The sequence below is a fragment of the Chenopodium album genome, chromosome 6 (assembly GCF_948465745.1).
Source record: "Chenopodium album chromosome 6, dcCheAlbu1.1, whole genome shotgun sequence".
NCBI classification, from domain to species: domain Eukaryota; kingdom Viridiplantae; phylum Streptophyta; class Magnoliopsida; order Caryophyllales; family Amaranthaceae; genus Chenopodium; species Chenopodium album.
Window position 1 is genome coordinate 67052542 of NC_137839.1, and position 72089 is coordinate 67124630.

The 72089-nt window shown below is 35.0% G+C and overlaps 1 protein-coding gene and 1 pseudogene across 2 annotated transcripts; both read right to left on the reverse strand.

Moving 5' to 3' along the window:
- Nucleotides 1-872: 872 nt before the first annotated feature.
- LOC145636182 (MACPF domain-containing protein CAD1-like) lies at nt 873-13311 on the reverse strand. The gene is made up of 6 exons (XM_081687666.1): nt 12667-13311; nt 9616-9851; nt 4022-4217; nt 3569-3752; nt 2441-2595; nt 873-1856 (listed from the first exon to the last, which is right to left on the reverse strand). Exons 1-6 carry the CDS (start codon nt 12922-12924, stop codon nt 1218-1220), a joined length of 1668 nt encoding a protein of 555 aa, XP_081543792.1. The 5' UTR covers nt 12925-13311; the 3' UTR covers nt 873-1217.
- Nucleotides 13312-26187: 12876 nt separating this feature from the next.
- On the reverse strand, nt 26188-60268 carry LOC145636183 (putative LRR receptor-like serine/threonine-protein kinase At1g07650; annotated as a pseudogene). Its single transcript, XR_014114057.1, has 24 exons — nt 59830-60268; nt 58646-58817; nt 55597-55668; nt 55417-55485; nt 55269-55340; nt 55073-55144; nt 54875-54946; nt 50296-50367; nt 50133-50204; nt 49946-50017; nt 49743-49814; nt 46290-46361; nt 35892-35957; nt 33944-34012; nt 33822-33857; nt 33683-33720; nt 32994-33364; nt 32711-32906; nt 31905-32045; nt 31295-31413; nt 30955-31164; nt 30562-30793; nt 28656-28806; nt 26188-26818 (listed from the first exon to the last, which is right to left on the reverse strand). The product of XR_014114057.1 is annotated as a putative LRR receptor-like serine/threonine-protein kinase At1g07650 (transcript).
- Nucleotides 60269-72089: the final 11821 nt, after the last annotated feature.

The following is a 72089-nucleotide window of genomic DNA, read 5'->3' on the forward strand; positions in this document are numbered from 1 at the left end:
GGTTAGGGTTATAGGGTGTTTTTCTTTTTTTTTTTTAAATTTTTTTTACCTTTATTTTTTAAACCAATGTCTTATTGCCACTTGTCTATCTTGGGTCCCACTAACGGATTTCATCCAAAATTCAGTTAGAAGGTGGTGAGATCCAATTTTTGGATTTTTTTTTTTTTTTGTGGTGTTATAATCAAAGTTTGAGATTATGTGGTGTTATAATCCATTTTTTGTAAAATTTGTGGTGTTATTTTCCAAAAAAATTCTAAAATAAAAGTGGAGTAAGTATTAAAAAACGAAGGGAGTAGTCACTGCTCACTAGTCACCAACGTGACATTAGGCTTACTTACCTTTGGGCTTACACGATCCTATTGCATTAGCTAGACTTTACTACTACATATAATAAATAAATATAAATATAAATATAAATTTCTTGAGTCAAGGTCAATCAAATGAACTAACATGCTCGGGAGTTTAGTTCCTAACTCTCATTATGTAGCCAAATTATTCATTTTATGTTAGTTGGCTTTATTTTCTCATTTATAGCCTCATCCATTCCAGATGCCAATGAAGTACTCAAATTTACTGAGTTTAGAAATCTGGGATGGTTAATTGATGGATTGAAGAGAAACTTGAGGGCCAATGACAGACAGGATGTTCCTTGACCCCAGCCGCAAATACCTTATAGTAAGAATCATGTACACGAGATTTGAACTCATATCTTATATACCAGCTCGATAGGCTAAATAAAGCTTACGCATCACGCCCACAAAATCTATAGCTAAAATGGCTACCACGTTCATATGTTTCACCTAGAGTGAAATAAACAACATTACAGGCCTCATCAACATTTTAGTTCTTTCCTTCTGTGAGCCTGACATCAATGTAAAATTAATCAAGAACACGCCCCAATTACCCGAATTGCTAAATGTTTCAACATTCAGCGGAAACCTATACATTATTTGCAGCACCAACAGGCACTTAACAACCAAGTCCTCTTTTTCCAAGGAATACCCTGAACCAAAAGAAAAGAGGCTCTAGAGTAGCAACATCACTACTTCTAATTTGTAAACCCTAATAAAACAAAAGAAATACAAATAAAGCTTGACAATTGAGAACACATCACTTATTACATGAATATACAATCAATCAGATCCAGTTGACTAAGACTACAAAAAATGATGGAGCTTCAATTTGACTAAGAAATAAACAACCAACACCACAAATGATCAATAATTCAAAAGGGAATATTTGGCCCTCAAAACAATTTTCCCTTTATCCACGCCAAGCTTGGCACCGGTTACTAACCAGTGACCAGGTGAATCTTGTGGCCCTTTTAACATCTCTGTCGAGTCTACTAGTTTTGCAAGCTTTGCTGCAGCACTGCCGCTGTCTAATCTCTTATCTTCTGGAGTTTGTTCATTAGATAAAGTACCATCTGCTTTATGCAAAGCAGTAAAATTTAAAGGGGTATGGTCCCATACAGATCGTCTTATGGTGCAACCAGGTACCTTTGAAAACAGGAGTTTGAGATACAGCACGCTTTTAGCACCAAAATCCCAAACTCCAAGTTGGGCTCCTGTTACAATATGTACACCAGAAAGATCGACAATGCAAGTCTCTTTATATTCTATAGGAGCAGTGCTGACATGAGAGAAGTGCTTCCATTTAATAGGTTCAAACCAACGGCTATCTTGTTCCTCAGGTCCTTGCCATTTTTGTGCACCAATAGCCATGTGGGAATCCCAGTGGGGTTGGAGGATTTTCGGGAGTGAAACTAGGTGCTGGAGATGGATAGCAAGCCGATTTTGCTTGGCACCTTCAAGGCTAAGCCTCAGACCAGTTACTGGTTTACGCCCAACTGTTACCTGTTGAATTTCATCATGGACTGTTTGTCAGAGAGAATTTTGAAATAAAAAGTGCTATCTTATTCTTATATTGCAAAAGTTTAAGTAAACTATTTGGAATTGTCCAATAGAAGGGTGTGAATGTCAGTGGTCACCGTATCTGGTTCGCCAAAAGACAAAAGACCTTACGGTATGATCTCATACATAACATGAATGTTTTAAAATATTCATGCCATTATTCACTGGAAGACTGGATATTTTGGGAGTAATTTTCTATGCAGTTATTATAAATTATAATGCTAGACATTTGCAGGTATTGCAACTCCACGCTATTCATTTAACAGAATAAATATCAGACATAGTTATCATACTATGAATCATACACTCATACATCAGATTTCTTTCTTTGAGTTATAGATCAGGTCTCTTCCTAATCATCAATAACAAAATTAGAAGGGGAAAAAAAAAAAAAAAAAACACCAGAGCCAAAAATTAAATCTTGATAAGAAAACCCATTTTTTATACAAGACAGCCTGCTATCAAGAGACTCAAAGAACATATCAATATATCATTATATCATGAGAATCTCAGAATAGACAAGTCACCTGCTCAGGGCTGATATAAAGTTTGGGACCCATCCAGCTGAAATGAAGTGATTGACAAACAGGCTCTTTTCTTTGCAGATTGCTTTGTTCAGGTGCCCAGACTCGAGGTATTTGAAATTCTAAAAAGTACTGTAGATCTTCAAGAGGTGGCTTGTCTGACAAAATCAAAAATATAATTCAATAATGTAAGATGCAGAATAACTTTTACTCTCCCACAGTAGCTCAGATACACATCTACTCTACAAAGAATAGTGATACAACAAAGAATGCACATAGGGGCGATAATTGCTACTTCGTATATGATTGACAACTTTTCTGAGATAAAAAAACTTGCATACGTCAAAGTGAACTTTATTTTACATTTTTTAACAGTGACGGTAAATATTGAGGGTTATCCCGTTATCTAAATTCTCTTCTACCGGAATGTGAAATTGGATGCTCTAGAGCTACAAGGTAACACAGGAAAACTAGTTTACATATGCAGCTAAGTACAGATTATTGGAATCTCAGATACAAAAAGTTGTAGTTAAAAGTTAATTATGTATGGTACGTATGTTACACCCTCCGCCTCAAAATTATATTTCATATTGACTAAAAAAAAGCTAAATTAACAGGATAAGAAATTTTATGCTGGAAATATTGTTCTAGAAAAAGTAACCTTGTGTAGCAAATTAGATATCTAATGAATTATTGATGAATGATACATACAAATATCTAGGAACATCAGCTGTGGCATCTCAAATTAAAAGGACAAATATTAGTACGGGACAGAGGCAGTGATTATTTCAGATGGGATCCTATTTTTCTCCTAACAGACATGATTGCAGATCATAGGAACATAAAAATAACATTCTCTAATCTCTATACGAAATGCCCAGCTAATTCTTTGTTGTTACAGTATGGAATTATGGATCCACGGTGCTGGAAAAAACATACAAGTCTTTATTAGTATGCTGAGTTACTGATGACTGTTGCATATGACAACAATTTATTGTAATGAAGAATGCTTTAAGCAAAGTGTGGTAGTCCTATAAAACTTAAAGAATGAAAACTACATAATACTAGAAGGAAAGAAATACTGAAAAAAATGGAAAATCAAGTAGATGTGACTTGTAAAGAGAACCTTACACTCCAAATAGAGCTCAATAGCATGGGCTAAATGTTTAAGACCAGGTACTCCTTCAAGAAGAGAGACTATAGGTTCAAAAGTCATGTCAATTACATCCGGTGATAAGTAGACAGTCTCTGCCCACTTGATGGAACTCTGTTCAAGATCGTCGCCTCCTCTTCTTCTAAAAATAACAGTAACATCCTGCAAGATTATATTGATTTATCACATTCTGATACTCTGCCCACTTCAGTTTAGTAAGTAACTTAGAGGCACAAGGAGGAAAATAAGAACTCCTTCCTCCTCTCTTCCATTGAAATTTAAGAAAGAGAGAGAGAGACACTCCTCACAAGAAACACACCCAGAAAAAAAACTGCACCTACTATATCTTTTTTTTTTTTTTTAACCAATCAAGAATAAAAAGTTTAAAAATTATTTTTGTTTGAGCAAAGCAGGTAAGCAGCAATACTAGCCTTGTCCTTGTATTTCAGAGGGGGAGCATTAGGCTGGCCTCTCAAGTCTGTAAATCTCTGATCCCCAATGTCTTTCATATAATTCTCAATATCTGATGCCGACAAAAGTGATGATTGGTCTTGTCGGACATAAACTACATCCCGCCCACCAATGGTTGTAGATTTAACAACATGGGTACCAAAATTTTCAATAAAACTGAAAAAGAAAAAAGAAAATTCAAATGAGCCATCAATCAGAATTCAGAAACCTCATTCCCAAGTTTTTAGCAAAAAAACAAGGGATATCAGCAGAATATAAACATTTGCCGTACCAATTCAATACCAAACATTTTTAACATTAATTAAATCACAAAGACAAGATTACAAGGGTGATTCTGTGTGTGTGTGTGTGTGTGTGTCTACCTTAAGTTGCTAAAACAACAAAAACACTATATGACTAGAGTATTGCAGATGGTCATGCCTATGGAACAAACAATAAATCTATCAGGCATCGTTATAGAAATTAGTTTCTTATGAGAAGATTGAGAGCCTAATAAGTTGTCACTTATTCCTAATGATACTCCATGAAAACCATGTAGACTCCGATACTTCTTGTTACTTTAATACCATTCACTATCCTTAGAGTGAAGATTGAGAAACTAAGTTGTCACTTATTGCTGATGATACTCCATGAAAACCAAGCAGACTGATGATATTTCTTGTGACTTTAATACCATTCACTATCCTTAAAAAGAGCAAAGATTGAGAACCTAATAAGTTGTCACTTATTCCTGATGATACTCCATGAAAACCATGCAGACTGATGATACTTCTTGTTATTTTAATACCATTCACTATCCTTTAAAAGAGCGTAAATGTTAGCATTGGATACCATATATAGAACATCATCTATGTTATATTAAGAACATGAACGGTTGAACAACATGAACATGTAATATCTTGCATAACTTTTACCGAAACATCCAATTTGACTTAGACCCGAGTCTTATTTAATCTATTGGACCTTTCCTGATTTTAATTTTATATGTTCTTTTCCCTCATTTTATGGACTTTTGGTCCCCCTACTTTGCATCTTTCTTTTGATGTTCAAAAAAAGGAACACTACCGCTGTTTCAAATTATTTGCAATGATTTTACATAAAGTGTGAGTAGAAAATGTATAATCGTTGCATATAAATTGAAACGGAGGTGGTAAAACCGTAAAACTGGTAATAGCCATCATTATTTTGTGATTTCAGCTCTTGACAATTTTTCTTAGGGGGGCCAAATTGCAATAATATTATTAATTATACGATATATATATATATATATATTACCCTAATACTCCCTCTGTTTTTTTTAGTTGACACCTTTCTATTATCACGCTTGCCAACGCATGTTTTAAATGCTTAATAACTCTAATTATCAACATTTTAAAATTATAAAAATTGGATATTAATAAAATATACATCGAGGGGATTCAAACAAAATCCTACATGACTATATTTTATCGTATCTATAAATCAAAAAAGCGAGTCAAAGTGTAGTGTGTGAATAGTGTAAAAGTCAAACGGTGTCAACTAAAAATAAACGGAGGAAGTATTATTAGTTATTATACAAATACCATAAAAATAAAATAATCATTTATATAATCCTATTTCAATAAGTAATTAACCTTAGACATTACTTCCATAACTCATAATTTCAAAAGCGTGGATGAAGGTACTCCTTATTATTTACTATGAATAATAAATACAAGTCAGATTATAGCTAAATTCATTAGCCAAGACTTACCAAAAAAATTGAAGAGGAAATAATAATTTCGATAAAAATTATCTATAGATAGAATCATAGATTTACAAAAAAGAAAATTAAAAGGGTAATATTGTAATTGTGTAGTCTAATTTACAGCTAACTAGTAGTGATTAGTGATTTCACGCGTGTGTTCATTTGCTTTGGAGTTTGGGATTTGTGCAAAAGAGACAAACTGAATACTCCAAGTAAGCTTGGACGCTTGGTCCAACTTTTTTAGGTAATTTTTGGGCTTTTTACTAGATGTAAAATATAAAAACTTTGGGCCAAATTTTAAGGGGGGGCCAAGCCCTTGCCCGCCCCTTTAAAGGTCCGCCCCTCATGGGAGACTAATCGACTTCCTAGGATAGGACATTGAAAAAAATAACAGAATTATCCATTTCAGGTTTTTATAAAATACATACAAAAGCACTTTTGAATTTATGATTGTAAATTGTTACTATATTTTTATTTGCAAAAACCAATAAGTAAAGTGCACTACAATCAGAATTAGGTGACAGTAACATTATGCATAGATCCAGGAAATATCAAACTTTCTTGAGGAAAATAACTTAAATTACTAGGGCATACACAGAATTCAAGCATCAAGCATGCCCAACAATAATTCTGAACTTTTTCTTATAGGTGCTATGGTCAATCAACAATAAAAATAGGATAATGCTATCATCTAAAAATCTCAAAGGAAGAAAATAAACTCAATATACCTTGTGAGTTGTGAATTTGTGATTGTTTTGAAAAGTTATTAGGCATCTACTCTCTTCACCTGATTATTGTTGAGCTGATATTATTTTTACTAAGATCATATTATTTATGCTGAATTTCAATTTTATTTACACTAGGGAAGCCTACGCGCGCAATGCGCGCGATACAGCTAGCCATCGTAGGGGAGTTATAAATTCGAACCTCAAAATTGACGTACTTTGAGTTGTTGAATTATACTTGTCTTAGGTCGATCAATTAGAGATTATATCTTAATTTATTTAATTATAGAAACATGTTTAGTGTTATGATTATTTATTTTGAAAATGATCATAAATATTATAACTCACCAATGTACGCATTACTATATAAAAATGCAATCAAAGCTATTGCATCATTCTATAGCTACAATAGGAGTGTTATGGAAAAAACAAAACCCTCATTGAATACCCTGGCACAAAGGCCATGTGAATTAGTATATTTCCCTGCATTTAGATAGTCTTTGGACCATATAATGGAGGAGATAGCATTTATGAACAACAAGTATTAAACTGATGATGTATGAGTACGTCTTAACTATTTCCTATAATCATAAAGTATAAGATTTTCCTAGGATAAAAATCGAGCCAATGACACAGTAACTAAAGCAAAATACATCTTCAAACAATCTCTTAATCAAAAGCATAAGACTATAGTACCTCATATGTAAGACATAATTGCTACATTCCGTAGAAAACTCATCAAATGAGTTGCTTTGTTTGACTCCCTATAAACACAACTAAAAGAGATTACATCAAAAGTACTACGTATTACTTTTTTTTTTTTTTGGTTTATCATTTTAATAGTATCCAAGCATTACACTTTACACTCCACCACCACGAAGGTACCATTATTGCATTCATCCGTCAACTCCACCAATCTTGAGCTGTCCCCAACTCTAACCGGATACGGGTGTCTCCGAATAGTATGCTTATTCACCTCTTCGTATAACATAAACAAATAGATTGCACAAACTTTACATTTCCTTTAGTATAAAAAAACAACCAGCAGGGTCATCATCCTCATAGAATTATCGCGGTGGTGGATGGTGACCGGGGGAATGGAAACTAACATGTTAGCAGTATTTTCCAGTATTTTCCAGCAACCAGAAAAGGAGTTCGTGAGAAAAGACGAAATTGAGAAATGAGGATTTTTGGCCTTTTTTGTGGAATCATAAGAAGAAAGATAAACAAAAGAATTAGAGGACAAAACTACAAAAGGTTAAATACTTAAATGCATCAAAATTAATTTTAATTGGGGGTAAATATGTCAATTAACTTTTTAAAGGGTATAATAGTCTTGACACTATTCATAAGAGTATTTTCCCACTTTTTATAAGGTAGGGAAATCAAAGTTACTTTTATTGAATATTATTTTTAGTAACGTGAAGACAAGGCCTTACTAGAAAGGAGGGAAAAATGGCCATTCGATTAACCAATTTTTTGTGAAAGACAATAAGAATAGACACAACTTCTTAGTTGAATAAGGTAGGCAAAAGAGAAATAACATACTAAAACAAATAGCTTCACCAGCACAATCATAATCACAATCAACAGTACAAATGAGCTTTAATTAATTAAATCAAAGATTGTAAACCATGAATGTAACTCCTTTCCTTATAACTACAAAAATATTATGATGATTATTACATAATATCAACTACTGGTAATTACTTTAAACACATAACTTAATACTAGAATGGTGTGCATTGAAGACCATGAAAAACCAAGTGGGACAGCTACTACCTCTAATAGTCTACTCAGGCTTGACGATATGTTGACTTTTGACTATTTACAGGTCTCACTTTGACCATAATTTTTTTACTGACATACTCCCTCCGTCCCCTTTTGATAGTATGATGTGATTGTGTTACATAACTTTGACCTTAATTGTACGTTTATGTATAAGAAAAAACATTATCAAGTGGAATCCTATTAGATTCCTCTCAACACGTAATTTCAGACATAAAATCTTCATAACTTTTACAAATACTAAATTAAAGATACATGGTAATAAGCAATTGGAAGTAAGATTTGATCCAGTGAATATTCTGATGTACTCTAATTCTAACAAGAAAAGGTTTATAAAAATAAAAAATAAAAAAAAAAAACAGCCAAAAACAAAGTGAGTAGCTTAGGAAGAGTTATTAAAAAGGTACACATACTCCACAATGAAAGTAAACATCAGGTACCGCAGAAAAATGAGAGAAAGAGAGCATGTACCACAGAAACTTAAGTAGATAAAGATGAGAAAAAAGAGAATATACCGCAGAAAAATGAGAATGAATCAAAATAGGAATCTAGAAAGTACGAAACGAAATTATAGAATATGATACCCCCAAGGTTTGAACACTTTTCACTAGGGATGACAATCTAGTCCAGACTATGGTTTGATCTTATCTGAAGAAAAAGATCCGAGCCAAATCCAAGAAATAATAATTCGAATCCGACTCTGTATTACTGAATTCAACTCCAAGTCAAAGGAGGGTCAGAATCGGATTCTTGTAACATATCTGATCTAAATCTGACTTATATATGTACTATTATTCAATGAATGGATTTACAGGTTTTTGACATTGATTAGGTATTTGGCTGCTATTGATTATTAGATCAAAATAAGTGTGAGAGTTGGAGTCAAAGTTGGTCGGGTTGGAGTCAGAGTTGGAGTCGGATGCTGGAATTTTTAGTCGGATCAGAGTCGAATGACAAAGTCAAAGGAGGAGGAGGAGGGTTAAAATTCTAACAGCTTGTAGGGTCGAAGTTAGATTTTCCATAACCCGATCCGAATCCAACCCATTGTCATCCCTAATTATCACTTTCATTTGTGTTTAGACAGATTGAAACACTTCATTTTTTTTGGTAGGGTCCTACCAATTATCAATTGTTTATTACCTAAGTTAAATTAAAATAATCATACAAATACCCCACTAAAGCACTAACTCCCATCACATATATTTTTCTATTTAAAGAACATACCACCAAACAGCTTATCTCCAATAGTTAATGTGATATCACTGATATGTGTTCAAAGTAATATGGGACAGAAGGATTAACTAATTTTACTTGCCTTGCCAGAGCAGGAGGATCCCAGGTGTAAGGAACTGCAGCTTTAATTTCATCCTTCAAAGCTAATTGCGATTTCAATTGAAGTTTGTACAAGGGTATGAAATAGCCCAGCATTGCAAGGGATTTAGTAGCTGCTGCATCAGCTTGCCAGTTACCACTAAAATTAAACATGGCATTAAAGCTTCCAAGGGGTATACTTCCAGTCAATCCTGACTTCTTATTGAAATGCTCTGACATCTGAATGAAAACAAGTTTTTATTACAATTAAACATTCAGCCATATATGAATTTTCCGTAATCCAATATATATGTCCAAATAAGACCAATGTCAAATAATAAAGTACAAATACTTAAATAATTCAGCTCCACTTAGGCCATGACAACTAATAAAAAACAGAAATGTCTCAAGAAAAAACTGATCAGCATAAGAATTTCAATATAAAGATGTAAAAATTATATATTGTATGGACCTTTGAAATTTCAAGAAGACCAAATACTAATACTGGAGATCAATTACACTAGTAAAATATCTCCTTGAGTAACAATACTTCATTAATCGATCTAGCAATAGTCCTAGCTACAGCATTTTCACTGAACACAGACATAAGAGCGGGGTGCATGTATCAATGTTTTAAAACTCACATTGAAAAAATCTATATTTACTTAAAACAATTCCAAAAAGATTAAGTTGCTGAAAAGGGTTAAAACAAGGATGGCTTATTGGCAATTCAATGTGGCACATAACACAACTCTCAGCTGAAGTTGAAGTTTAAGAGCCAGGTACATCTGATCATAGCACTCTAGTAATTCATGTAGTAAATAAGGAGAATGCTTTTGGGGGGGGGGGGGGGGGGGGGGGGGGGGGGGGGGGGGTATTTCAATTGTTGGGCTGAAGATGTCACTTCTGAATCTTTGTTACAAAATTAAAACATTGATTAAGTAGGATCTCCTACTTTTGCAAAAACTGAAAAGCTATGTTACTCGGACTCTTTCATTTACCTCACGTGTCCGTGTCGACACGACTCGTGTCAGACACTGACACCGACACTTGGACACTTCATTTTTAACTAAAAACACAACTTTTTTCAAGAAAATGGGCGAGTCCGATGCTTGGACACCTGTGTCTAATTTGACACTTCATCCGAGTCCAAGTAACATAGCTGAAAAGTATGAAAGTAGAGCTCGCTCAGTATAAACTAAATTGAGATTGGACTTGTTGGTGTTTAATATAATTAAAATATAAAAGCCAAATAGGATCTGTTGCACATTAGTTTTCCGGATCATAGCAGGGATGGATTAGAAAATTGCAAAAACCAAAGGAGTTGAAAACACCTTTTCCATAATGGAGTCACATTAAATAATAGCTGATTTTAAAGCTAAATAGTGTACTGGTTAAATAAAACAATATACAGAGTTTTAAGATTTTGACTAATCCTGCTTTGGTGGGAGGAGTTAGGATCTTTTCGGAGTGTTAAAGATAGTATATTCGGTCCGTCACTGCTATTGAACCGGGGCTTGCAAGCTATAGGCCAATGCTTCCAAGCCAGAAGTACATGGACATCTATGCAGATTTTGCCATTATGGAATCAAAGAAGACAGTATGAACCATCAATTCTGATAAGTAGCCCGTGTGGTTGGTTTTGTTTCTAAATGAAGAAATCTTGTGAGATGATCAATCCAGACTTCTTTGCAGTTGTCTTGTCAGAACTCAGAACTGAGTTAATGCTTGAAGAAGTCAATGTCACATTTCTACCTACAATATGACAAATTCTTTTGACAGGGTGATCCTTCTCGATAACATCAGAGCTCAGTTGCTTATGTGGCAAATTACTGATTCAGACTTCTCCAAGCAGCTATTGATCATAATGCTCTACTGGCACTAGAATCTATGAAGTTCTATGGAAGGAAGAACATAACTCTAAGACCACAACTGAAGTGGAATTGAAGAAAGCTTATGATATATTTGAATGGGAGTATTCAAACCAAAGATTGCTGATTCTGGGCTCGCGTTCAGTTTAAAGAAAGCAAATTATGCTCAATGGTGACTCCACATTGTCTTTTCAAGCACAAACGGGAGGAGATAGGATGATCCCTTTTCACCCTATATGTTTGTGCTTGGCAAATAGTACCTTAGTAGTGATGGACACGGTTACTAAAGATACTAAATTCAAAACCCAGTTAAGATGTGACAATCTTTGCAGACAGGATGACCCTTTCTTAACATTTCAGAGCTCGTAGGTCCAAGGCAAGGCATTAAGGCTGCATAATACCCAATAAGGCATTGACTGATGTCCATCAGTTACGGACTACAAAACACTGGTCCAAGTTGAACAGCGTTGGACAGAAATCACATAACAGAGAGAACTGTTTCAATTTCAATCGCTACAAACATAATTGTTTACTTTGACAGAATCTGGAACACAATGGCCCTGTAGTGGCAGATAGATAATGATTTCTGCTTAAGAGATGTTTCAAGGCCTGTGTAATGTCCAAGCCATCCATCTGTCAAAGTACATCGAAAATTGATTTGTATCATAAAGACTAAAATGACATCTCTAGTCTATAATACTACACTTCCAACTTGCTCATTTCACAGTATGGTGGGGTTTGAAGTGAACCTTCCTTAGTCAACCACCCATAAACCAAAACTCACAATATTATAACAGTCCATGAGCATATACAAAATCTATCTTATATTCACTTGTTTTGGGGTAGAGAGAGCCACAAAAGACACTGACGTAGACGGGAATTGACACCAAGTCTCTAACCATATTTTATCTCCTCGGTAATTGGTCCAATTACACAATAATAGTTCTAAAACCATATCTCCTAATATACAAATGAGAAATTCAAACAATAAGGAACCCTAAGCAATGACAACATAAACACAAACAAGCCAAAAAACCTCAACATATATACATATATACACACACACAGCAATACAGCATCAATCAAAATTCTAAGAAATACCCAGATAATAATTCCGACACAAAAAGCAAAACCAACTTAGAAAATAAACATATAATTAAAAAAAAAAAAGTAAAAATTGTCACCTCATGAAAGTTACAAACAGGAGTAGCTTCCCAAGCCTTTTTCCCAGGAGAATACTCAATATCAACAGAAACATTAGGAAGAACAACATCATCAGAGATCAAAATATCCCTTTTATGATCTTCATCAATATGAATTAATCGAGACCCAGGTGCCCCTTTACAGTATAACAATCGAATATCTGAAGTAACATCAAATCCTCTTCCAACTGCTTGGATTGCATTGCTTAATGTAGTGATTAATGCATCAGATTTTGCCATTTTTGAACAGGATTGAGCTCAGATAAGTTGAAAAAAGCAGCAAGAACAAGGTTTTTTAATAGATTAAAAAAACCCAAATCAAAAAAAAAAAAAATATTTGCAAGAAATCAAGGGTTTTCTAGGGATTAAAATTGAAAGAAGAGGTGGGGTAGGTTGGACTTTTTGAATGTACAAAGTAATGGAATGAAGAGTTGATGTTGTTGTTGTTGTGAGGTTTTGACTGTAATAATAATGGGTTGGCTGGCGGGGTTACTCAAACGCGTTTTTAGTGAATGTGAAGTGGAAGATTCGGGGTTGACTGGTCCTCTTTTCAAACATTCAATACTCTTATCAAAGAAGCAAGTTCTTCCTTCCTCTTATTATTTTTTTTTTTCTTGTTTTTTTTTTTTTATGTGAACACACTTTCAACAATTTAGTAGGGGTTTTATCTGGTTCTCTTGTTTCTCCCTAGAAAGTAATGGTGAAAATTTAAATATGGATTTGGTTTTGGATAGTAGAAAACCGAAAATCGAATATAAAACCAAATTTTGGCGCATAACCTAAATCTCTTCAAAAGTCTTTATGATTATACCCTTTTGTATATTTAAACCTAAAAAGAAAAATATGTCCTCTCCCACAACCTTTAACCTCTCTCAGGATCTCCTCATTTTAAATTCTAAAACTGTCGAACACAATTCCTTTTCTCACTTCTCTTTCACCCTTAATTTTGAGTCAAAATTCAAACCGAACACCAAATATTCATTACTAAGTTTTTTCACTTCTTTTGAAGATTTTCTTCACTCTTCGGCCTTTTCTCTCCTTTTTTGTTGTGAATTTTCTTTGCAAGGACTTTTACTAGTGTTTTTTTTACTGGTAATAACCCCCGAAAACTTTTAATTATGCTAAGGAAAATTTCACTTTTACTAGCACTAAAACACTCCTACTTCACTTTTGCTACACCACCATAAACGAAACCCTAAATCCCGTTTAGGGTGGTTTCGGGCTGGTGTTTAAGGGTTAGGGGTGGTGGTTTTGGGTTGGTGTTTAAGGGTTAGGGGTGGCGGTTTTGGGTGGGGAAAGGGAGGGGGGATCGATTCAGGGTGGGGGAATGGGAGGGGGGTCGATTCCGGTGGGGGGATGGGGAGGGGGTTGTTTTCCAGTTTTGGGGTAGGTGTTGGGGCAGTGAGAAGGGGATAAGGGAAGGGGGTGGGCTGCGTACGAGGAGGAGGGGGAGTGGATTCGCCGGCGCCAAGAAACGCTTTGGGCGTCGGCCTCCGGCATGGGGAGGGTGGCTGACGGGAGGGGACTGGCAGTTGAAGGTGGTGGCTGGGTTTTTCTTCTTTAAAAATTTTTTTTTTTTAATTTTTTGAATAAACTTACGGAACTCTAACGGATTTCGTTAAGTGGTAGCAATTTTTAACAAACTTGTTTTTGTATGGTAGTAAAATAAAATTAAAACTTTTCCCTGTAGCAAAAGTGAAGTACGTGTGTTTTGCTGGTAGCAAAAGTGAAAATTTCCTTATTTTTAATAAACAAATCTTATTATCATCCTAGAAATGATAGTTATTTTAGTGTGTTTAATTTATTTGTTTGTTCGTCTGCCTATGATTGATAATTTTGGGCCACATAATTTTCGAAAGTATATATAGAACCAGTGAGTATATATTTCACTTAAACAACTATGCATTAGTGGATTTCATGTTGAACTAATTCACAAATTGTATTGTTTCAGATGGAATTTTTTTATATTAAGGAAATTATTGATTAAATCTGTGATATAATTAATTATAAGATGTTATATTTTAGAAGAAGCCATAAAAAAGAAGAAGAAGAAGAAGAAGAAGTCATTCTTCAAGTTCAACCTTGCTCGCCTGGTTGGGTTTATTAAGGGCTCGAACTAAATTTGATCAAAAAGTTTATGAACGGTGACTCATTATTGCTCGGTAACTTGCAAGTAAATAGAACAACAACAAAAAAAATAGTAAGGGGTTGTTTGGTTACACAAAGAAAATGGGGGAAATGGAAAATCATGAGATTTTGAAAATGAGTGAGATATTTGGTTGACAATAAAAAGTGTACTGTAAACGAGTAAATTGCAAATTCATGGGAATTGTGACTTCTCTCAAACATGGAAAGTTAATTACCCAACCCGAGAGCTGATACATATACAACCATTGTATGTTGTCCCTACATATAACACCATTAGAATTTTGACACATCAATAAAAGAGGGAAAAAAATTAAGAGTCAAATATAAATTGAATTAAATGGAACTTGGGCTCATAGACAATAAAAACATGACAACTTAAAGTTGTATGAAATTGTATGAAAGGACCACATACAACAATTGTATTTGTAGTCTTTACCAATCCCCCTTGGTAAGTCAAAATTCCCATAATTTGCAACTTTCTTAATGTCAATTAGACAACTTTATGAAATTTCCATGAATTTGATGTAGGAGTTTAATTCCCATGAAATACTAATTCCTATGGGAAGTTTCCCATAGCAATCAAACGACATCTAAGAATGTCATGTGTATCTTTCAATTACTTTCTCTCCCATTCAATTATGGTGATTGGCAAATTTTATTTTACGTACTCAGTTTCCTCATTATTGTCAAAATGCAAGAGGTGAGCAGCGTCTGAGTTAAACTTAGGTGTGTTGAACTGCGGAAGCACATTATGGTATACGGGCTCATAGGGACATGACCCTCTATATATTCTATAAGCTATTAAACATAATGAATTGTAACACCCTGGAAATTTCCCCTTTTTGAAATACATGTTTTTACCCTTTTAAAAAAAAACATAGGAAATAACCAAGGCATTACCGCCAATGTGATAATGGCTAAGACATTTATCAAAGTTACACGGCAGAAGACATTTAAAAACCTTTCAAAACAAATTCAAAGTCCAACGGTCCACCAAACAAGAGTGAAGTCAAACAAAGTCAAACCTGACCACTATAGGTAGGGATGGAAATGGATCGAGTTCGGATCGGGTGGAGCTCCACCAGCATTCGTCATCCGCATAATACAACACCCGAAATCCATCTGTCATCCGCATAATACATCACCCGAAATCCATCCATCCACCATCCGCGGGTGAAACGGATGGGCCGGGTGGTAAACGGGTGGGTGAATAAAAATTAATTTTAGATAAAAAAAAAACTTGAGAAAACTATTTTAACCCTTTAATATTAAAAAAATTATTGTAAAATAATTGTGATATGTCAAATATTAACATAAAAAATACAATATAATCGTATCATACAACTTCTAATATGCAAATATTATATATGTATAAGATATTTATATTCATTTTTTAAAAATAAGAATATTTATAATACTAAACAGATGGATGGATGGATGGATGGGTGACGGATGGGATTAACTACCACCCGAATCCGACCCGATCCATCACCGATTCACCCGTCACCCGCCTCTCATCCATAAAAACCGGGGTTTTCACCCGTTTAATAAAGCGGATGGACCGGGTGGTCGAATCATCCGTTGGATATTTCCATCCTTAACTATAGGCCCTTTCAAAATCAAATACTTCCTCCATTCTGTTAATATTGCAATAAGGAGGAAATTATGCATCCCGAAACACATTTTATATGCTAAATATCTATAACTGTATGAGAGTAAAAATTATAAAAAGTTGATATTGTTAAAGTATTATATGAGACGAATTCAACAAGATCCCACTTGACTATATTTTGCTTAACGTATAACTCATATTATATGGTCAAACAAGAGTGATGAATAGTGCAAAAAGTCCATTGTTGCAATATTAATAGAACGGAGGAAGTAAATGTTTAAAGCTAATGCAATAGTCTCATTAAACAGCAATAATCAACCAATAATCAATAATAAATACATATTCAAGATAAAACTAGAATATAAGATTCACTATTCACTCAAACCTTAACATGAATATGCTGCATCACCTGAAAAAATTCTCTTTAACTGTCCCTACTACTCACCATAAGAAATGGGTCGTCGTAGGGCCAAGATAAAGACAAGGCCAAACGTTAACATGGGTGGTCCGCTGCCTGGCATAGCACGGCACGTCGGGCACGGGGGTCGTGTCATGCCATGGGCTGGGGTATACCAAATGGTGGCATGGCACGGCACGACCCGCCAAGAAGCAGGCACGACACGGCCCGCGACGGCCCGACACGGGACGTTGCCTACCTCTACCCAAAATCCACGTAAAAGCAAGGAGAAAAGAAAGAATAAAAAAAAGAAGAAAAAGAAAGGAAAAAGGAAAAGAAAGAAAAAGGGAAAATAGCTTACCTTGGTCATTTGACCTTTTGGGTGGCAAAAACTTGGAGATTGAATGAGTATTTATAGTGTAGGGTAGGTTTAGGCTTTATTAAAATTGTGTAGGTAGTCCAAATATAAAAATAGAATGATTGGGTTTATTATGAAGATGGACTACATTCAAATTGAATACTTATTGACCTAAAAATTAAATCTTGTATTATTTAAATCCCATAATTAAAATAATTTGACACAAAAATATATTTTACAATGAATTAAATAATATATAAAATCCATAAAAATACTAGGTATTACATGAATACTCCCTCCATTTTAAATACTTGCTCCATTTTTTTTTTTTTTTTGCACTATTCATTTGTCCTACTTTGACTAATGTTTGTGATTTATACACAAGAAAAAATATAGTCTTGTGGGTACATGTTGGAATCTTCTCAATAAATAGATTATTAATTTCAGTTGTTAGAATTTATACTTATTGATAATTAAAGATATTATTGATTAAATATTAACATAAAGATATTATTGATAATTAAAGGGAGTATATTGCTTTAATGATATAAAATGTTACTTGTATGTCATATTATAGTTTCAACTAACACAAATTTTTGTATGTGGCTGGCCACACGGTGTGGCCAACCACAATTTTATTATTATTTTTTTTAAAAATACCACAACTCTTCTATCTCCTCTTTTCTTATCTTCTTTTCCCAGCTAAACCACACATCACCAACAACCATATCTCTATACCACCCATTTTCACTCTCCTCTTTTCTTCATCTACAAAACAAACCACACATCACCAACAACCATATCTCTACTCTACCCATTTTCTTTCTCCTCTTTTCTTAGCTTCATCTACAAACCAAACCACACATCACCAACAACCATATCTCTACTCCACCTATTTTCTCTCTCCTCTTTGCCAAATTGCTGCAATTAAAGCCCAAAATTGTAGAAATTGGGTGTCCAATTGTTGTGAAAAATTGTGATTAATTATCCTTAAGATCATCAACAACATTTGAAGTAGTGAAATCGATGAGAACCAAAGAAATATGAGCCCGTTTACTTCGTGGAATCTTAGATCGAATATTTCAAGAATTGTAGGGTGTTACTAGTTTGGTCAGGGGTACTTGTAGGGTGTTACTGGTTTGGTCAGGGGTTACATGTAAGGTGTTACTGGTTTAGTGAGGGTTTTACTGGTTTGGTCAAGGGTTACTTGTAGGGTGTTACTGGTTTTGGCTAGGGGTTACATGTAGGGTGTTACTGGTTTTGGTCAGGGGTTACTTGTTGGGTGTTACTGGTTTTGGTCAGGGGTTACTTGTTGGGTGTTACTGGTTTGGTTAGGGATTACTTGTAGGGTGTTACTAGTTTTTCTCAAGGGTTACTTGTAGGGTGTTACTAGTTTTGCTCAAGGGTTACTTGTATGGTGTTACTGGTTTAGTATGGGGCTTACAAGCAACCCTTGAATAAGTGACAAGTAACCCTTGAATAAGTAATTCATACAAGTAACCTTTGAAGTAACTCATATAAGTAACCCCTGAATAAGTAACTCATATAAGTAACCCTTGAATAAGTAACTCATACAAGTAACCCTTGAATTAATCCATACAAGTAACCCCTAAAAAAAAAATACAAGTAACCCCTGAAAAAAAAAAAAACACGTAACTCTTGAAAAAAAAAATACAAGTAACCCCTGAATAAGTAATCCATACAACTATACAAGTAACCCCTGAAAAAAAATACAAGTAACCCCTTGAATAATACAAGTAACCCCTGAATAAATAATCCATACAAGTAACCCCTAAAAAAAAAAAAATACAAGTAACCCCTCAATAATACAAGTAACCTCTGAATAAGTAATCCATACAAGTAACACCTGAAAAAAAAAAAATAGAAGTAACCTCTGAAAAAAAAATATATATAAGTAACCTCGGAAAAAAAAAAAAAAATACAAGTAACCCTTGTAAACACAAATTTTAAATCAGCAAAATATAGATTCAAAATAAATGAAACAAAGTGTTAATTTTATTCATATGATATAATTGGGTACAATCTCTAATTTGCTCCTCTGATTCGATCTCCACTTTGACTTTGACGTAATTCACGAATTGACTTGATTCTCGAACGAGGGCCGTCAAGGCTTGATCTCGATCGAAGATTTGATGCAGATTTTGCCTTATCTTTGATGTATACCTTTGACTTGTTGTTGATGTAGACCTTTGACTTGAATTCTTGATGTAGACCTTTGACTCGAATTCTTGATTGTGGGCCGACGAGGCTTGATCTCGATCAATGACTATTTGATGTAGAGGTTGAACTGGTGTTCTTGATGATTTGAAGTCCTTATTTCCTTTGTGTTGAGGGCCGTCGAGGCTTGATCTCTTCCACGGGTGATCTTCTAGAGTAGAACGACACGTCGAATGCTTGTTGTTCTTCTTCTAGGTTTTGAGAGGTTTTCTCTCGACATGTTTAGAGTATTTGATGATAGGTTTTCTTTGAGTTTTTCTCTCTTTTAGGGTTTTCCTCCTCTCAAAAGAAATAGAGAGAGCTCTATTTATAGAGTAAGTGACTCTTAGGGTTAGGGTTTGATATGTATGGGGCTTTTGAGGTAATATGACTCATTTATGATAATTTAACCTATTTTAATAGGTTTTCACTATTAAATAAACAAATTAATTAAAAATAAGGACATTTTGTCAGAAACTACCTTTTAAAGTAATTTTTTTGCGAGAAACTACCTTATAAAAAAATTGTTGTTAAAAACTACCTTATAAAAGGTTTTTTGTTGTAATACACTACCCTTGGTCGGAATCTGAGAGTTGACCATAATAAACCGGCGTTGACTAGAAGGAGTTGCCAAGCCATGCCACAACAAATACTTTGCTGCCACATCACAACACCTATGACTTTTGGTTCTATGGAGGAGCCGCTATAGCCACGCCACAGAACTCGTTGTCTTCGTCGATGCCTTGCGATGATGATTTTTTTTTTTTTTTCAGATCTTCTTTGGAGGCGTTGGAGCTATCATCGCATCCCATACAGAGTCATGTATCGAGCCTTAGCAACTCGAACCTCGGCATCTTGAAGTTGGCATCACATTACGAGCTTTGACACCGCAGAGCTATATTCTCGAGCCTCACAGCCGAACCTTGTCTTGAAGTCTTGGAGTTGGACACTTGAGCGTCGCAACACAACCTTGACATATTGAAGTCATGGCGAGCCTCACATCAACACTCACACTTATGCCTTGATGAGCTTGTTTACTCAAGCTTTGCTACCTACGACGCACTAGAGACTCCACGGTGCCGAACTTGGAGGAGAAGAATATACAGTGAAAGCTACCCACGCTTTGGAACCATGGAATGCAACTCGGACCTTAAATTCCAGAGTTACTTGGAGTTACATGTTCAAGTCTTGCAATCCGACCTCGACATTCTAGTCTTGCAAAGCCATGCACACACATAACGACTCCAAGTTGAAGCTTCGGTCCATCCCTTTTTTTCGACAAACCAAAGAACATTTTCACAATTACACCGTAAAGATTGCAGCTATTTGTTTTGTCGACCATATGTCCAAATTTCAAGCGAATCGGACCACATTTGCCTATCCGATCAAGTGATTGATCATAGCTGCACCAAGAACTTCGTAGCTTCTGTCGTTTCTTTTTTTTTTTCCTTCTTTTATTATTATTATTATTTTTTTTTTTTTGAAAATGATTCTCATGCTTATATCACGATAATAATCATCATACCAACGTGACCTTTGTTTCTTTTTTTTTTGTTTTAAATATTTATAATAAAACCAATATATACTAGGTGCAACAATCATGTTCTTGGACAACTTGATGGTCTTTTGACTTGGAGGGAACCATGTCAATCACGATGCAATTGTGTACTCTAAATGTGTTTGTATCCTGACTAGGCATTGTGTTGGGAGGCAATATCGCAGCAAAACTGACAATTAGAACCTCTTGTGGTTCGTGAGTGCCCTTATTGACAACGATGACAATAAACTTGCTGGAAATCTTCTTCATGACCCGTGTCAAATTGAGTTTGTTTATTTGACTTGGTGGTACATTTCTCAAGAATGGTGGACCATTGATACTTAACTTGGAGGCTATCTCAAGGTTCCTTCCTCCAATTCTCTTATTCTTCAAGATTTGTCAATGAAGTATTGGTGCTTAGCAGCTTTCTCCAGATCTTCAAGTAAACTTGGTGAAGTATTGGTGCTTGGTAGCTTTCTCCAATCTTCATGTTGAACGCTTTGAGTTGACCTCCGGTGCTTGTAAGCTTTCTTCGGATCTCAAGAACTTTGGTGGATCGGTGCTTCGTAGCTTTCTCTGATGTCCACGTTCAACTTGATTTGTGAATCTCCGGTGCTTGCTGCTTTCTCCGGATTTTCAAGTAAATTTGGCGAAGTATTCGTGCTTGAAAGCTTTCTCCAATATTCAAATGACATCATTCGACTTCCTGGGAACAAATTGAAACTTGTCCCCAATCTTGTAGTTTATCATTTATTTTTTATTTTTTTTAAATGGCTGCCCTTGAATATATTTTATATATCCAAGATGCCTACGTACCAATAAGTAATTGAAATTTACTTTTTGGATCAAGCCGGACGTAGTTCAATTTATGTGATTTTGTTTGTTTGTTTGTTTTTTTTTTTTTTTTTTTTTTTTGTTATGCAGTTTAGGCTCTTGCTTAGGAGCTTTGAGGACCGCTTTTTCATCTTTGCCCCATTTGGATGTTAATGATCGTTTAATCAGATCCGTCTTCACAATTGGCTATCGTAAACTCCATCTCATGAGCTCGAGTCGCCAAGTCTTGGAATGTTTTGGGTTTGATTCCTTGCAAAACACTACTAGAAAATTGTTGTTTTCCGACGGAAAAAATCCCTCGAAAACACGTTGTTTTCCGTCGAAAAACCTGTTTCCGACGGAATTCCGTCGGAAACTGTCGTCGGAGAACCCTTCGTAGGAAAATCAGCCTTTTCCGTCGGAAACACTTTTCCGAAGAAAATTCCGACGGAATCCTTTCGTCGGAAGGTATTTGGGCACTAGAAAAGTCCGTCGGAAAGTTCCGACGAACACAAATTCGTCGGAAACTGATTTAAAGAAATTAAAAAAAACACGCCACGCCACCAGGGGCGCGGCGCATCACCACCTCAGAACACCACCAACCCTAAGCCCAAACCGCCACTCCCTAAACTAACCAAGATCCATCCACCACCACCACCAAACCCTAACCCAGACCCACCCAAATCACCCACTTATCATCATCAAACCCTAACCCAGATTCACCAACCACCACCACCACACCCTAACCCAGATTCACCAACCACCACCACCGCACCCTAACCCAGATTCACCAACCACCGCCACCGCACCCTAACCCAGATCTTCCCAAACCCTAAACTCACCTAACCCAAACCCGCTAAACCCAAACCCAGATCCACCAAAATCCTAACCCACACCCTAACCGAACCCACACCCAATCCGACCCACCTAAAACCATCATCATGAACGACTAAACCAAACACCACAACACAAAACTTTAATAAAAAATTCAAAACATTAAAACGTACCTTAAAAATCGAATTAGCTTCAAATTTAACCTCGAACTTGGTTTACAAAGGCCAAATTCGACCATGAAAATTCTAGATCTAGCATTTTCATGGTCGAATTTGACCTTAAAACCATTAAAGTTATATAAGAACTCACCATTTTCAGCTTTTACCCACCATAGAAAAAATCAGAGAGGAGAAGTAGACTAGGGGTGTGAGAAGAGAGCGTGAGGAGAGAAAGGAGAGGAGAGAGAAAGAGAAGGCGTGAGATGAGAAGAGAAGAGAAGGGCGTGAGAAGTCTGAGAACTGAGAAGAGAAGAGGGAAGAGGAGAGAGGAGAGAGGAGAGAGGAGAGGAGGCGGTGAGAGAGGAGAGAGAAATGAGAAATGAAAGGGAGAGGGAATCTGATTTAATTAGGGTTTTGTGTGTTTTTTTTTTTAAATTCATAAATCCGTCGGAAAGGGTTTAAATTCCGTCGGAAATTTTCGACGGAATTAATTTCCGTCGGAAATTTTCGAGGGAATTAATTTCCGTTGGAAAATGTAACATTTCCGACGGAACTTCCGTCGTAAATAAAGAATTTTCCGACGGATGTTCGATGGAAATAAAATCCGTCGGAAATTTTGCACTTTCCGATGGATTTTCATGTCCATCGGAACCATTCCGTCGGAATTTGACTGTTTTCTAGTAGTGAAATGTAAGCAAGATCCCAATTCATTCCTTGGATGCACATCTCGACTGCCGAAGTTTCGGATAAATGATCTTTGCATTGAAGGCTTAATCCTCGCCATCGATTGATGTAGTCCACGACTGGTTCATCTTCCAACTGGTTGGTTTGTGTCAACTCAGTCATGTTGTCAACGCGTCGAGTGCTGAAGAAGCAATCGAGGAACATTTCTTCCATTTTCACCCAACTGTCTATGGATTTTCGAGGTATATCTGTGTACCAATCGAAAGCAACAATCTTGAGAGAGCGGACAAATTGCTTTACAAGAAAATCTCCAGAGGTCCCAACATTATTGCAGGTCTCTATGAAGTGCGCGATATGTTGCTTAGGGTTGCCTGTCCCATCGAATTGCTGGAATTTTGGAGGTTGATAGCCGCTTGGCATTCTCATCTTGTCAATCCTTTTTGTGTAAGGTTTGCTGTAGCGACCATCTTTGTTGGCGTCTCTACCGAGTTGTTGTTTAATAGCATTAGCTATTATTTCTTGGATTGCTTGGAAGCTGAATGAATCACCACGGGGACTTTCATTTTTCGAACTTAGCTTTGTCTTCGTGCTAAGTTCTGACTCACTGCTATCACCTTCACTTTCTTTAATTGCGCTTCTCGAGTCTTCTTTTGAGTGCAACAATTTGTTCGCTGTGGAGCTTAATTTGTGCCCCCTTTTCTTTGTTGTCCTTGACGAGATTCTCAAGAAGTAGCTTCACATTTGCTAACTCCTCTATGGTGTTTGCTTCGATTGTCATGACATTTACGACGTCGTCATGTGCACCATCTTTTGTCATCGTCATTTCTTGTACGTGCTTCATCATTTCGATTTGTGGAGAATGAGATGAGGTAGAAATTATCCCACCGAGTGTGCCAAATTTGTAAACACAAATTTTAAATCAGCAAAATATAGATTCAAAATAAATGAAACAAAGTGTTAATTTTATTAATATGATATAATTGGGTACAATCTCTAATTTGCTCCTCTGATTCGATCTCCACTTTGACTTTGACGTAATTCACAAATTGACTTGATTTTCGAACGAGGGCCGTCGCGGCTTGATCTCGATCGAAGATTAGATGCAAAACTTTGACTTATCTTTGATGTAGACCTTTGACTTGTTGTTGATGTAAGTCTTTGACTTGAATTCTTAATTGAGGGCCAACAAGGCTTGATTTCGATCAATGACTATTTGATGTAGAGGTTGAACTGGTGTTCTTGATGATTTGAAGTCCTTATTTCCTTTGTGTTGAGGGCCGTCGAGGCTTGATCTCTTCCATGAGTGATCTTCTAGAGTAGAACGACACGTCGAATGCTTGTTGTTCTTCTTCTATGTTTTGAGAGGTTTTCTTTGGAGAGGTTTAGAGTATTTGATGATAAGTTTTCTCTGAGTTTTTCTCTCTTTTAGGTTTTTCCTCCTCTCAAATGAAATAGAGAGAGCTCTATTTATAGAGTAAGTGACTCTTAGGGTTAGGGTTTGATATGTATTGGACTTTTGAGGTAATATGACTCATTTATAATAATTTAACCCATTTTAATAGGTTTTCACTATTAAATAAACAAATTAATTAAAAATATTTAAAATGGGCTAATTTAAATTATTTCACCCAAAATAATTAAGTTTGATTAATAGTCAAATAAATAGGAGTCAATACTTTGACTTTTGACCCATATAATATTTGATGTGGCACTTTTATAAATTTTTCGTGCCTACAACCCTGACAAAACCAGTAACCCCGTTATAAGAGTGAACAGTAACCCCGTTACGCGCGCGTAATCCGTTATTTTTATTGACTTGGCAGTAGGCCTGCTGCACCTAAAAAGCTCTGTTCAACTAAAGGTTAAGTTTCTAACTTGGGCTCTCATATATTTTAGTCCAAAATTTTCCACTTTATGTAACATAACAAGAGAAAGAACTCAAAGGAGAGAGTGAAAGTTGATGATATATACTTCAATTCGTACTTGTTTATATATTATAGTATAAAATTTGAAAATCTCTACATTTTAAAAAGTTTGAGATAACTCTAATAATATTTGGATCATTTAAGCTTATGTCAAAATAATAATAATAATAATAATAATAATAATAATAATAATAATAATATTTGGATAATTAAACTCTTTAATAATGTTTATTTATTTATTTTATCTGATTAATATAATTTTTTTTTTAACTCTTTAAAATAGTGTGCGAATAATTATACCCTTTGAAATATTTGTTCACGTATTTTCCCTCGTTAACGTTGCCTACAACTAAAGTTATGATATAAGGTAGATATAACTAGCTATAACGCGCGTAACGTGCGCGTTAGCTATCCTAGTTAATTCATGATAATTAAAAGTAAAACTTAGAATGGTGTGGTGCGATGTTCTCATCAACTATTATTGAGTCATGTTTTAAGTGTTTTAACATCGTATCCATGTAACAAACTTGTTGAATATACAAGGAAAAGTTGAATGCACAAGGAAAAGTTGAATGCACAGACTATTGGGCACTAACTCACTAAGCAACTCGAACAGACATCTAATTACGAAAGGACACTCTTAGCTATTGATTAGGGGTGTAGTTGTTCGGAGCTTGTGATGGTGGAATGAGTCAAGGTGGGTTAAAGTAGGATCGGGGCATTGAGTTTGTGGCGTCTCAAAATTTTATGATACTATAATGCATGCAACGTCTCAATTATATATATAATGGTCTAACCACGCAAGCATTAAAAGCAAAACTTGAGTTTGAGAACTTAAATCTTTTATTTGATTGATCACAGCTCCTTATAGAGCTTAATTTTGAAATTACATTGTTTTCCCAGTGTAAATTACATTAGATTGACAAAAACATATATAACAATAGAATCTAAGGCCTAGGAAATTAGAAAGCATCTAAAATATTCAATCGATGGTGTTGGATTCTAACACATTCCAAGTTTTAAAGATCAACCAATGCTCGATATTATGAACCCTTCTCTGAAACTGAAAGAATGATATAACCTTATGTTTGATCTCCTTCAATTACTGGGGGCTTAGCATAATGAGAAGATGAACAGCTGTGCCTTGCATCTGGAAAGCGAATTAGGCTGTGAGTCTCACTGTCTGATGTCATATCGTGATACCCTTTAGATGCCTCATAAAACCAGTCATTGTTGCATCCACTAGGAGCCAAGGTCAGTTCTTTTACAACCATTTTTCCTTCAAGCATGCTTAGTACCTCAGACATCACTGGCCTTACTGCAGGAGATGGATTAGTGCATAACAAAGCAACCTTAATCATTTTGAGTACTTCTTCCTTATTGTAGTCAGTACCAAGCGTCGGATCCACTAGTTCCATCAAATTTCCGTTCTGTTGTTGCAGAGCAAAGGCCTGAACACAGAAGCAAGTTTAAGAACATACTCAATCCATTCAAACAGAAAATATGAACAAAATCTGATCACAAGAAAGCCATTTTCCTCATTTCATATAAGCACATCCAAAATGAAAACTTCGATTTTATCAAAACCAACAAATACATGCTGATAAAAAAACAAAAAATTACCATTGAGACAATTTAGAGCAGATCAACCCATGGAATTACAGTGCGGCTAGCCACACCATGTGGCCGCTTGTTACAAAACAAAGTAACCTCTATAACACTGACCGACTAACCCCTAATACCGACCAAGTAACCCCTATAACACTCACAGAGTAACCCCTGTAACACTGAACAAGTAACCCCTATAACACTAACAAAGTAACCCTCATGATGGATGTCCACACTGTATGTCCAGCCACGTATAAGAATTTGTGATGGAACCAAAAGCCGGAAGAAGAAGATAGCTTTCAGGGCAAAAGGAAAAAAAAATCGACATGAAATGAAGCATACAATCAAATTGTGTAATTATGTACCTATTTGCCCACCAAAACGATCCATATCTAACCTAATTTTATATAAAGCATATACTTCCTCTGTATGAAAAAACGTGAAAGACCAAATTACCCATCCACCCACACATACAGTAGTACAGTACTACATCAATCTCACCACCTCATCTGGCTACGCTGCACCTCAGCCATCACTTCACCCAAACGCTCCCTTCACCACCACAACCTCTTACGCCACATCACAACCACCACTTCACCACAACCACTCCCCTTCATTGCCCCTGTTTAGGCCACCAACATACCCTTTTTAATTTTTTTTCTCCTTTTTTTAAACAGGACCTTCTTCACCACCGTGAAGACCATCATTGAGATAGAGGAACAAGAGGAAAGAAAAGAACGCTTAATCAACCACCGTCGCATATATGAGCATTTTTTAAAACAAAATTGAAGGTCGAATTTGGTTGTGGTGGTTGTAAATCGTACATACCACCACCGAAATAAAGACAAGAAAAGAGAAAGAAACACCCATACTACAATCACCTTCACCCGATCAACTTTTAATTAAGAAATTGAGATCAAAATACCCATACGTGTAGGTGTGTCTTAGATCTGGAATTGGCAGCCAATAATTCGACCACTGTAGCCTTGATGTTGGACTTTTGGTAAACTTTGAGTACTTTAACGGTGGTGGAAACAGCCAGAGGTGATGAGAGAGAGAGTATGATGGGAGAAGGGAGGAGGCTATTGTCGGTGAAGAGGAGAGATAGGGCGGTGATTGATGTTTAAAAAAAAAGTGATGTGGTGGCTGCCATGGTTAAAGTGGAGGAGAGAGGGAGGATGTGGTGGTGGCTGGTAATCAATTAACTATGGGGTTGACTGAGGTGTGAAAGAGGGAAAGGCTAAAGGGTATAGTGTAGTGTTATATTGAAATGGTTATGAGGGTAAATAAGTAAAAGTCTACTGTTATATTTGCCATAAAAGGAAACAGGTCAAGTAAAAAGAAACTTTCCAAAAAGGAATACAGGTCAAGTAATAAAGAATGGAGGAAGTATTACTCTAGTTTACCCACCAAATCAATCCATATTTAACCTAATTACTCTAGTTTGTCATCATCAATATTAATGAAAATGATGAATATACATGGACACTAGAGTAATACTCTAGTTTGTCATATTTAACCTAATTACTCTAGTTTGTCATATTTACCTAATTACTCTAGCTCAAGAAATGGCATGACCAATTAATTGTAAATGCCCTTTTTTCAGTATACCCCCCAAGTTGCTTAAGTGAAGTTTCTGGATGATAGAGCAAGAATATAAGGACTTAAATTACAGCTTACCCAATCAAGGAGGCAGAAATAATTATCATCTGGTCTAAAATTTGTATTGTTTCTACCAGCAACTATCTCCAACGCCAAAACCCCAAAACTGTAAACATCAGCTTTATAGGTCAAATAGCCCCACAATGCATATTCTGGTGCCATGTATCCTCTGCGGGAACAAGATAAGCATATCAACCATTATTTCCACACTAAAGTATCAAAAGTTAACCAGAACTTCACAAATGTTCAATTCCATGTTAGTACACTAAAAAATATCTAATCATGATGAAAGATATAACAATTATTAAATTAAAAGCAGCTTTACTGATGGATGACTTATATTTTAGGAAATTTTATGTAGAACTACCCTAAAAATAGGGTTATTTGTGAACAACTACCCATTTTTTTTTTTATTTGTTTAGAACTATCCGCAAATTTTGGAAACATTTGGGTAGCACTACCCACTAACGTTTTTCGTCCAATTAAAACGTTATTTTGGCCCAAATTTTCACTTTTATCAATTACAATGGCCAATTAATGCTAAAATAAGCAAAAACCCCAATTCAATTAAACCCCCAAACCTTGAATCAAAATCCCCAAATAATACTAAACTCATGAACCCTAAAATGAATTCTAATTAAAACCCTAATTAGGTTAATTAAGGTAAATTAAAACCTTTATACAAATTGAGAGAATTAATTGGGTGGCAAAAGTGAAAAAAGTGGGCTCCGGTAACGTCTTAATTGGACGGAAAATGTTAATGGGTAGTGCTACTCAAACGTTCTCAGACTTGTGGGTAGTTATAAACAAATAGAAAAAAAAATGGGTAGTTGTTCACAAATAACCCTATCTTTAGGGTAGTTCTACACAAAATTTCCTATATTTTATTCTAAAATAAAGCAATAAACTTCATTTCTTAAGATGATTGAGCCTGTTATTTAGGTAATCATTTCTACAAAATACTAGTATATAATAAAAAGTGGTTTGTCTTCATAAGGAATGTCTCCGTGAGAACTATTCACAAAATGAGATCCTTGTCCTTTTTTTAAGTATTACTTTTCTATTAATGTTTTTCGTAAATCACTTGTGTTGTGCTCCAATGTTTCCTAACTAAGGGTATTAACAAACTAAGCCTACTTGCAAACTACTCGATGCTTGGCTTGGTCAAAACTCAATTAAAGCTCGACTCAAATTTGGATTCGACTCCAAATCTTAACAAGCCAAGTTAGAGGTATCCTTGGCTTGGCTTGAAAGCTCGTGAAAAAGCTTAAATATATTTTTTTATAAAATGATTTGTTACCTAAAATTATTTATTGATAATTAGGCCGTAGAGGTCCTTTTCATATTTGGAGGGACTAAATCAAAATTCGATGATTGAGCTCGAGTCGAATCGAATTGAGTCGAGTCGAGCTCATGTATTGTCTAGTGGTTTTGAGCTTAAGCTAAGAGCCTGAGTGTCAAGCTCAATCCGAGCTCAATTTCTAAAATTTTCAAGAGCCAAACCCGAGCTCACCACTATGGAGCTGGTCTTGGCCTGGCTTGTTCACACCCCTAATCCTGACTCCCTGTTTCTATACTTGCAAAACCAACAATTATCTAAATTATTGTCCACCATAAAGCAAATCCACTTTTGGCTAGCAACACATCAACGTTAGATTCCAAAGTTCTTCCATAGTAGTAGCAGTAACAGTAGTAAGGTTTATTTTCCATCAAGCGAGAAAAAATATTATGCATCAAAAATTAAATTTTGTGACGTCAAAATCCATCACGCAAGATGACACAAAGTCACAAAGTGTTGGCAAGTTGGATCCAAGTAGATGGTAAACAAAAGAAAAATGTAACTAGGATAACAAACAATAAAGTATGCAAAATCCAACAAAAGATAAAAGACCTCAGCAGTAAAATCACTAGATAAATTACTCACATTGTTCCGGCAACTCTAGTGCTAATGTGGGTGTGCTCCCCTTCATCAAGCTTAGCCAGTCCAAAGTCCGAGATCTTAGCATTGAGGTTTCCATCAAGCAGTATATTGGTTGCTTTGATGTCTCTATGAACAATTTTTATAATTGATTCCTCATGCAAATAGGTTAAACCTCTTGCCACATCAATGCAAATTTTCTGTCTAGTAGGCCAATCCAATTTCAGGTGATTTCTTCCTGTAAATTAAAATACAATTACAGCCATGTCCCACTAATTTTTTATTTTTTATTTCCTGTAAATTGACCAAGAATTATGAAATGTTTTGAAAAAAAAAAACCAGGGAACAAAATGAACCATTCTTCCAATCAACTAAATACCCAGAACAATTGTTACTTACCAAACAGTGCACGTGCAAGGTTATTATTCTCCATATATTCATATATCAAGAATAGCTGATTTCCCTGACACAACATCCATAGAGTCTTACAAGATCTGGATGACGCAAACCAGAGATCATGCCAATTTCATTCACAAATTCTTGATTCCCCTGCTTTGATCTTGATGATAGTTGCTTCACGGCAATATGGGCACCATCTAGCAGTATCCCCTATTTCATAAAGTGAACATTAAGCACATAAATATAGCTATGACTCTATGTTGTATGCAGTGAAGGCATTGTGTTATTAAAGCTAGAAGGAGTTAGATCTTTCTACTAAATTGATAATTATGAAACCTACCAAGTATACTGAACCAAATCCCCCTTCTCCAATTTTACTGTCAGCACTGAAGTTGTTGGTGGCAGCTTTGATTTGCTTAAAAGTAAATAGTCCAGTCTGCAGATCAAGTCCAGCAAGAACTGTGTACAGTATAAAAAGATTAAGCATTGAAAAAAAAAAAAAAAAAAAAAAAAAGGCACCTTACAAGTAAGACCACAATGAACATAGAAATATAGAATAGGATTTGCATAGACCCTTTAACAGAAAAACTAATAGAATATATTTTTCCTTCATGCATGCTAGGATATTACATCTTCAAATATTAATTTTGTCCACTTCACTAGTATTCTACACCTTCATCCATACTAGCCATCTTCATTTTTAAATATCGATTTTGTCCACATCACAAAAATCCTAGTCGTCAACCTTAAAACTTCATGGTTACCAATCGAGTTAAGTTATGGATACTTATATATGCAAGTTTATGTTCAGTTATCCACTTATTCTTTCCCATAAGATTAGATACCGTGACAGTAAAATCAACACATAGTGAATCAGAAGCTGCTTTTGAGGGTATGAGCTTGAATTATGAGAAGAAATCTAATAATTTAAGGTTCAAGAAGTAAATTACCTTTTTCTCTTTTTGCCATGTCTCTTGAACCATATTTCCGCCAACAAATGAAAAGACCGATAAGAGTGGTGCCCACTATTAAAATTGCAACTCCACCTAAAATCTTTATAATCTTCTGTCAATCAGGAGGACGTTTGAACTCTAACATGCAAAAGGGAGTTACTTTAATTATATTATGAGGTGATAGAACATATAAACAAAAAGTTAAATTAATATAGCATCACAAACAAATTGTCATTGAATCATATTTTAATTTTTTTTGGGTCCACAATGTCACAATAATTCCATTTTCCTAAGATTGTAGACAGTTCGTTCCTTAGATAACACTGGAATTCTGGAAATGTTTTAATAGACCAGTAAGAAATGCAATTGAAGTAGCACACAAATTTTCTTAGATCAATATCAGTGCAATGAATTAGTCTTTTAGTTAAAATATGAATTCCTCATAGGCACTCTAAAAAACAGATCTTGCGACCAAAGAGCCAATATCATGTGTGCAAACATTATCAATTACAAGCAGCAGCTATAAGTCGTGAACAGATCATGGATTTCAGGTCATGGTCCATTCAATACAGATGATGGTTCCTCTTGTTCCATTGATGTCTTTTAAGTTGGGTCATACTCAGATGTATTGACAGCTAGCTTATAAAGAAAATCAATTTAATTGCAATTTAACAAAGCCAAAGGCCCAAAAGTAAGTTAGATAATCTTTCAAAAAAAAAAAAAAGTAAGTTAGATATTCTACTGCTATGGATAAGAAGCCATAAAATGAATGAAATAAGAACTTTCAACTAAAGAACATTTACCAGACTTGACAGAAATTGCAGATTTAAGTGGGCCATATGTTCCTCTTACAGGTATTCCTGTGCTCCCTTTTCCAGCATAATAGAAACAGATTTCTATAGAATCACTCACGGGTATATGTTGATATACCTTTTTTACAACCTTATTAGTTCCATTTGCTTCCTTAACTATATTAAAATTCTTGTGAACAAGCTTATCCTACAAAAAAAAAAAAAGATAATGCTTACTTAATTTAATGATGATCATAAGTAATTCTATGAGCTTTGTGATGCATTTAAAAGTTACCTGGATATATATGTCAAACATCCGTTTTCCAAGACTGGAATAAGAATTGTTAGCAAAAACTATCTCACAGAAATGAAGTGTCACACTGTAGTTCCCTTTTCCCAAGCAACTACCATAGTATGTTAGAGATGTAGCTGACAACCGTGCTCTAGTGTATAGATTTGAGTCCGGCAATCTTTGCACTGGGTTGCCTTTTGCTATATAATTGCCAGGAACTTGTGAAAACCAGAATTCCCCACTACTGCTAAATCCCCAATCTGCCCTTCTGGGGACAAATTTTGCAGCGCCCCCACGTTCATCATCTTCCTCATATGTAGTGTCTGCGACGGTGGTCTCTTTCCCACCACAGTTGATATGCATTGAATACCGAGCTTCATACATGAAAATACATGTCAAAAGAAAACAAACAGGAAGGAAAAAAAATAGTTTTTATCCTCTTAATGATTCACATGACATCAAGACAAAGCATCCAATTAATAGAATTTGTCAGGATGTTGCTTCTGTTTGCTTATAAGTACTTTTTAATTATAGAATGTGACATAGCCTGACCATAAAAGAAACTAGAGGAAACTATATATATTAATTAAAAATAAATGGTTATAATGTGTGGGAGTGTGTGACTGTCTGGGGATTGGAAAAAGGGAGGAATTTTGCATCACAATGTTAGGGAAGTTGAAGATGTAGTGCACCTTTACAATGGAAGCTCTTCAAGCAGACACTAGATTTTCTGCATGAAGTTTTGACCCATATTAAAGACAAGTTAGGATGTTATATCACAGAAGAGATTAAAATCTGCCTATAGAAAACGAAAGCAGTTGACGAGCTTACAGGCTCTCTCCCCTTGAGAAGCTTCTGTATAAGTTTCTGAAGATGATATTGCCAAACATCAGTTTCATAAGCGCAGAGAAACTGCCAAAATTTGAAGGAAGAAGAGTCTCACAGAATCTTACAGAGTCTCTTTATTGCAAGAAGAGGGTGCAGAATGTTCATCAAAATTGTTGTATGAAAGATCTATGTGGCTGTAAGCAAAAAGATCAAAAAAAAAAAAAAAAAAAAAAAAAAAAAGCAAAAATTAAGTGAATAAAAATTAGAAACAAACTTCAACAGTACACATAAAAACATCTTATTGAACGGAAAATCTCAAAATTAAAACTTCTAGAGAAATGTTTGCAGACATCTCTAATGGAGAAAAAGTAGTTATATGACTGCAGAAAGTACATGAACACAGGACAAGTTCTCCTCAAACAGTAAAAACAGATTACACAAAATACATCGCTGTATTAGCCCATATAGTAGCACAACTTATTCTCTGATGAGGATTCGGGCAGTCTATTCTAATCTTAGTCACCACATCATTTTGTCCTTTGCCCTTCCAAAGTTCACAAAGTGAACTTACACCAAATACAAAACTCTACAAGAGAAAACCAGTACCCTCCATACAAAGCAAATAGCCTCCTACATGCATTACTTGCCATATCACATTAAAGAAAGAGATGCAAGTATATCTCACTATTGGCAGAACAAAACAATCACATATCTGGTAAAAAGCTATATTTGGTGTTTTCCTGTAGAGCATATAGTTGGAGTTGATTCTGCTCAGAGCCAAGGTCCACACAAACACTCTCAGAAAGATAAACTGTAACCCTCCCAATAAATTTGTGAACCAAGAAGAGGGGGTAACCTTGGCAGAGAAGATAACCCAAAAATGAGTTACAACAAAACGGTCCTTGTTGAATCCCCATCCTCCTCATAGGGTCCTCTTTCTCCAAAGTTGAGGTGGTAGAACCTTGAAGATAAAGTTGAGCTCATCTATCTCTGTATCATGGGGATGCCTCCATGATTAAAGAACCCAAGCATTGTAAGCATGGAATTTGCAAACGGGGGCAATAATGTGAAGTGGACAAATTTATAATTATGAAAACCGGACAAAAAATGGTTGCTCCCCTTTCCAAGTTTGATTGTATGACTTCATTTACTTTTCTTCTTTTTCTGAACTCATATGTGTACCTATCACCTTATCTCTTTAAAAAATTGGAATGAAGCCCTATTTCTTTATACTATTTAGTAAATTCTTAGGCTAGTTATACACTGATTGAATAATTCCTAAGGTTATCTAGGCGTTAAATACAAATATGAAGTTACTGTCAATCTAGTACGCAAAATAAAAAAGCATTTTAATTCCAAAATTAAGCTTTTAGTGACTGATGATTATTAAATTAGAATCAAAGCATCCTACCCCATGTTGTCTAGCTTTAATAATTTGGTTGTGTTATAGGCAACATAGATATTAAGTATATCATTCATTTTAATGCACCCCAAATACAATAAAGTCCCTCGCACTCAATTTTCTCATTGCCGGCCCCACTCTGACCTGCTAAACACACCAGTGTGCCACAAGATCCGGCGACCAAAGAACACTCAGGCCATGACAATAAGGCTATCCCAAGGAAACATAAAGAAATAACCAATGTCCAGTAGTACTTCACATTGCTAAAATATCAAGTAGGTATAGCCTGGATTTAATTATGGATAATTAAGGTGTTGTGCTTGCCTAGATGTATGCCAGCACATATCCACATTAAATACTGACATTCAACAGTAATGTAGACCTATGTTACTCGGACTCTTTTATTTACCTCGCGTGTCCGTGTCGACACGACTCGTGTCGGACACCGACACCGACACTTGGACACTTCATTTTTAACTTAAAAACAAAACTTTTTTCAAAAAAATGGGCGAGTCCGATACTTGGACACCCGTGTCTAATTTGACACTTCATCCGAGTCCAAGTAACATAGATGTAGACACATATACTTCTATATAGGTTTCTAATGGTGTAGAGATATTTTCAGGTCCAGTAATTTAAGTCCAATCGGAACTTAAGTCAAAAATATAAACCTGCTGTCCGCTTCATTTGTAATCCAACTTGGAACAGGTCCACTTAGCATATTGCTTGTTAAATACCTGAAATTGGCAACAAGTATTTTTCAGTAAAATTATGAAGGCCCAAATCAATGGGGTGCAGACACAATGAGTTACTACACACAGTATAACATTGTTAAAAAGTGAACAAGTATCAAATTTGTGCAACATACATGATTTATGATTTGTGCTATCATGAAACCAACTTGATAGAGGTGTCAAAAAAACTTTCAGAGGTGTTTGCAGTAGTTATTACTTTTATCAAGAATCAATATGGTTCCCAGTAGTTGTCAGAGTTAAGGTCCTCAAAGATTTTTCCTCTCAACCCCCCCCCCCCCCCTCCCCTCCAACTAACATTGTAATGAGCCAGCACAATGCGGATGATTATACAGAGCAGATATGGTGATTTTGATTAATAAAACGTATGAACTGGACAATTTACACAGAATTTAAAGGGAAAAAAAAAAGACTAAATTTGCTTATATCTTACAATTAAATAGATAGTACAAGCTTTGACTCTTTGAGAGGCTTGTCCTCTCCCTAATAGACATTTGAGAGGCTGGAACTCTCCAAAGTATTTCCTTTCTTTGGTAAAATGATAATCTCTCTCCGGCTAATTTCTATTTATGGAGCTTTCCCACTAAGAATTGTATTTCCCTACAAACTACAAGACAATTTATGTGTAATTCAACTGCCCTTCTACATAAATATCAATTTTTTTTTTTTTTTTTTTGGGAGGCTTGGAGCAGATACAATCCCATTTGCATGTACCCGGTGTACAGTATTTTTACTGTACATCGGGTTTTTCGCACGTGCTTTTTTTTTTAAAAAAAAATCGCAGAATTTCAAAATCGCGGAATTTCATACCTAAAAAAAATGCAGAACAACAATGGAGGAGAGAGAAAGTGAGAAAACGCAGCTATCAATCATCCATTGAGGAGAGAGAAAGTGAGAAATCGCAAAAATTGCAGAAAACGATCATCAATCGAGGAGAAAAAAGGTTAGAAAACGCAAAAATTGCAAAAATCGATCATAAATCGAGGAGAAAAAAGGTGAGAAAACGCACAAATAGAAGAATTCGATCATCAATTAAGGACAAAGAAAGTGAGAAAACTTACAAATTGCAGAATTCGATCATCAATGGAGAATTCGACTTTCGATACAACAAATTGCAGCAATCTCATTCACGAATTGCTACAAAAACAGAGGCAAATTGAGACTGAATTTGAAATCGATTTAAATCGATCGATTATAGAAGAAGAAGAAACTAATTGTTTTGGAGATGAATTCGTACCAATATTCAACAATCCAGGCAATGCAGATGAAGCAATTCACAATGCAGAAAATCAAGTGGTTCCTAATAAATCAATTGATTCAAATTCAGAACAAACAACCAAATCAAATGCAACTGAAGGTAATTTCTATGAATTTTTGAGATTGTATGCAAAAAGTAACCCTTTGAATACATAATTGTTACCCTTTTCATGCATAAACGTGACCATACTTATGCCTAAATGTTACCCTCAGATTGAATGCAGAACTTTTTAGATTACATGCAAAAAGTAATCCTTTGAATGCCTAATTGTCAAAGAAGGAAGAATTTGCAATATCTTTTGGAGAGATTCAATGATGCTAGAAGACTATAGGATATATGGAGATGTTCTTGTCTTTGATACAACATACAGAACCAACAGATATAATCTTATATGTGCTCCATTTGTTGGCATAAATAACCACTGGCATAATTGTATGTTTGCTTGTGCTTTTATTGGGGATGAAACGACAGATTCATTTGTGTGGTTACTACAAACCTTCTTCAAAGCTATGGAGGATATAAAACCAACTTCAATATTCACTGACCAGGACCAAGCAATGGCAAATGCAATACTGGAGGTAAAAGATTTATATTGACATCTTACAGATTTGAGCTATGACAATAGAGTTTTCCTTTTTCACATAAAGTTACCCTTTTAGCTGCATAAAGTTACCCTTTTTGGTGCATAAAGTAACCCTTTTAACAGCATAAAGTGACCCCTTTATTTTCAATGCAGGTGATTCCTAATACAAGGCATAGACTTTGTATATGGCATTTGGAGCAAAATGCCATAACCAGATTTGGAGCTCTTAAAAAAGACAAAGAATTCAAATTTGCATTCAACCAGTGCTTAAAGATGTGTGTGACAGAACAAGAATTCGAAGCAAAGTGGCAAGCAATGTTGCAGAAATATGAGTTGACAGAACACTCTTGGTACAAAAGAGTGTATGAGTTGAAAGACAAATGGTGTCCTGCCCTTAGTAGAGATTTCTTTTCAGCAGGGATCTTATCGTCACAAAGGAGTGAAAGCACTAATCATGCCATAGGATTCAGAGCAAGTAAAGCAACTACTTTGACAGAATTTTATACCATATTTAAGAAGACAACTAATCGTTGGAGAAGCACAGAGAAATATGATGAGTTTACCTGTAGCAAGTCAATAGCATTCACTTCATAGCCTCTATCTGGAATGCTAAAGCATGCTGCACAGGTAAAAAGTTAACTGACAAGTACATAAATTACACCTAATATATGGCAATTTAAATGAAGCTACATGATTTTGATGTACAGGTTTTCACTTTATCACTCTTTAGAAATTTTGAAGAGGAGTTTGGATACTCTATGGCAACAACTGTTCAGATGTTAGGCAGTAATGAAGAATGCCTACTTTATCAAGTAACACTAGAAGACAAGCCATGGTCTGCACATCAAGTAAACTATATACATGAGAGCCAAACTGTATGGTGTACTTGCAAAAACTTTGAAGCATCTGGATGGTTATGTTATCATTGCATCAGAATTCTACATTTGCATTCAGTAACAAGAATACCAGACAAGTATGTTTCAAAAAGATGGACTAAGTTTGCAAAAACAGAGGCATGGGATAGGTTGAAGAATCAGGATCCTAAACAGCAATATATTCCATGGAGGCAAACAATGATGAGGAAATACTACAATCTAATCTTAAAAAGTCAAGAAAATGAAGAGACAAGAGCATTTATGGAAGAAAGCTTCAGAAACAGTCTTAAAATGGTGGAAGACTTACTTGCTAGTGCTGCTCAGAAAGAAAGTGCAGAAGCTGCTTCTAACATTCCTGATGTGGCACACAACACTCAAAGCAATACTGACGCTTCTTCAGCATCGAGTACAAGCACATGTGTACCAATAATTCTTGATCCTAAAAGGGCTGTAACCAAAGGAAGAAGCAAGAGAGAAAAAGGAGGACTTGAAAAAAGCAAGAGAAAAAGAAAACCAGCACTGCCACCTCCAAATTCAGAATTTGGATCAAAGACACCTAACTTGCGACTCTTTTAAGATCTTTTTTAGAACATTTTTTTTTTTCGAAATTAATATACCTTGTATTGTTAAACTATTTTTCTTTTGTTTTTTTACTCTATGACTAGTTTAATGAAAATGTGATTGACACTTTTATTAGAACATGTTTAATTATTGGAACACATCAACTTATGTTACCCTTTTAACGTATAAAAGTAACCCTTTTCATGCATAAAAGTGACCCTTTTCATGCATAAAAGTTATCCTTTCTATCCACTAAATCAACCTTTTCTTTGGCAATAGTTACCCTTTCTGTTAATAAAAGTTAACCCTTTTATCAATAAAAGTTACCCTTTTCATGCATAAAAGTTACACTATCTACCCACAAAAGTATACCTTATCATGTATAAACTTATTATTTCTACCCACAAAAGTAACCCTTTTTATGCTACAAAGTAAACCTTTTTATGCATGAAAGTGACCCTTTTCATGCATAAAAGTTATCCTTTCTATCCACTAAATCAACCTTTTCTTTGGTAATAGTTACCCTTTCTGTTAATAAAAGTTACCCTTTTTATCACTAAAAGTTATCCTTTTCATGCATAAAACCCCTGATCCTTTTATTTTACAGAAAAAAGTGACCCTTTTCATGAATAGAAGTGACCCTTTTTCTACATAAAAGTGACCCTTTTCATAGCTAAAATTACCATTTCTAACAATAAAATCTACCTTTTTCTTGCTTAAAAGTTACCCTTTCTATAAATAAAAGTTACCCTTTCTATAAATAAAAGTTACCCTTTTCTGCATAAAAGTTACCCCATAAAAAACATAAAAATAAACCTTTTAATTACTTTATGTATTCACATACATCAGTATTCCAAAAACAACTAAAGACTTTAAACTAAGTTTAATTACATCATTAAACTTAATGTATGCACATACATTAAGTTTTTTCATTGTTAAAAAAACCCCCTGAACTAATCAACTAACAACTATTAATTATTTCACTATTTAGAAGGAGTAAATTTTTTTGCCTGCTTTTTTGCCCTTTTTCCTTTGTTCTTTTCCTCTTCTCCCTCTGCCTTTGCTTCTGCTTCTGCTGCCATTTTTCTTTCTTCTGTTTCTCTCTTCTTCTTTGCAGCAATTGCAGCCTTTAATCTTTCTTCAATTCCATTGACATAAGCAGGATCTTTCTTCTTCTCATTGAACTTGTGTAATTCTGACAACACATCGTTCCTAGATTAATTCAAATCACACAGTACCAGTGTGGTACATATCTCTCCTCGTAAAAATTTCCTTCCATTAATCTCAAAACAGCAAAAAAAAAAAAATTATCAATATGTAATAAATAAAAGCATTAGAAAGGAAAGAACTACAGAAACTATATAGATAATTACTGTTTTGAGATCATTTAATTTGAACGATTCGCCAACAAAATGGAGCATGTGATACATGACAAAGACCCCACAGTCCAAATTGTCAACTTTTTCTTTTCTCCATTCCAACTCAACAACTTCAAAACCATAAGAAGGTAGCTGAGAACTCTTTGGATGATTTCTTTTGCCAAGAAAAGCACCCATTTGAACACACTGACATAAAATATAAAAGTTTAGAATACATTAAAATCAAAAATGTTAAAATGGAAACAATGAATCAACAGTAACATAACAAAAAAAACAAACATAAACATACCATCTTTGAACACAATTCTTTTGTATAAACAAGAGCAGAATCAGTCCAGATAATGTTGTCAAGATAATATACCAACTCTTTTGTATGATCAATAACATACAAAATGTAGTGATTCTCAATAAGAACAGGAAAATAGATCTGAAACAGCAAAATTAAAGAGATTTAAACAGAGCATATCATAAAGAGAACTCTTTTAAATTTATTACATTAAGTTTAGAATAAAAATACCAGATCAGCATCCATTATATTACATTCTGGATTCTCATAGCTAACCCAACCTTCCCATATGTCGTGCAAATCCTTAACAGCACTAGATATGTTACCTTTGCCAATATTGTCACAAACATGCAAGAATGCAAACTATTAAAGTATAAGATCTCAATAATATATATATATATAAAGTAAATGTGTTAAGATATAAAAAAAGGAATGAAATAACTTACACTCTGCCTAACACCGAAGAAGAATTTTCGAGGACCAGTAGCCTAAAAACATGCTTTCTCATTCAAATACAGAGAGAAGCAATCAATAACGCACCATCGAATCCTGAGTGGAGCAACAAGGGACACCATGTCTTCTCTTGGAATTAAAAAGTTCATTCCAAAAGTAACAAGGCTCTCACTGAAACAATAAAAAATAAGAGCAGCATTAAAAAAAAAATATAAGAAAAAAAACAGATAAAAAAATAATTATAATAAAAAAGGACACTTAACTTCCTATCCATTGAAACATCCTTCAGCAAACAATAATCGAGAATTTCCAAATGTAACTGAGGCAAATTCTTGAAAATCCGAGCATTGCTCTTTACAAAAAGAGTTACAAAAGGCACCTGCACACCTACATGTCCACAGTCCAGAGAGCATAGAGATTTATTTGCTCTGAGTCGAGGAGGTTCATTTTGATCAATATGCCCGACAGGAATATTTTCAGTAGGACCAGGAATGATAGCAGAAGGTCCAGAACCATTAAGGCCTTCATTAACTATTTTTCCATGACCATTGTCATCATCCTTAGGAATATTTTCATTGAAACCTTGTGCAGGTTCTTTTTCAGGAACAAAATCTTTGTTACCTTCTGTAGGTTCATAAAAACCGCGAAACATATCATGTACAGACTTCATTTTATTACACTCATCAATTAAACCATCTAAAATCTTCAAATAATGAGGATCAGAGAGTAGCAGTTCAGTTTGAGAAACTGAAACAGAATCATCAGAAGATAATGAAACACTTCTGCGAGAAGTAATCAGATCATTCAAGGTTTGAAAACCAGTTGACTGAACAAATAATAAAACATCCATATTTCTTTTAAACAAAAGAAACGTTTCATGAACAACCTACAAACATATGAACAATGAAAAAAAAAATGTTACAAATAAAAATAATAAAATAAGTAGGAAATCTAAATATATGCTAAAAGTGACCCTTTTAAATGCATAAACTGACCCTTTTAAATGAAAAAAGTTACCCTTTTGTATGAATAAAGTAACCCTTTTAACTTAATATTGAAGATAACTTTAATGCATATAAAGGGTAACTTCGGTGCAAATAAAGGGTAACTTTTGTACACAAAAGGGTAACTTTTGTACACAAAAAAGGGTAACTTTTGTACACAAAAGGGTAACTTTTGTACACAAAAAGGGTAACTTTTGTAAACAAAAAGCAATAATAACTAAACATATAAGAAAACAGAACACTTACATCAGTTGAAATTTTTTTAATTTCTTCATCGGTCATAATACCTTCTGGAAGCTCAAATGCAACAATGCGACCAGTGGTACCACTTGTAGAAGGACCCTTATCATAACCCAAAGTAGGAGCTGGCTTAAAAACAGTTCCCCTAAAATTAAGCTGTGACACAGGATATGTAATAGTATCCAACGGTCCCTGCCCATAACCACCAGCTTTGATCTCTAACTTAATTCGCTTCTTAATCTTTACATCCGTCCAATGTTGAATCAAAGGAAGAGTACTACTTTCCTTTTCACCTTGAAAATTTAGATGATGAAAATACATAATTTGCAAAGCCAGCAAACAACCACTAACATTTTGAGCATTTTCATCATCCTTAAACTTCTGAGCAGCCTTCTTTAACTTTTTTAAAACATATGAACACCAATCAAAAGTTTTAATTTCATCAACTTTTTCAACAGCTTTCAACGACTTCAATGAAACAGTTCTATTAGTAGTAGGAGCTAAAAAGCTAGACATAGCTTGAAGAACAAAACACCTCTTAAATTCTTCCCCTCCATCAACCAAATCAACCATCCTAGACTCCAATTTTGACAAATGAAGAGGTTGCTTACCAGAAAGACCATAATCAGATCTCCATGCCTGAATGATACGTTTATCTACACTTTCATCTTCAGAATTTTTATTAAGTTCAGGAACACAAATATCACTCAAAGGCAAGCAAAACACATCGCATATATCATTTCTAGTAACAACAAATTCTTTACCAGTAGCGATGGTAAACATGCAGCTACCAGCATTGAAGTTTTCAACAAGCCAAGGTCGCATTTGACGATTAAGAGTTTTCAATTTAAGATGTAATAAACCTCCAAAACCAATTTCTTCAACAGCCTGTTTTTGCTCAGGACTAAAGTTCTGCAACAATATTTCCAATGAATAGGGTCTACATCTTGCAATGATTCTTCTTTGCTCCCTAAATAGAAAAAAAAAAGAAAGAAAATGTAACTAAAACAATATAAAATAAAAACAAAATATAATTAAAAATGTAATAAAAAAATATGTATACTTACACAAAAGATTCAGAATCAGAAAGCATTTCATAATCAGAATCTTCCACTGTATTAGCTTTCTTAGGTACAATTTTGGCCTTCTTAGGAACTATTTTGGCCTTCTCAAACTCTGGTTTGTCACTCTCAGGAATTTTCCCAGCCTTTTTAGATACTGCTTTGCTCTTCTCAGGAGCTATCTGGGTCTTTTTTGGTACTGGTTTAGGCTTAGCAGGCTCTTTAGGCTTTCCTTTTCCTTTTGTAGGCTTTTTATAACGATAACTACCTATTGAACCACCTGTATTTAATTATTAAAGTAATATAAATACAAATTCAGAAATTACTCATGGAAAAATATAGAATAATGTGCATAAATGACACTTTTAAATGCATAAAGTGACCCTTTTAACAGCACAAAGTAACCCTTTTAACAGCACAAAGTGACCCTTTTAACATCACAAAGTGACCCTTTTAACAGTATAAAGTGACCCTTTTAACAGCATAAAGTGACCCTTTTATATGCAAAAAGTGACCCTTTTAACTGAAAGTTATTCATTTAGCAACATACACTGACTCTTTTCACAGCATAAAGTGACCCTTTTAACATCACAAAGTGACCCTTTTAACATCACAAAGTGACCCTTTTAACATCACAAAGTGACCTTTTTAACAGCATAAAGTGACCCTTTTATATGCATAAAGTGACCCTTTTTTTGCAAAAAGTGACCCTTTTAACTGAAAAAGTTATTCATTTAACAACATATACTGACTCTTTTCACAGCATAAAGTGACCCTTTTAACATCACAAAGTGACCCTTTTAACATCACAAAGTGACCCTTTTAACAGCATAAAGTGACCCTTTTATATGCATAAAGTGACCCTTTTTTTTGCAAAAAGTGACCCTTTTAACTGAAAAAGTTAATCATTTAACAACATATAGTGACTCTTTTAACAGCATAAAGTCACCCTTTTAACATCATAAAGTGAACATTGTCAAAACATATAAATGACACACATGTCTATTACTCAAACACAATGAGCAATGCATATATGCATGTTAATCAAACACAGATGCACAAACACAATGCGAATATGCCTACTATACACATAATCTAACTAAAACATAAAACCTAAACAAATAATCAGTTTAATTAGCATTCTCTGACTAAAACCTAACATACAAAATTTGAAGAATAATAAGCAAAATTTTGAATCAATTATATACAATGAACAATAAAATAAAGCAAAATTAAACATAATAACTTCATAATTCAAATTCAATTATCATAATATGCATAAAAAATCAACTGAAAACTATAAAAAATAACAAGCACTACTAATTCGACATATATAAGCGAAATTTCAATTGAAAAATTTGAAAAAATGATGAAAAATTTAAGTAAACACACCTTCTTCAGCATCTACAACCTTCTTTGTAATCTTCTTCTTCACCATTGCAGAATCAACACTACGAAAATCGAAAACAAAATCAAAAAACCTAAAAATCGAAGAATCAAAACAACTTAAACTAACAAAAATCTCAAAAAAATAAGTTAACGAACCTGAATTAAGCAAATAACAACTTCACCAGTGAAAGAGAAGAAAGAAAAAGCTCGAAAATCAACAATGGAGGAGAGAGAAAACGCTCGAAATCACCAGTTACTTGCTTTTTAGAGAGAGAAAAACGAGGAGAGAGAAAGCTATAGTGAATGAATGAAGAGAGAAAAGTTCTATTTCTTTCTTTATTTTGGCAATCATTAGGAAGCACGTGCCAACCCCACTAAATTGACAGTTGATGCTTGTCCAAAAATTCCGCCATTCATTAAATTAATGAACACCAGTTTTTTTTTAAAATTTGTGGAGCAGATATAAGAATTTAAAAATAAAATAAAATAAAATAATCTATATAGTCCCCCGCGGCCCCGCTCTCTCGAATTCTTCATTTTAGGCATATGTTAAGATAATATCTTTCCAGCTATTTTCTATTCGTGGAGCTTTCCCACTAAGAAATATGTTCTACAATTTATTTGTAATGCAACTGCCCTTCTCCGTAAATATCACTTTATAGCAAGCATATGCATTAACATATGCCTAAAATGAAGAATTGTAGAGAAAGGGGCCTATATAGATCAATTATTTAAATCTGATATGATTCTGCCCCCAGCCTCCCCCCCCCCCCCCCCACCACCCACCAAAAAAAAAAAAAAGAAAAGAAAATAAAATAGCTTGTACAGCAATACAATTTTTATTTTTTGCAAAATTAAGCTTTGACTTTTTTCCCTTTTGATAACTATAAAAACATAATACTAGAATCACTCATTATAAGAATAGATGATCAAAGAAATGGCAATGCCCAGCTGTCTGATCTTTAGTGATGGTCAGATTGCACCATTTCTCTTTTAATCTTTTATCCATTTTTTTTTATTTGTGAATGTAGCAAAAGACAGCCACGATAAGATATTTGCAGAAGTCGGTGTCTTGAAAATATCAAACTGTCATAGGGACAGATGCCAAAGTTCAAAATGAAAAAGCAGATTGAAGTTAGAAAGAATATCTGAGTATGCTGCATCCTTTTGGTGGCTTAATTATGACATGACACAGTAGTAACTGAATTGCATATATTAAACTGCTTACATATTTTGCAATTTATTTAAATATTGAAGCTCGTTTGGAATAGATCCATTCAATCTGTTGAAGCTGAGATCCCTGTAAAATTATATGACAGATATTAGCAATTAATTTTTAAAAAGAATGTCAGAGAAGCTTATAATTTATAAATTTAGAATCTGGATAAAAGATTGCTAAAAAAACTATTACAGCAAAAGGGCACTATAGGACTACAGGGTATTCACTTTATTTCAATACCACTTCTATCCAACTATGTTTCATCGTAGCAAAAACTAAGAGAAACAATTAAAACATAGGTGACTATAATGGTATAACCCCTGTCCTCTCAAGAACGGCTTAAATGCTATGCATACCTTTGTCACTCTTTATACTTCATCAACCATTAGTTCTGGTTCATGGAGCAGATAAGAGAACATGGCATGGCACATGCTGTAAATTTAACGCTTATGTGGCCCAAGATCACCAGTTTTTTGAATTATTACTGATTAATTGATTCGAAATTTCTATCAAATCACAATCTTCAATGCTGTAAAGCATGTATTACTAACTGCTTCCTCCTCACAGTCTCACAGCTATCGTATTTACAAATCAAAGCCACTAAAGGTCAGTCCCTTCTACCAGCCACTGTGATTTAGGACATAGACATTCTCTGTCAAAAATTCTCACACCAAATTGCAGCAAGATAGTAGGGACTAGTAGGAATGGGCTATGTTACTCGGACTCTTTTATTTACCTCACGTGTCCGTGTCGACACAACTCGTGTCGAACACCGACACCGACACTTGAACACTTCATTTTTAACTTAAACACAACTTTTTTCAAGAAAATGGGCGAGTCCGATGCTTGGACACCCGTGTCTAATTTGACACTTCATCCGAGTCCAAGTAACATAGGGAATGGGCAATTCACTCCAAATCTGACATGTCCAAAGCTAAAAAATCTAAACTGAATCCAAAAAACCAATTCCATATCCAATTTTAAAAAACTGAATCTTACTAAGGGATGGGAGCGAGTTGGATGTTATGTAGACTCCGACTCCAACCGCTCTATTCTATGTGTTGGTGATTAGATGGTAGCTAATTGATATTGCTTAATGGTTAGCTGTTTCAGTGTATGTAATAACCAAAAAACTAAATGTTCAATAAGCAATTTCAAGAAACTGTTATTATGGGATTTTTATAAAAGAGCTGTTTGTGCTTTAATAAGCTGCTTACCAAACACCTAATATAGCTTCTTCTGAATAATCAAGCCTCTACCAAACCTTAATAAGCTAAAAACTCTCCACAAAACTAAATGTAGCAGGTGATTCACATAACATTAATGAAATTATTCAATCTCTATAAGCAAATGAGGCACAATAATATGTTACTCCCTCCTTTTTTTTCTTTTTCTTTTTTACTGTTCATTTGGTCAAATCTTAAGATTTTTATCTGCATTTTATAATTTATATGTATGAAAAAAATTATCATACTTCCTAAGCCAGACTCGGTTTTTAGATTAATAGCAATTGAAGTTCACAAATATATAAGTGTATAAAAAAATGTGCATAACAATAAATAATTAAATAGCAAAGTTCCAACACAAATTAAAAATTCTGTAAAAAACTAAAAAAAAAAAAAAAAAAGAAAAGTAGAGTTTATGAAGGAAAATTCCCTAAATAAAACTTTGCTTTAGTATAGGTATATAGATGAGACATTGTTAAAATTGTGTAAACATGTAGTTTCATAATATCAACTGTTTATACTTGTTCCACTTTTCCATTTTCGGCCGTTTTTAAATACTTGCTTCATTTCCTTATTTGGAAAACTAATACAACATTTAACTCATTTCTCACATTTGGAGGACTCAACATAAATCATATTTTATTAATTTCATATTCTCTCTCCTTCAATTCTCTCAATTACTTTTGTTTTTTTTACAATTTTTGATTCTTCTGCCTAACCCACTACCTCCATATTTTTATTACTTTTTTCAATTTCTCCTAAAACTCTGCGCATGGAGAAATGGAGTAAGTATTTGATAACGAAGGGAGCATAAAAATATAATTTTATCGATGACATGGACAAATTTGTGCATTGGAGACCATGCAAATCCTTTCTTCTTTTATACTCCGTCCATTATAGATAATATGGTCAAATTTGTACATTAGGGTGTATATAAACCAGACGTAGTATAAAATATGAGAATAGTTATCATATTCTTATTTGTCTATAAATTTTAAACATTTTGCATTTTATCCTTTCTTCTTTTACATAAAGGGTTGCATTAATTTCTCATTTTTCTTAACTTCACAAACCATAACGACAGTGTTATTTATATTAAAGATACATCAATTTTTTACTTACTCCCTTCGTCCCCGAAAGAACGACCCATTTGGCCTAATTTTAGTCCCAAAAAGAATGACCCATTAGAATTAAAATACCACCAATTAGCAATAATATTTGTGTAAAATTAGCTTCCCCGTATAACATTTTGTTTTTCCATATACTATTATTACTATCTCTCTCTACTTTTTTGTAAACTCATGTAAATTTATCTTTCCACTATACTTTTACTTCTTTTTATTTAACTTTATTAATACTTGCGAAATCAACCCAAAAGGGTCATTCTTTCGGGGACGGAGGGAGTATTTCTTAACTTTTCAAGTCATTACTATTATTAATTAATCTACATTGATTTTGGTTCCATAATATTCCAACATGTGTGTAACAATTTTTTTTTTCAATTTATCTTTCATGAAGGGTTGTGCTAATCCTTTTTCAATGTTTATTGATTTCTCATTTTCCTTAACCTATGAATTTATCTTATTGAGATGTAAAAGAAGTTTTAAATATATAAAGCAATTCCGTCCTATTAATATTGCAACAAGGATGAAATTACGTATCCCAAAGCACATTTTATATGCTAAATAAGTAAATATCTATAATTGTGTAAGAGTAAAAATTATATTAAGTTATATTGTGAAAGTATTTTATGAGACGAATCCAACAAGGTCCGACATGACTATATTTGTCTCGACTTATAAATCATATTATATGGTCAAACAAGAGTGATGAATAGTGCAAAAAGTCCATTATTGCAATATTAATAGAATGGAGGAAGTAATAAATACTCATATAAAAAAATCAACGTCTCACAAAAAAAAAATCTAGTTAAATTAAGATATTAAAAGCCCAATAACAATAGTTTTTTGTGTAAATATCGATATATAACTTTTTCCTGGGGAAAATGATTTGATGTGGAATTAGATCAAAGTTCGAGGATCCAAGGCTAAGCAGAGTAGGATTACTTGATCAGTGTTGGATTGGAAGTTTGATTCCTAGTCAATCAAAGCCAAACTGCCAAGGTATATGCAATTTGATTAAAAACCTATACATAATCTTTTAAACATTTAACAAAAAGATAAACCAAAAAGAATCCCAACAAACTTGAAATGAAAATCATGAAGAAGAGAGTTACAAAATTTTCAATCTCGACATGGCTGCTATATAACGAGGAATAGGTCCATAAAGCTTGCAGCTCCTTAACATCCTAGAAGAAAAAAAAAAATGTTAGTGACAAACAATTAAAATAAGTAATAGTAAAATAGGCAATGACAGCAGTGGTCACCAACTATATGCTTTTTTGAGAGGGCTCTTTCACAAAAGGAAAAAGTAACTCACAATCGCATCAAGCCTGTCAGATTCTCTAGAGATGGAAACTCGGAGCCTTCTCCATTCAAATCACTGATCCTTCTGTACATGTCATGCTTAATATTGTCAGCATATATTCCCAATATGTCTAAATTAGTTTGAGCTTATAGCAGATTCCAGAGACTCGCTTAACATAATTTGTTTACAGTTTGCTTACAATTCAATTAAGTTTGTCAGCAGTGATATATTGGATGGTATTGGTCCTTCAAAGCCACTACCTTGAATCTGTCTGCAAATAATCAAATTTGGGTAAATTTAAAGATGTCATCATATGGTCTGCACTCTGCAGTTAAATGGAAATCGAAGCAGAAAAGACTTACAGCTTTTCAAGTTGTTTCCAATGATGGAAAAAGTTGGGTATCTGTCCGCTGAAGTTATTACTGCTTATCCTACTGATAACCAAGTGAAAAAATGATGAAAAGGAGAAGCATGACCACAAAAGAGGGCAAGTTTCCCAACATATAAGAAAACCAATTTCGAAATATTAATCTATTTAGAGCATGCACAACAATGAGGAAAAAATAATTTCCTCATTCTCTCTCTACCCACTTTCTCTCTCCTTTATTTCATGAGGAAAATTGGTGAGGAAATTTTACCCCATCAATGATCAAAAAAAATTTCCTCACCTTTCTCTCTCCTACTTATTCCAATACTCCACTTACTTTTATCTCTCTTACACATCACCATATATTTGTTGATTTTTGTATAATTAAGTGTAAGTATTACGATTTAGGTTTAGTAATCAAATTATTTTAATGAATTTAAAATATAAATTTCTAATTTAACGTGCATAAAAATAAAACCTGAAAAAAAAATTCCGTAGTAATAAAACCGAATTTTTTTGGATAATAATAATAGAACGAAAAATAACGTACAATCGTTAACTATTCTACATACTAAAATAATATATTGTCGTACAATTATTATAAACTATTCTACAAACTTTAATATTTAATAACCTTACATTATTAAAATTACGCTTACTGAATTCGAACATTGTACGATATTTGATTTTTTTACTCATTAGTAGAACCATATTTTTGCCAAATGTGTTCCACTAAATCCGCCTTTAAAGAAACATGAGTGTCTCTATCACGTAAGGTCATTCTTCTCTGAACATACGTGTCAAAATCAACGTTAGGCGGTCGGCCAACATTGAATTCAAAAGGCTCGTTGTTGTTCACCGTGACACTTGTTGTTGCACTGTTGTGTTGTGGCCGATCTTGTTCGTAGTACTTTCTCAAAACTTCGGCCCGAGTATAGTTGTGTCGTTCATCTTCGACAATCATGTTGTGCATAATGATACAAGCTTTCATAATATCGCACAAAATGTCTTCGTTAAAGGCAAGTGCCGGTTGTCGTAGTATGGCGAACCTGGCCTGTAGTACCCCAAACGCTCGTTCAACGTCCTTCCGAGCAGCGGCTTGTTTATCAGCAAATAATTTATCCTTCTGAAGTTGAGGTAGAGTTATACCTTGAATGAAAGTAGGCCATTTAGGGTAAATGCCGTCTGCTAAATAATAGCCCAAGTTGTATTCATGGCCGTTCACAGAAAAATTAATTGGAGGTGCCCGGCCATGCAAAACATCATCAAACACCGGAGACCGATAGAGGACATTAAGATCATTACAAGCTCCAGGGATTCCAAAGAAGGCATGCCAAATCCATAAATCTTGATCTGCCACGACTTCCAGAATAAGGGTAGCATTTTTACTTCGGCCTGCGTATTCCGCTTTCCATGCCATAGGACAATTCTTCCACTCCCAATGCATGCAATCAATGCTCCCTATCATACCGGGAAAGCCACGCATTTCATTTTGATACAAGACTCTCCTTAAATCTTCGTCCGTGGGACTTCTAAGGTAATCAGCTTCAAAATGGGTGATAACCCCTTGGCAAAAGTGTTGCAATGCATTCCGAGCGGTAGTGTTACCAATGCGTAAGTATTCATCCACGGCATCCGGGGCGGTCCCATATGCCAACATCCTAATTGCTGCGGTGCATTTCTGTAACGGAGATAACCCAAGTCTGCCAGCTGCATTCCTACGTTGTTGGAAGAATTGATCTCCTTCAACGACCTTGTTCATAATCCTACAAAACAAAGGTCGTTGCATTCGAAATCTACGGCGAAACTGTTTTTCGTTGTATACTGAGTTACTTGCAAAATAATCATTAAACAACTGTACATGCCCCTTTTCCCTATCTCTCTTATCTGTATCGCCTCTAGGCTCTGGAACACGATCAATTTCGGTTATGGGTTGGGGTTGTGTTTGGTTAGGCAACATAGTTGGTAGCTGAGTAGTGAAAAAGTCATCAACTAATTGATCAAATTCCGCATATTGATCAGAATCAGATGAGCTTGATGTTGAGCTAATGGAAAACATTTTGTATGTGGGATAAGAAAGAATTTTTGGAGGGTTTATTATATTTTGGTGTGTTTGTGGGTGATTGTTTCAGTGGTATTTATAAACCATGGACTCAATGTGTGGTCATAAACTAGAGCGACAATTCAATTACTGACACGAGTGACAATTCAATGACACAAAGTTCACATGACTACTATCAATCCAAAAAGACACGAGTGACAATTCAATGAGACTTGTCTACTTTTCAATGACTACTGAAAATACATTAAAAGGGGATTGACATAAATGAGACAAATGACTTTTCAATGCAACCCAAAACAAACAACTGATTACGACTAGTCATTGCTTAAAACAAATAAACTTCAGTACATACTTAGCTCATTACAAATATATAATCACAATACTTAAAAACCTACACGAGTCTTCGCCCGTAAACTAGTTCAATTAACTCTTCCTTGTGCGCCTCTTCAGCAGCAGTGAGTGGTGTTGTCTTACTCAAATACAATTGCAGCATATCAAAATTCATCTTCTTCTCTGCTAATTCAACTTGTTTTTGCTTCCTCTTTTCCTTTTCCCTATCAAGTTCCAACCTTTGTTGTCGTAGATTTGCTTCTCGTTCTCTAACCTCAGTACACGCCCTCATCTGTTCACCGATACTCAGAAATGCACTCTCGGAAGCCACTGCTTTGCCCTTACGCTGAGATTTCGTTTTTTTAACACCATCAGGTCGTCGTAGACCTCCCGACGAAAATCCATCAGTTCGAACGTCACTCTCACCCTCAGCCCTAGACCTCTTCCCACTTCCACTACTATTTTCTTCGTCATCAGCACCACAAGCCTTTCTTTCCTCTTTCGACAGACCCCATCTAAGCTTTGTCCTCCACTTCGGGTCTTGATTAACCATTTCCACTGCGTGGGGAAAAGCAAAATTATGTTGTGGATTAGTGGAGATATAAAACAACTTTGATGCATTTTTAATTCGATCAGCTTCGTTGTAACCACTTCCACTTTCTGGAAGTTTACCCGCTTCCTCATAGCAACTAGTCCACTGAAGCAAATCAGCTGCCATTCTTCGCCAATGTGTCTCTAAACTCTTCAAAGGTCTTGGCGGTAGTATATGCGGCTTCTTTGCTTGAGCTGCATTATAAGCGTCACATACTTTTCGCCAAAGGTGAGATGCTTTTTGGTTCGTACCAACAAGCGCGTCTCCACTTATTTTCAGGTATAACCCAATTAGAGCTTCATCTTCAGCAACTGACCAAATGCGACTTGCTTTAGCTAGTGGTTGGTTGGTCGGTATTCTAGGGGGTGGTGGAGGGTATTGAGGTGTCTCCGGAACAACTTCTTCTTGGCTCTCATCATACTCAGAGTTGCTCCCTACAGTAACGGGAGGAGTTTGTTGTTCATAGTAACTGTTTTGATTAGGAATTTGTGGAGGTGTTTGTTGGTGATCAGAATTTTGCAAAGACGGGTTGCCTAATCTTCCTAGGAATAGTTGAAAATTGGGATTAGTGATGAAATCTTCTCCTAAATCAGAAAAATGTTGAGAAAGATGATAGTAATTAGGGTTGTTGGGATCCATTAGATTGTATGTTAAAATAACAACAATAATAATTACTTTATTTTTAAAAAAAAAAACATCCGGAATTACAATAAAAAATTAAATAAACGATAACGTATTAATTAAATATTAGACTAATTAAAAAAAAACAAATTACTTAGGAACACAAAAAAAAAACCCTTTATTAACTTAACAATAGAAATTAAAATTTTGTTTTTAAATAAACAACAATAATAATTACTTGACAACAAAACTGCTCCGAAATTATAATTAAAACAACGAAACAAAATTATGGGATTTTTTTTTTTTTTTAAATTATAGCCTTTCTCAAATTTATATAAGAAAATAATATTTAGATGTAAGTAGATTTGGGAGAAAATTAGCAAAAGAAAAAATTTGTGCTTTTTAAAAGTTTGTCAAAATATGTCAAAATGGATATCTATTTGTAGGGAAAAAAATTTTAAGACCGTTTGTGAAATTTTTTTTTTTTTTTTTTTAATTATATCTAAACGAAAATAGCCGTTTAGATATGTGACCGTTTTAAAACGGTAGGAATTTTCTGATTGGGTGGGAAATGCTGACAGGACGCGTGTCAGCCATTCATTGGCGCTGCTGACGCGCCCTGTCAGCGGCTGCAATTATATTATTTTTTTCCTGAGCAACCATCAAAACGACGCGTTTTGATGGAAGCTTGTTCTTTCAGCTTCCCAAAACGCGTCGTTTTGGGGGTGGGCTCAGCAAAAAAAAAAAAGCTGCGATTAGTAATTTTTGTGGGGCCCACTATACACTATTCATCATCAGATTTCCTCATCCTATGAGCATTTTTGGACTTCCTCATGAGCAATTTTTTTTTTCCTCATTGTTGTAGTACCAAATTCATCATTTTTGCTCAACATTTTTGCTCATGAGGAAAATTTTCCTCATTGATGGCAATGCTCTTAAAAAAAATTCCATCAATCAGGAAATTCTTACAGTTCAACCAGATTCACAAGCTTATTTAGCTCAATTGGTAACTGTCCAGCAAGATTGTTGTCATTAAGCAGTCTAGCAACAGGCAACCAGGACACTGTCAAATATATATCATTAAAGATTTAGGAGTAGGAAACCACGCATTGCTTTGGTTGCCTGTATAAGCAAACAGATCATTATCATAAGAAGCAAATGACTTACAAATTTTGTAGGTTGACCAACTTCCCAAGCTCCGCAGGAATAGATCCAGTAAATGAATTGCTTTCCATGCATCTGAAATTTAGTATTACCAGTGCAAAGCATAAGTAATAAATTGACTTACAATGAAATATGTGATTAAAAAAATTTAAAATATAAGTGTGCCTGCAATATATTAGGGGGGGGGGGAAGGGCATACATATAAGTAAGAGTTGTAATGTTCCCCAGAAACTTTGGAATTTGACCAGACAGTTGGTTTGCCATAAGAGACCTGTAGCCACTCCACAGTTATGATAATAAAAGGCAAAGACAATCCAAAAACAGATTAGAAGATAAATGTTGCATACAAATATTCCAATTTCATTGTAGCCCATTCTTCTGGTATTTTACCACTGAGAAGGTTCCTCGACAAATCACTGAAAATAAGAAAAAAATAATATTAGTCCTCCAACTTCCATTTGACCAGCTATGATCACCAATATTTAAAAAAAAATGAAAAGAAAACTGAAGTACAAGAATTCTGTTACATTGTCTTGAGGTGGGGTAACTTCACTAATGATTTCGGAAGGCTACCAGAAAGACTTTGACCCTTAATGGACCTGTTCAAGCAAGTGAACAAACTTAATAAGTCAACTGCCAAAGACTTGATTGCAATAAAACTGATATTTCTATCTTAAGCTTCATTGAAATGGAAAAAAGGACCAGTAAATAAAGTGTGAAAGATGCGCAAGAATTATAATTGCTATGCGTACTCATTTTACAGAAAAAGGATTTGCAATAAAGCATGTAGAGAGAAGACAGAAGAGGACAGACTAACACTACAAATTATGGAGCTTCTGTACTCCATAGTTCAAGCTGTGAAGGTGTAGTTTCAAGTCTCGAGGATTCAGCATACAACAATCTTCCTTTGCAGTGCGTATGGGATTATAATCCTGAGCCCCATACCTCTGACTCTCTGAGTTAAGCATAGCAGCATAGCATATGTTTCCTCAACAACTTTGTATTTTAAATAAAAAAGATCAGAACAAAAGAAAATGAAAATGGAAATTGTAAAGAAAGGGATTAAATTATAATTTCTATTGTTAAATTCATCAGAGGAGCTGTGAATCATCTGCTTTAGTGTTATTTTCTGCTGAGGAATCCATGTTTCTTGCTTTCCCTTCATCCAAATTCCACCAAATTTGAGGGAAAGTGAAAGCTGAAACCTTCCTATAGTTTACTTCCCATTCTTTCCAACCACGAAACATTAAATCAATACAAATATGTGAATCGAGAAGATTTTTCTCTCCAATGCCAATCCTTTCAACTTCAAGATCAATTCCATTCAATCAAATAAGTGGTTCTTAAATATTTTTACCAATAGCAAAAACTTTAGAGATTCATCATTCATCAATAGCAAGATCCTTGAAGTGATATATCTAATGAGTAAAAGGGCATTTCAAATACTCCAATTTTAACTGCCCACATACCTCTTAATCTTGCATATGTATTCCCAAATCTATATAGTTTCTAATGAAGAAATTTCACCAATCAGAAAAAGACTTCTATTGGCAATGTGGGTTATACAAATGCAGTTCTTATGTCCTAGAAAAATGTCCAAGTGTTGCATTCTAATACCTCCAGAAAGTTAACTTCTATAAAACTTCTCAATTTTCTCAATGTGGCTTAGTGCATATTTATTCAATTAGCACAGCCACAACGCCCACAAGCATACAATAATACCAAAGCCTATATAGGGTCAGCTGCATAAATTAATAATTTATCTCCCATGGTCGACGCAAAGATTATTTTCCTCCTTTCACTTCTATAAAGTCTTATATGTGCTCATCCAAGCCCAAGTTCTTCATATCTTTTATAGCTCCTTCCATTCAAATCACTTTGGCTAGCCTTGACTTCTTGTAAAATTCTCACAATATATAGATATCCTTACTAGTACTCAAATTAATTTTATTCCACTTGGACTAGTCAATCATTAATAAATATTGGCTTCAACCCTACCTTCCCTTACTTTCAAAAATAGAAAGTTGCCTACAAAGTGGAGTTTGATAATTGAAGTCATCTCATCTTAGGCCTTCTCTTATCTGTACAAAGAGCCATCCAAATTTAGACTTCACTTCAATTTCAAATAAAAACTTCCGCTCCCTGTCCTCATCCTGCACACATTTCACCTTCATAGCTTTTTAAGCATTGTGAATGGCCAAGGGGCAAGCCAAGAATATTCTCATTTAATGTTCCACATAGAAATAACAGTTTTTCATTTCATACGTCAATAGAAAGTTTTATAAGATTTTGCATAAATCATACAAAACATTATGAGTTTATGACAACTATAGCCTATGGCTATGAGTATCTTTGTGATATTATCTTTTCAGCATATTTCATTTCCTAAATCAAGATAAAGATCTGCTCCACAAAAGTTGTGAAATCACTAAATTGAATAACCTGAAACTTTAGTTCCATTCCCATAGCATAGCTAGATACCTCCTCAAATAATTTATATCTTTTATGTCAAAATAACTCTTTTTCAATTTCAGAGTATAGAAATACAAGCCAAAGCTGCTAAAACGTTTGACATCCAATGCCCTGGAAGAATTCGAAGAAAGAGGTCAAAGCTAAATCACCTTACCCTTTCAGCTCTTAACCACAACTGCGAAGATGACTATAATGTACCATCTTGAATTCAAATGCGACCTAGATTTCCCTACATATCCTCTTCTGAAGTCTACTCTTATGTCCATGCTCTTCCAAAACTCACCAATAGCTTCCAATCTATCTAAAAGCTCAATCCTTTAGAGATTCTCTCTTATTCATTCTGCGATCACCAAAATCTCCAACATTCCGGTCTTTACCAGTTTTTAACATATTGAGATTCTCCATAAGAAAACTCTACCGATTGCCAGCTCACAAGATCAAACTTCACACCATTTATGACACTTCCCTTCAATTCATTATCAGAGGTCTTAGGATTAGATTCCAACAATACTGGCGTCCCTAATCATTAACTTAATAATTCCTTTGTTTCCAAATACTTGCAACAATTTGGCTTTCACACTATTCGCATACTAAACTTTGACTATGGTTATCTATACTCAAGGTTAAACATAGTCATGTGGATCTTGTTAGATTTGCCTCAATGTATATCAACAGTTGAAATTTGTGCGTTGGCAAGCATGAAATTGGAAGTGTAGCAAGTATTTAAAAAAAGTAGGAAGCATTTAGTAGGTTAGTGTTGAATCACTTTTGACTTCCAACAGCTTTAAATGTTCACATAGACAGGCTTGCAACATATTCTTTTGTCTGTTGCCTCTTGATGAGTAGTTTTTATTTTTTAACTTTCGTTATAGCTGCATCAGCAACCCATTGATTGCTCCAAGAAATCTTTTTAATACATGGCCAAAACAATTAAAGAGTAATTTTAAGATCATAATATTCTTATTTAAGATATAGGATTTTAAACAAATAAATAGGCAGACATCATACTGGAGTTGTTCACTACCTTTCAGCTATATAAAGTATAAACAGAGACATGGATGACTAGTTAAAATAATTATCTGATTCTGACTGAGAATAACTCACAAATTTTTCAAGTGCCATCTGCCACCAAAACAATCGCAGGTCACTTGATTAGCATAAGTTTGTCTAGCTGGGTCCGCTTTAGAAAACCAACTTGTGTGATTACTGCAAGGATCTTCATTGAAATTCCAGTCCTTTTTCCCCAATTCCTTGGCTATCTCACGAATTGCAACAACTGCAGAATGATTACTTCATTGTGTTACTCAGATAGTCACATGCAAAGGGGAGTACTTCACTACATTCCATTAAACTAACATGTCTACAAATCATCAAATCGAGAATTAGGCTCGAGATGAAATAATTAGTGATCACATTACCAAAATATTCTTCATTGTTGATACAACACATCATCTACATATAATGTGTGGGTCATTAAGAAGTATAATCTCCAACACAACCCAATTACCACTTGCCACGACATGAAATTTGATTGAACTATTATGACTTAGCATATTACCCACAAATCAGTCTATAAATAACTGTCCATTGTTGGAGAGACCAAGTTGTTACAATTTAATCCCCTTCCCTTCTTTCCTTATTTGTTATCCAAATGAAAAATAGTCCATCCTTCCATTTCCCTTCCCTTCCCTTCCTTTCCCTTCCCTCCATTCCCTTCAATCCAAACAAAGTGTCATTCCTCAATGTGGCATGTCGTACATCCAAAACCAAGATATCAAACACATCTCAATCACAAAGACAAAGTTATAGTCTTTCTTAAAGAACTGTTGCTTTTCTTCAAGTGCTCATACTGTAACTTAACTTTTTGCTAAATTTTCGATCCTAGCATTCATTCTAACATTTTCCCGCCACTTGTTAAGGATAAACTGTGTTATAAGATTAGTATTATCTAGTGATGATGATAAGTGATAATTAAGTATTTTGAGCTACTATTACTCCATCAAAATCAAGCCTTTAATTGTTTCAAAAAAAAAAATTCAAGCCTTTAATGCTTCTAATAAGCTTTGACCAATTTTATACTACAAGTACATATGAATACCAACAAATCAACAATAAATTAAAAATAAAACCCAAATCAATAAACAACCATTGTAAACATTTTTCACAGACACAAATCATCAAACACTTGGTAGGGATAAAGTAAGCAAAAATCATGCTCAACCACTCCAATAAAATAACGAAAAAAACCCACCAAACTCATGAATTGTAAAAGGGTAAACGTTAACTACCTTCTTTGGCAGCTGTTCGTTGACAATGATCACTGCTTAACCCAAACTCGGGAAGCAAAACCCAGAAAACAACAACAACAACAGTACCAAAAGAGTGCAACATAATCTTCCAAATTAGGTGCAGAAATTAACCCAGAAAAACTGGGGTTGTTCTTTATAAGTTCGAAAAAGATGGGGAAAAATGGATAGAAAAGGAATTGCATTAATGGTAGTGAAGAAGAAGAAGACTGAGCATTTAAAGTTAGGTGGTTGTTTTTCCAGTTTAATTTCCAAATGAAATTAATTATTGAAAAAGATAGTAGAAAAAACACTAGTGTATTAAAGGCGATGCTCATGATTTCCCGATTAAGTCACATCAATTTCCGACCATCTTCCGAATTGAGGATGAAATTCAACTTCGGACAGCAGATACGACGCACTTGGCCACGGTAGCTTTTGGATTTTTTGGGACAAAACGTGTCACTTCACTACATCAGTAGACATTTATACATCTGACTAGGTATTCCAAATTTCCAATCATTTAAAGTAAGGGTATGTTCACATTTATCAAAATGAGCTGATTGGACCTAAGTTAGGCTGAACTGAATTGAATATTTTATGATATATGGAACTCAGAATTTGAACTAAACTGAACTAATTGGAGCTGAAATTAAGGCCTATTCACTTCAGCTTAATTTCAGTTCAATTCAACTCCATTTAGTTCTGTTCAGTTCAGCTCTTAATTTCCTTCTCTCATAAAATATTCATTTCAACTCTATTCAGTTCAGTTCAGCTCCTATTAGTTTAATTCAATTCAGCTCAATTCAGTAAATGTAAACAGACCCTAAATAGGAAATACCTAAACTAAGAAGGTGATGGTGCATAACTAACTTTGTGACTTACAAGATTTCTTACATGTACTCTCAAGCATTGACGTGCGTAGCTAAACTGGGCTGACTGACCGGTGACGTATTGGTTTAGTAAGGTCTTTTCTTCTTACCAAACCAAACTTGATTTATTTAGCTCCATTCGTTTCATTTATTATTTTTTGTTAAAATTGTATCATTTAACCTGCTAAATTAACTAGAATGACACAAACTACTGCATGGGTGTGTTCAACAACATAAACATTAAGTGGAGCAATGAACAACACGAATTTTGGGGGTTGGATGCCATTTACGATATACATCCTCAGTTAACTGTTAATTACAACAAATGGGGTGTGTGCGGAATCCAAGGTAAAATTTCTTAACCATGATTGATGTAAAGTAAATGCATGTACTTAATATTAAATCCAACAAAAAGAACCACCACAATTAAACAGAACCACCAAGCACCACTAACCACTGCACGCCACCACCATGAATCCAAAAACCACCATGAACCTAGAAACTACCACCCACGAACCCAATCCTCCACCTAGCTCACACACATGAACCCAAATCCACCACAAACCCATAGACTCACCACCTAGCTTACCCCGCAAACCCATCACCACAAACTCACGAATTCACCACCTAGCTTACCCACGCAAACCCAAATCCACAATCCACCACCTAACCCACAATCCACCACCCACGCGAACCACCACCAAGAACCACCAACCCACAAAACCACCACCTACGAAGCACTTTCGCAACCCCCACAACCCAAATTTGAAATTCTATAATTAAAAGGAGGAGAGAGAAATATAATGGGGGAAATGAGAGATGAAGATGAAGAAAGAAAAGAGAGAAAGTTAATGAGGAATGGTAAGTCTTGTATGTGGCTAGCGCTAGCCACACAATGTGGCCACATTAGTTTATAAGAATAATAATCTTCATTTATATGTATGATCTACCACGTTTTTTCTTAAGAGTAACCTCATATTGTCCATAAAAGTAACCCAAATTCATTATACAAGTAAAATCAAGTAGTTTAGAAATAAGTAACCTCATCTGTTCATTCGAACTCCTATTCTTTTGTTTCAAAAAACAAAAGAATAATTCCACTTATTTAAGAAAGTAACCCCTTTTTCTCATTTAAGTAACCTCATATACGTTAAGGTAACCCCATTTTCTCATCACCATAACCCCATTTACTTAATTAATTGCCTTATATGTGATTATGTGAAGTGGCCACACCATGTGACTAGCCACATATAAAAATTTGTGATATTCTTTGTATGTGAGGTTTATCCAAGGTTCGTTGAGGCAATACTTTTCTCCCGATTAAACAATAAATTGACATGTATTTACATTATCAAACCAAGTTTCAAAACATCAAATTAAACCAAGCTCCAATAATGTAGGTAGAATCCCAAAACCTCTTCCTAATAAAAATCGCAATAACTTTAATGAAATGATCAACTCGATCTAAGCACTAAAAGTCTAAAACATTTTCCTTAAACAACTATTTTTTGTTACTTTTTTCTCATATGAATTGTCATTAGTCTCATTACCAAGAGAGATTATTTAACAAATATTTTCTTCTTATATATAATGGCGCAATTAATGGTCCTAGCCTCCTCCGTATCCCCCTCACATGAGTACACGACTGCTACGAAGTATTACCTCTGTTTTTTATTAGTTGACACGTTTTGACTTTAACACTATTTATACATTTTCCTTTGATCATTTTTTGTGATTTATATATAATAAAAAATATAACCATGTGGGGTTGTAACACCCCAATAATTCTCTCTTTAACCTGTAAATACCCTGAACAAAATCCAAGAGAATTACTGACGTGTTACCGCCACATGTTCAAACGTTAAGGGTTCATCAGAAAATAGCAGCGGAAAAACTAACTCAGTTATAAATAAGTTTCAAAACCAATAACCAAAACCAAATTAAATCTTATAACTTGGAACCATTAAGGCCCTTATTCAAAACCCCGCAAAAGTAGTAAAGAAATAAAACCAGAGTTTAATAAATTCAAACTTATGAAAAGAAATAAACTGCGAACAATAATCAACTCTCCACTCAAAATCCCACCACCTTGATGCAAGACCAAACTATGTAAACACCTGTGATGAGTCTGCTCCTGTAGACACCTAAAAATGTCTCCCCAAAACCAAGCCCAATGATGAACAACCTTTCACCGCCATTATTGGTCGGGTTGAGTATTTAATTTTTGGAGTGCTTAAATCCATATTTCCATTTCATAAACTAACCCAATTCATAGCCCATTTCCCCAAACCATAACTTATTTTCCTCTTTTCGTGGCTTTAAACCCAAAATAATTCATTTCGTGTCCTTTAAAATCATTCATTTCGTGTTCTTTTTATAAAAACGTTTGATCCAGTTTATTTTTTTTCATAATTTGGGTCCAATGATTGAATGGTTGGATGGGGCTTGAAAAGATCTTTCCAACGATATATTATGAGCCCAAATCCGAGTTATAACGAATAAGTTATGACCAAAATATTAAACCGAGCCCAAACCGAACCTAAGCCCACCTTACCTACGACCCAATGACCATGTGGAGGGTCCAAATTATTTAATCCCATTCCTAAACCAATTAGGATTAATTGGAAGCTTCTATAAGTTTATAAAAGATCTTAATTATCCTTTTTGAAAAGATAAGATTAAATAGTTTGAAATTGAATAAAACTCCTTTTTTTGAAAATCCTATTTATATCCGAATTGAAAGATGTTCAAAGATAGACAGATATTATTTTCTTGTCTCATAGTTTTTATCCAAATTTTATATGGTTGGATAGCACTTGAAATTATCTTTCCAATGATATATTATAATATCAATTCCGAGCTATAACGGAAAAGATATGAATAAAATGTCAAACTCTATCCAAAACTGATACCGTATCACTATTTCGGCTATATCTTTTGTTCTACAAAATATTTTAATCTGATTCTAATTGTGTTAGAAATTAGACTTCAAGAGCTTTCCAAAGATATCTTATTCATCTTATTCCGATTTCTGGATCAAAAGATATGTTAAAAACAAAAATCGTAAAAACTGCAGACTATCGAGTTTTATTCTGATTTAATTCGGATCTTATCTTAATTTTTCGACCCTTCTGTTTTCTCTATAAATAGAGGTCATATCTCCCCTTTTTTCAAACATTAACAATCTTGATCATAAAATAATTCTCTTCTCCCTCTTTAGCCTAAACACTAGCCATCCTATTCTCTCAAAATACTTCCCCTAAGCACTCCAAGGAGTTCATACAATACCCAAAGTTCTATACTTAAACCAAGGCGTGAAAGGTATAATTAACTGAGGGTTTGGACCAAATCAAATCTACATTTATTTAATTTAATTTTCATTTGCTTTATATTTTTATTGAAGTTACTAACAATCTATTCATGATGTAGCAATTTAAAGGAACGCGAGGAATGTGAGTAATTAATTAATTTAATTACTTATTTTATTCTTGTTGCTAGTACCATGATTAGGGTTATTTTATATTTGATTTGACTAACGCTATTATTATTAAATTGCTTCCATTATTAATATTTATTCTATTATATTTTTTATGATTACCATTTCGCATGTTTAAAGGGAATATGTAATTGGAAATCACGCCTAATAAGATAATTTGGACGACCGGTTTAGGATCCTTTTTAATCTTATTGTTTAATCAAGTGATCACAAATATTTTAGAATTATGTGTTGCATTAATATTCAACCAATTTAGCTTAATAATAGTTTGGAACAAATTGAATCTTTGTTTGTATGCCTTTGAGATCGCAAGAATCACTTTTCACTATAAGAATCGAGTAGAGGCCAATACGGGCGAATGTGACTCCATGACTCACTTCGTACCATCATCCCCGATCCTCCTTTCGTGGTTCCAAACCATATGGAGTTAGTAATCTCATGGATTATGAATGGGGTGTAACCTTCACGGGTCAATCGTTGTTGCCTATCATTGTCCCTTTATCGTGGTTGCCTTTTATGATCCGTGAACGGTTTACAAGTTCCTTAAAAACTTGTTGGCGGCTCCCTACTTTTCTTGTCCCTAATCGTATTATGTCAATTACCACTTCCTATGAGTGCCAAGCATATTCACACACGCTTTTATCGTAGGCGCACTTCGAGCGACGCCTACAATTTGGCGACTCCACTGGGAAGGATTCTTGGTTATTTATCGATTTGAGTGATCGATATTTAATTGAGATGAGTGGATGAGACTTGAAAGATTCTTAAATTGTATTCCTGCGATTTAATTGGCATTTTCACATATGCATATGCATTTTAGGTCACCTATTTTGCCACAATAGTACGTGTTCTACGTATGTGGCTAGCCCGGGGGATTTAAGCTCTATCAACCCGAAAACGTTAATGACAATAAGGGTTCATCCGAGTTTTTAAATCCACCCAACCATGGAGTCGAGTTCGATTTCATCACGAACTCGCGGAGCCGCCCGTTGGCATACACCCTCAAGGGAGGCTGCCTTGCTAACGCGTCCAAACTCTTAACCATGGTACCCTTTGACACCCAAAAGCTTAACCATAGTCGAACATAGAACTTGACTTTAGGTTGCGAACTTCATTGCATCATGTGTGACGATATGCTTACATGTGCATTTTTTTATTGAATTTTTTTAATTTTTTTTTTCTCTTATCAAACCCTTTTTTTTTATTATTAGAGTCGAGCCATAGATTTATTTTATTTTTTTTATTTTTGAGTCACCTGGATTTTTATTCCCGTATACTGCACTTGTTTTGGTCATAGCCGGAGTTATAGAAAGAGTTACGTGTCGTGCCACCTATGGATCTGTAGCCCCGAGTTTTACCTTTGATTTAGAGTTGGTTTCGTCCAAATCAGAGTCACAGATCAAAATTTATAACCGATATACTACAGCCTGTCCAGTTTAGATTTCTTTTTAGCGTCAACTTTCTTTTGTTTTATTTTTTTTTTTTAATTTTTTTTATATCTTTTCGTGTCAAGCTAGTCTTAGCCAAATCCTTTAATCCGTGTCAACTCGTATAATATAGGATTATAGATTTTTATTTTATTTATTTATTTTTTAATACCCTTGAGTCCTAACTCTTCTAGAATTCTAGTCCTCTTCCTAGTGCTAACCTTAACATGTGTTCTTTGTCTTTGATTGTGGTTGATCTTATTTATGACTAACGATTTCCAATGGACCGTTTTCACCTAGTAAATAGCATAAACATTAAAATTTGACAAAATTAATCAAGTTAGTTTGTCTTTTAGTCTTCCGTGCTATTTGGTCATTGGGTCCTTTGTTTTTCACAACGTCCTCATGTCTAGCCATGCGATCATACCACGAGTCTTAATAAACTCACCTAATCACACATGTTGAGTCATTGCACACACTTTGTCTTCGAGTAATGCACTATATTGTTTATGATCGTATACTAGGACCATGCATGCATCGCTTTTCGTCGTTATAGGAATGAGTGGAGTATTTCCCATCAGTTTTCAAAATCGTTTCATACACTCTTCCTTTTCAATCCGAGTATTGAGTGAATGCATTAAGTGAGTTCTTCCTTACACAGTACTTGAGTCTAAAATCACTAGGCAATAGTTGGAAGAATAAGGGGAACGCCACTCCTTCCTTCTTTCCTTCCAATCAAAGCATCAACAACAACAAACTTTTTTCCTCACCAGGCGGCAAGAAGTTACTCATAAACAGCCATGAAGACAAAGCACGATGCAAGCTTCTCACCAAGATTTCATGTTTTCTTGTTCTTTTGTTTCATCCCTTTCCCCTAATAAGTCTAGCATAGGTTCTCCTTATCCTTATGTCTATATGACATGTTCCATCAATGAGCATCTCTTTCTTACATTCGATCATGTGATTAGCAAAAAAAAAAAAAAAAAAAAAAAAAAAGAAATCAATTACCGAACTAAACACAAGGTACACCAATGATTTGAGGCACCTTTGCAACCCTGTCATTCCCTGTTACTGTTCAATCACATTCCATTTCTTCATCAACCACTATAGACACCCATTTGTGTCTCCCCAAAACCAAACCCGGTGATGAGTTCCTTTCACGTCAAATCATAATCGAATGAAACGAAAGTGAGGAAAGGTCTAGTGTTGCGGAAAGTTTTATTTCTTTTCTCTAAAGTTTTATTTCTTTTCTCTTCTCCCTGTTTTTGAAAACTTTATTTTAAGAAAACAGACAATCCAATTTGGTTGGTCCATTATATGGGTCCAATAGTGGTGTAGTTGGATGGGGCTTGCAAAGACCTTTCCAACGATATATTATAAGCCCAATTCCGATGAATGTTGAGGAAATTATGGCCAATTTACTAAACTGGGTCCGGTTTGAGCTTTATGTACGGCCCAATGATCTAGGGGAGGGCCTAATATAATTTATCATTCCTAATGCAATTAGGAATGGTTTTAGTCTTCTAGAACATTCTAGAAGGTTCTCATCATTTCTAATTCAATTAGGACTCTTCAGAGTTTTAATCAAGATCAAATAGCATTTTCGATGGAATTATATTATTTTATCTTCCAGTACGGGAAATTTATCAGATTTTCGAAAACGCGTTGAAAACCAGTTTGGCGTCCAACCCCAGGCCTTGGCGCCTGGAACCAGGATTGCGTGTCAGGCGCTAGCCCTTGGTGCTGGCGCCAACTAGCCAGGGCTGGCGCCAATGTGTTTTTGTGGTCTTCAGACTCTGTTTTGTTAAATTATCTTTTTTGGATGATTTTCTCTATAAATATCGTATTAAAAACTCCGTTTTCATTCACGAATTCTCATCAACAATTAGTTTTAATTAGCTTTGATCAACTCTCTTCATTCACCAACTCTCATCAAGATTTTCTTGATTATTCTCTCTCTTTTCTAAACTTTGCTTTTTCACATACAAAATTCTGCATTCACAAGATCTAGAAACACCTAGCCATATTCGAAGTTGCCTTCGCCCTAGACGTGAAAGGTTTTAATTTCTGAGGGTTTGGTCCCAAATCTCTATTTCAATTATTTAATTTAATTGTTTTGATTATTATTTTTCCTTGAAGTTACTAACGTATGTATTTTGTTATTAGAAAGAGGTACGAGGCATCCAAGTAAGTACTTTAATGGTTTTAATTGATTTTATGATGTAGATATCATGTTTATATTGTTATTATAATTCCTAGTATCATGTCTAGGGTAACTTTAATATTAAATATGATTGTTACGATGCCTTTTATTCTCTTTCTAATATTAATTCATGTTAGTATCATGTTAGGGTTAAAGATTTGATTTTTATTGTTTAGTGACATGCTAGAGTTTGTTATTAATCTTGTTAGTATCATGCCTAGGATCTTGCTATGCTTTAACACGATTATGATGATTATGATTATGATTAATATTCTTATTAATGATGTTGATTATTTATTATATATGTTGCTTGATATATTATATTGTTATTGCTTGATTACCTTTTATTGCATGTTTAAAGGGAATTTGTATTTGCAATCACGCTTAATAAGATAATTAATAATCTTGTTAGGGTTAATTGTGATTATAATTCAAGTGATCGCCAATAATAGATTTATTTGTGCATTATATTCAACCAACATAGAAAAACAGGTTTAGGGTTAATCCTATTGATTGTATGTTAATCAGAAAGCGCACATGAATACGAGCAGAATAAAGTAGAGGCCTATTATTAGGGCAGGTTCAATCTCTTTTAGGTTGGATTTGTACCATCATCCCCGAACCCTATTTTGGTTCATGACCTTATGGAGTTGACGATCTCTTGGATCGTTAAGGGGTGTAACCTTCACCTCGTGATGGTTTACAAGTTCCTTAAAAACTTGTTGGCGACTCTTTTGCTCTATCTTCTTCCCTTTTGGACGCCACCGTACTTTAGTGTATGATCACAGTGGGGTTCGAGCTAGTGGGATTTAAAGGCTTGAAACTATTCCCTACAGTTTTTGGCGACTCCACTGGGGAGGATTTCTATTTTAATTCCTGAATTTGTTTCGGCAATGATTTAGAATGAGTGGATGAGACTCGAAAAGTTCTAAGTATTTCATGTGCGTAATTTTGATTAACATTATTGTCATATGCATAAAAAAGGTTCTCATTGGAAAGACCATCCGTAATGAGTAAAAAACATAGGATTTTACACGTAGGAAATTTGAGAAATGTCTTTCACAACTAGGACTGAAATAACACCGCGCGAAACTGGATGATTTTATTGAGCACAGAAAGCTGCTGAGGCATGTGGGAAGTAGCGTCAGGGGCCAGAGCTTGGCGCCATACTTTTAGCCGTAGCGCCAGACGCCAGTATTGGCGCCAGGCGCTACAGTTAAAAGTTGGCGCCAGTCTCTGTTTGCTGGCGCCAATTTCCCCCAATACCGAGCCAGAAATATGCGTTCTAATTTCGACCGGTTTTTCGTATTGTTTGCTCGATCCTACTTCCTGATTGAATTTTTTCTCACTTTTCTGAAACCCATATGTGTTCTACATATGGACATAACCTTCTGGGAATTCATGCTCTATCTACCCGATTGAACGCTCCTGGCAACAAAGGGTACATCTGAGATGTTGAATTCACCAAACCATGGAAGTGAGTTTTTTCCTAAAAACTCGCGGTGTCCCATCCACACGCGTTAACCCTTCACGTTTAGGCTTCTACGCGGTGCATCCGGACAATTAACCATGGACCCTATTTGACTAAACCATATCCCGAACTTTAGATAACTAGAGCCATGGTTAGGTTGCGAACTCATTGCATCATATTGTGCCTACTTGACTAATTGTGCATTATTTGTTGTGCATATATATTCTATGTTTCTCTTAACCGTTTGTTGATTTGTGTTGAGACTAAAATTAGTGACTTAAAGAACTTTGCCTATTTAATTAATTAATTAATTAATTTGAGTCAATAAAGTCTTTTTTTTTAATCGAAATTGACCTAGTCCGACTTTAGGCATACCCCAGTTGACTAATAATACCGAAAACAGTCCCAGACTGAAGCTCCAATATTGGCGCCAAAGTCTGAGCTGTAGCGCCACATTGTAGTGTGTAGCGCCAGACATTTACTAAATTGTCTGGCGCCAATCACCATATTGTGACGCCAGTCCTGTCGCTTGGCCGACAGTTCGGATTATTTGTCGAGTCATCACCTAATGTCTAATTAACTAGTTCACTAATTAATTCGGTTAATTTCCGCTGTCAATAACACCTTGTCAAGTCATTAATCGAGTCTTGGTCACATAGTTTAGCCACATGGTCATGACACAAGTCTTAACATGTCACCTACACTCACTAGTCTTAGCACACACTTCGAGTATGCATCACCATGGCCATGTCTCAGGTTCATGCATGAGTCGGTCTTTCCGTCATTTGAGTTGAGGGTACATTCTACTCCTAATTGTTCATATCCCTCCATCCAAATCTTCTTTCACATTTTATTCCAATCTTTCTTCACCTCCTCCATCCATTGCATGTTGAATAAAGTTTGAGTCAAATAATTAACAATAAGTATCCCCAAATTCCTTTCCCACAGTACTTGGTCGAGGAGAGAAGGGCGATTAATCAAGGACAATCTCCTTATTCAAGTCTCGCTTTTTGATAAACCGATTCGTCAAAAGAGGAAGGCTAAGAAGATAATGGCAACTCAAGAAGAAGTCAATGATCTTAAGAACCAATTGGCTATTGTGACTGAGACACTAAAACTTCTCGCACTTAAGGTCGATGATCCTGTGAAGCAACAACAGATGGATCTCATGCAAGAGAGTCTAAGCAAGCTATCTAGTGACTATAAATTTCAGGGCATGAGTTCGCAAGGGGTCTCGCTGGACAAAGAACTTCTTCCGCATAAGTTCAACGCCACTGAAATCCCTAAATTCAAGGCAACAGATAACCCTTACTTCCACTTAAGAGCTTTTGAAACTATAATGAGCATTAAGGGTATCAATAAGAAGGTTTTCTCCTCTCTGTTCCCACTATCTCTCGAGACCGTTTGTCAACAATGGTTCTTTTCTCTCGAGAAAGAAAAAACCTCTTCTTGGGAGTCGATAACAAACGCTTTCATAGATAGATATAAGTGCAACATCTAAGACGAAACAGACCACAGACAACTTGAGATGTTAAAACAAAAGGAAAACGAAGGGTTCACTTCTTTCTTCACTAAATGGAGGGAAATTTCTGCTAATATGGTCATGGCTCCTACCGAAAAAGAATTTGTGAGGATGTTTATCAAGAATCTCCAAGGGAAGTATTCAAAGAACTTAAAATACCAACACGACTTGAATACTTTCAAAGCTGTCTATAATATAGGAATTGACATTGAAGATGACCTTCTGAAAAATAATAGTGCGAGAGGAAAGAAGAGCGACCATCCTTCTTCTTCCTCTAATGAGGTACATGCTACAAACACCTGTAAACCACGAATCCAAAGATCAAAAAGGGTGTTCACTCCACTTGGCATGAGTTATGAAACGGCTTTCGAGAAGCTACATCACAAAGGACTAGTCATGCCCATAGGGCCCATCAAAGATCCGGTTCCAGAAGCCAGACCACCTAAGTGGGATCCTAATAAGCACTGCAAATATCATCAAGGAAAGGGTCACGACACTGAAGAGTGTTGGAAACTCAAAGAAGCTATTCAAGATCTGATCGATAACAATGAAACTTCCGAGATTCTAGCCGTCGAAGATGACCAAGCATCCTTTGATCCATCACTTCTTATCACACCTGTAGGAGAGTCTATGATCGAGACAGCTTATATGACCTCTCTCGATGAAGTGGCCATAATTGAAGAGGATGAAAGTCTTTTCTTAGATGATACCAAGGAAGACTCGTCAAGTCTAAAAGAGGAAATTCGAAAACTGCAAGATGTCATTGCCATGCTCTTGAATGTGGTAGAAGGATTAGCAAATCGGGTGATGGCCATTGAACAAAATTCTCGCCAAGGGTTTAATGACGAACTCAATGCTCCTAAGCCACAAGCAAAATGGACCATTGAAGAATACACACCAATAGGAATGACTTACAATGAAGCTTTTGACTGTCTTCACGATCAAAGTCTCATTCACTCCATTGGTCCCAGTCAAGACCCTCCATTTGAAAAACGTTCTCCTAATTGGGATCCAAATTCCTATTGTCGATATCATAAAGGTCGCGGTCACACTACTGAAAAGTGTCTCCTCCTCAAGGATCGTGTTCAAGACTTCATTGATTCAAATCTCCTTCATGTTCCTCCGCGCGACAAGAAGGCCAAGATTAGTAACAATGGTAACAGTGGCTGTAAAGGGAAGAAGAACGACTATCCTTCTTCTTCCGAAAACACCTACTCTAGTAATAGTGTTGGTACTTTCGACCTTAGTGAGATCCTAGCCATGGGTAATCGA

Bases quoted from the DNA above. Each gene is read 5' to 3' on its own strand.
- LOC145636182 (XM_081687666.1), bottom strand. From the start codon at position 12,924: ATGGCAAAATCTGATGCATTAATCACTACATTAAGCAATGCAATCCAA. The intron at 2,596-3,568 runs GTAAGGTTCTCT...TGATTTTGTCAG, and splicing joins TATTGAGCTCTATTTGGAGT to ACAAGCCACCTCTTGAAGAT. The intron at 1,857-2,440 runs GTGACTTGTCTA...GAAATTCAACAG, and splicing joins TTTATATCAGCCCTGAGCAG to GTAACAGTTGGGCGTAAACC.